The sequence below is a fragment of the Primulina tabacum genome, chromosome 8 (assembly GCF_025594145.1).
Source record: "Primulina tabacum isolate GXHZ01 chromosome 8, ASM2559414v2, whole genome shotgun sequence".
Taxonomy (NCBI): Eukaryota; Viridiplantae; Streptophyta; class Magnoliopsida; order Lamiales; family Gesneriaceae; genus Primulina; species Primulina tabacum.
The window spans coordinates 39,884,930-39,954,485 of record NC_134557.1 but is presented as its reverse complement, the minus strand read 5'-3'; the positions used below and the strand labels follow the sequence as shown (position 1 = coordinate 39,954,485).

At 34.6% G+C, this 69,556-nt stretch overlaps 4 protein-coding genes and 2 non-coding genes across 7 annotated transcripts; 3 read left to right on the top strand and 3 right to left on the bottom strand.

The window, feature by feature from the left end:
- Positions 1 to 29,935: 29,935 nt before the first annotated feature.
- LOC142554871 (small nucleolar RNA R71) lies at positions 29,936 to 30,042 on the top strand. Its single transcript, XR_012822237.1, has one exon. It is a non-coding gene; the product is annotated as a small nucleolar RNA R71 (small nucleolar RNA).
- Positions 30,043 to 39,393: 9,351 nt separating this feature from the next.
- Positions 39,394 to 40,520, top strand: LOC142552549 (transcription factor RADIALIS-like). The gene is made up of 2 exons (XM_075662234.1): positions 39,394 to 39,775; positions 40,246 to 40,520. The coding sequence occupies exons 1-2, from the start codon at positions 39,522 to 39,524 to the stop codon at positions 40,268 to 40,270; spliced, it is 279 nt and encodes a 92-aa protein (XP_075518349.1). The 5' UTR covers positions 39,394 to 39,521; the 3' UTR covers positions 40,271 to 40,520.
- A 9,067-nt stretch (positions 40,521 to 49,587) lies between these two features.
- On the bottom strand, positions 49,588 to 51,054 carry LOC142552548 (protein RADIALIS-like 4). The gene is made up of 2 exons (XM_075662233.1): positions 50,746 to 51,054; positions 49,588 to 49,815 (listed from the first exon to the last, which is right to left on the bottom strand). Exon 1 carries the CDS (start codon positions 50,983 to 50,985, stop codon positions 50,758 to 50,760), a length of 228 nt encoding a protein of 75 aa, XP_075518348.1. The 5' UTR covers positions 50,986 to 51,054; the 3' UTR covers positions 49,588 to 49,815; positions 50,746 to 50,757.
- Positions 51,055 to 57,077: 6,023 nt separating this feature from the next.
- Positions 57,078 to 61,641, top strand: LOC142554134 (putative receptor-like protein kinase At5g39000; the record flags this gene model as incomplete). Its single annotated transcript, XM_075664783.1, has 6 exons — positions 57,078 to 59,841; positions 60,075 to 60,181; positions 60,297 to 60,507; positions 60,606 to 60,840; positions 60,921 to 61,074; positions 61,290 to 61,641. Coding segments are annotated over 6 exons (3,651 nt in total), but the record flags the coding sequence as incomplete, so codon positions are not given.
- Positions 61,642 to 62,849: 1,208 nt separating this feature from the next.
- On the bottom strand, positions 62,850 to 65,334 carry LOC142554135 (universal stress protein PHOS32). Of its 2 annotated transcripts, none has more exons than XM_075664784.1 (5): positions 64,200 to 65,334; positions 63,955 to 64,034; positions 63,372 to 63,490; positions 63,188 to 63,264; positions 62,850 to 63,103 (listed from the first exon to the last, which is right to left on the bottom strand). In XM_075664784.1, exons 1-5 carry the CDS (start codon positions 64,429 to 64,431, stop codon positions 63,075 to 63,077), a joined length of 537 nt encoding a protein of 178 aa, XP_075520899.1. In that variant the 5' UTR covers positions 64,432 to 65,334; the 3' UTR covers positions 62,850 to 63,074. The 2 variants fall into 2 exon arrangements, with proteins under 2 accessions (XP_075520899.1, XP_075520900.1); XM_075664785.1 differs by having other exon boundaries at positions 62,850 to 63,100; positions 64,200 to 65,329.
- On the bottom strand, positions 65,129 to 65,212 carry LOC142554911 (small nucleolar RNA U30). The gene has a single exon (XR_012822274.1). It is a non-coding gene; the product is annotated as a small nucleolar RNA U30 (small nucleolar RNA).
- Positions 65,335 to 69,556: the final 4,222 nt, after the last annotated feature.

Here is a 69,556-nt window from a genome sequence, read left to right as displayed (position 1 = left end):
TGTGATATGATGTACATGATTATTTAAACATGACTAATATTATATACACCATATTATTACCATAAAATTATACAAATACATACATTTATTTTTTTGTACACCAACGGTCATAAACGGTAACAAAACGGCAAGTTTTTTCCCTATAAATATGATCTCACAAACTCTTTCAATCACTCCAACTTTCTCATATTCTCTAAAAATTATTCTTTATCAAATTTTCGAAGAAAAAAGAAGATGGCTTTCTTAAGGTTATTTTTAATTATTTTGGTTATCATACTCACGAGTCTTTTATTTATCGGAGAATATCCTCCTCGTGTGTTTTTTTTTTTTTTACAAATGCTTGTACTTGTTTATCCATTACTTTGTATTGCAATATTCATTAACTAATAAAATGCATCGTAATTTTTTAGTACCACCATGTCAAATTTGACAAAGCTCGAATTTGTTGCGCTCGACATCACGGGAAAAAATTATATGCCATGGACTCTCGATGTAGAAATGCATCTTGAGTCATTGGGTCTAAGCGAGACCATTAAAGAAAATGGTATATCTTCATCACAAGAAAAAGCAAAAGCTATAATATTTTTGCGTCGACATCTCGATGAAAGTTTAAAATGTGAATATCTCATCGAAAAAGATCCAATGGCTCTGTGGAAAGGATTGAAAGAAAGATTTGAACATATAAGGGAAGTTATACTTCCGACTACCCGTGATGAATGAAATATGTTAAGATTCCAAGATTTTAAGAAAGTCAGTTGTTGCGTGTTTTCTTAATTGCTTGCAAGTGCACAACGTCAAGTTGTAATAAAATGTATTTTCGAGTACAAGTGTCGATCCCACGAGAAGTATGTATATAAATGTATATTAATGCTTGTAATTAAAATAGTCTCGATTTTATTTAGAAAAATCCATTAAAAGATTTGTTTGCAAGAATAACTAAATTGAAAATGGATTTTTAAATAAAATGTAACACCAAACTTTCGCAAATAACAATGGAATAAAAGATCTAGAGGTCCGATTTCACTTAACTATCCACCATGTGTAATTTCTTGTAGCTATGTCATAAAAATCATTCTTATTCATTAGCCAAGAATCCTATAGTTATCTACTCCCTCTCCCGAGTGTTAAATAGATATTGGTTATCTAAAATTTGATTGCAATGTTCCCATCAACAATTTACAAATAAATAATACATCAAGCACTAGATTCTCTATAGGCTTCAATAGCAATATAGGCCCTCCCAAACTCTATAAATATCATTGATGTATTTTTCTCTTTTCTTGTTTATAATTTCCTTTTCCAAGTGATAAATTGTAAACATATAAATCATTCAACTCATGGCCAATAAATTGAAAGCATTAAGATTGGAATAATACAAATGAACAAGATGAAGAACTTAAATAACTTAGTTCATAGGTTCCAACACATGGTTTCTAGTTTTGTTCCATCATTCCTCGAGAAATAAAAATTAGTTCATAATAACACAAATAAAATAACAAAACATGGTTCTAAAACAAGACATATCAAATGAAAAATAAAAGAAAGAAGAACTTAGAACAAGATTTTGAAGTGCTGTTTCCGTCCCCGGATTTGTGCAAAAGATTTCTCAAGAACTAGAAGAACTTGAGTCTTCAATCATTTCCAGCAGCCTCCACTCCTTATTTTGATCCCCAATACCCTAGATGATAAGTAAATGATGCCTTTTTATAGTCCAGACAAGTCTCAAATCGTAGCACACCATTTTCATAGACTTTCATGCGCAGCCCACAAAGTTACAGATTTTTCGGACTCAGTTTTTCGAAGACCGCGGGTGCGCTACTATATAGACCGCGGGTGCGCTGCTGTTTCGGGGAAAACTTTCATTTTCAAACTTCAGTGACCGCGGATGCGGTAGAACAAGGACCGCGGGTGCGGTACAGCTTCGGCAGATTTTCTGAAATTCGATTTTCATTGACCGCGGGTGCGCTCTCTTTGTTACCGCGGGTGCGCTGGAGCTTCGGCAATTTTTATCTTTTGCACTTTCCAATTCAACATTTTACTACTCCAAACTCTCATTCTAAGTTTCCAAACTAAAACAACAAAAACAACAACAAATCACATAAAACCTGCTCAAGAATCACAAAATTCTAAGTTAAAAACAAGTAATAAAAGTACAATAAATTGCACTTATCAAACTCCCCCAAACTTAATATTTTGCTAGTCCTGAGCAAAACAAAACAACACAAACAAACAAGTCATGAAATATTTTAAAGAACTTGGCCTCAAGATAAATTAACTAACTCTTCATGCATTCACAAGTCAAATCAATCCAACAACTTTTTCATCCGGATAAAATCATGCAATCGGTTAATTTTCTTAACTTCTAATTTCTTCAACTCATGTTTCAAAACATTTCTCAATCGATTTCAATTTTTACAAACACAAATCAAGAGGTCTTTTCCGGTAAAGATTGGGTTCAAAGCCATATTCATTCAAGAAAGGAATACCCAATAAATATTTAATGCATTGAGGTGTGTGTAAAATTGATCAAGATTCGTACTCAATGGAAGTGTTTATCGATTGTCCATAGGCTAAATCCTCCCAAACACTCTTCACTAGTATATTGGACAACTATGACTTGGTCAATAGGATTTGCAATGCTTGTAATGTTAGGCCTTGGCTCATGGCTACAAATGAAGATTAAGAATTCAAATAAGGGAGTAAGTTGAATTTTATCTCTTTTGCAAACTCCATTTCTTTCTTTCATCTCCATTTTTTTTTTTCATTTCATCTCTTTTTTCTCCCATTTTTCTCCAACTTCTTCAATGTAACATCATTCATTTTTCTTTTCTTTTGTAGGAGAATTTTAATTTCTTTGATCCCTTGAGAAGGTAGGAAATTAATGTTTAAGATATTCAACGGGGTAGTAAATGTGAGATATTTGAAAGGATATCGAATGGGGGTCTTTTACACATATTAACATGTGTCATTCGAATTCATATAAGCTCAAAAAGGTGACAAATGATAAATTATTTTTATTTGGTAGCTTGAAAGGCTCAATCGATCCAAAAAATCACCTAAATCATTCCTAAATCATAGTTTGTCTGTATTTCGCCTCGAGTGTTGTTTGGATAGTTCTAGACAAAATCTCATTTCACTAACACAAAGTAGAATCTAATCATCGTGAAAAGTGACGTCTCAATGCATCAACCAAATACATATATATTCACAAGAAAAGTGCTTGGCTTCCAAGAAATTTCAAGAACACAATTCTTTTCTCATATAGGCTCAAGAGGGCTTCAAATGAATATTTATGAACAATATAAATAGGCTCAAATAAAATCAAAGATTGCCTCAATCATATATGTTTTTTGCAAAAATATATTTCAATATCAAATGAAAATCGCAGAGTTGTATAGAAATTATAAGTCTCAAACTTACCAAATCTCATGATTGTTCTCTAAATTTTTCAAATTGATTGATGAACATGAATGAAATGCATGACCTTTTTTTTTTCTTAATACAAAATTTTCTTTTCTCATCATTGGCCATTAAAAAAAAAATTTCATGACTAAGACATTACAAACACACAAGCAAACAACTCAAAAGAAAAAAAAATAAAACACTCAAATAAAACTAAATAAAATGAACAACACACAAAATAAAAACACAAAATAAAATAATATCTCTCCCCCAAACTTAAATATGTGTATCGTCCTCGATGTAAATGATCATGAAAGTTAGACAAATACACATACCTCGGGCAACGACCGTCAGTGGTCATCGCCATCCTCATCATCTGCGTCATCTTGTGGTGTTTGAAACTCCGGCGGGTGGTATATGGGTGGCCACTGTGGAGGAGGTGGAAATGGATTACCAGAGGTTGAAGCTGATGGAAATTGCTGAGCCAAGACAGACGTAAAATCCATCATATATCCCATAAATGTATCGGTCCTAAACCGAAACTCATCCATGTCTTGGCGTTGATTTCGCATTTCTTCTTCCAAATGGGTCAACCTATCTCTCATATTTCCTGTTTGCGGTTGTGGTTGTGGTTGTGGTTCTTGAGCTTGAGCATGGGCACGTCTTTCTGCAGCTCTTCTGTTGAATTCCTTTTCAGCTCGACGTGCCGCAGCTTGTTCACCTCTCACTGCCCTATGTGGTTGAACTACCACAATGACATTTTTCGGCTTTAACAATTCTTCATTCACTGCCCAAGTCACTCCCGCATTCTGGCATAATGCAGTGATAAGAGAAGGGTGGAGGAGTCCACTAGGAGAGTTACCTTTTGCATAATCAAGCATCGAACTCTGAAGCAATTGACCTAAACCAATTGTCTTCCCCATCATGATGCAAAAAGTCAGGATTGCCCTCTCCTTGATGACGGTGGTGGTATGCTCGGTAGGCTTAATCCTAGCAGAAATAAAGGAATATCAATCTTTGGCAACTCTTTTCAGATCAGATTTGGCTAGGCTGACATGCACATCTTCTCTCATTCTCCACTCCGCTCCCTCTATGCATTTTGTTTGAAGAATATTATTATAATCAACTTGCTCAGTCCGGTATTCTTCATATTCAACATGCATACATGGAGGTATACCATACAGCGTATTGATAGTATGTGCATCAAGAGCTACCATTTTACCTCGCACCAAAACCTTCAATTGTTCATGCTTAACCTTAAGGTTAGCATAAAATTCTCTTACCAACGAAATGACAGCATCTTGTGGCTGCTTGCCAAACTCTTCCCAATGCCGAGCAGTAAGCATTAATCCAATTTCAGTTCGGGGAAAACTCAGATCAAATCCCCTTTCTTTTATAATGCTTTTGTTCAAAATTTTTCCATAGTTTTCCACCGCTTTCTCGTCCCAAAACCTGTTTGCATCATAATTTGCAAATGATGATGCACCCTTGGATTGTTTCTTTCTTGGAGGCATTTTATCAAACACCTTCAAATCACCAACTTCCCCTTTAATCCAATTCACAAAACTAGATGATTCTTCACACCCCCAAACTTGTTAACCACAATAACAACACCTCAACAATATACACACCAATACAATCAACAATATCAACAATGTATTCCACTAAAATTCAATTTTTTCTCCATAGCCAATAACACCACTAATTTCGAATTTCAACAAATGTACTATGGATTTGCTCACCTTGAGTGTAGAAATGTTTCTTGAAGAACAAAATCAAAGCTCTATTCAATCCTTGGTTGAAAATTTTCGAGCCCCTTTTTTACACCCTAGGTTTTGTGTTGAATTTGTGGAATAAGATGGGTATTGGATGGAATAATTGAAGTTACGTAGGTGTGGAATGGTAAATTTATGCTTGAAAGAACAAACTTTGAGTGTTGAGTGTGTTTTCAGTGGAGGAATTTCGAAGTGGAGGAGAAATTTTTGAAGAAGTGTTCTTCGTTTATGCGTAAATGTTGCCCCATTCTGATTTTAAAATCAACCACCGCGGGTGCGGTAAAACAAAGACCGCGGGTGCGGTATGCTCTCGGGAAATTTTCAGTATTTGATTTCTCAGACACCGCGGGTGCGATCCAATATATACCGCGGGTGCGGTGGGGCTACTGGAAATTGTCGTTTTTTATGCAACAGTTACCGCGGGTGCGCTCCAATATAGAGCGCGGGTGCGCTTCTCCCTCGGGAAATTTTCATATTTTTTTGTCTTAAACGCTGCAGGTGCGTTCCAAATTATACCGCTATTCCTTCGGGAAATTTTTTTCTTCTCCAATTTTTAGTCCTGAAAAGAAAACAATTGGGATTCATTAGATTTGGGAAGATACAAGCACACACTATACTAAAAGTACACAACCAAAAATAATCATAATAAAAAAATAAAAGCAAAACCGAAAACAAAATGCAAAAGAGAAACAAAAAATTTGGGTTGCCTCCCAATAAGCGCTTGGTTTAACGTCTTCAGCCCGACTGTCACTAGTCTGATCAGTTTGGTTCGCTCAGCTTGACACTGTCGATATTCCTTACTTCAGTCCCATAGTACGGCTTAACCCGCTGTCCATTGACCTTGAAGGTTCTCCCATCACTGCACTTTAACTCGATTGCCCCATAAGGAGACACCGTTTCCACAACAAATGGCCCTGACCAACGCGACTTTAGCTTACTAGGGAACAACTTCAGACGAGAGTTGAACAGTAGTACTTGTTGTCCTGGTTTGAGCTCCCTTCGGACAATGATTTTGTCATGCCACTTCTTAGTTTGCTCTTTGTAGATCTTGGCATTCTCATATGCGTCATTTCGGAATTTATCCATCTCGCTCAACTGCAGTTTTCTAACGTCACCAGAAGCTTTCAAATCAAAATTTAATTTCTTTACAGCCCAAAATGCTCTATGCTCCAACTCCAACGGCAGATGACATGCTTTCCCAAACACTAGCCTATAGGGAGACATCCCAATAGGCGTCTTGAATGCAGTCCGATAAGCCCATAACGCATCATCCAACTTCATAGCCCAATCTATCCGGTTGGTGTTGACAGTCTTTTCCAGTATTTGCTTAATTTCCCAGTTGGATACTTCAGCTTGTCCATTCGACTGAGGATGATATGCTAGTGCCACTTTGTGCTTCACATTGTATTTAGCCAAAAGTGAGTTGAAAATTCTATTGCAAAAATGCGTACCTTCGTCACTTATGATGGCTCTCGGTGTTCCAAACCTAGTGAAGATGTTCTTATGCACAAATTTCGCTACAACATGAGAGTCATTAGTATTGGTGGCGATTGCTACCACCCATTTCGACACATAATCAACAGCTAATAAAATATAAGAATTACCAAAAGAAGGGGGAAAGAGTCCCGTGAAATCTATGCCCCAAACATCAAAAAGTTCCCCTTCCAAAACATTTGTCAGTGGTAATTCATGACGCCTAGATATGTTTCCTAACCTCTGGCATCTATCACATGACTTTACTAAGGTATAACTATCCTTAAACAAACTAGGCCAATAAAAATCAGATTGCAATACCTTAGCTGCTGTTCGTGATGCTCCAAAATGTCCACCATATGGTGAAGAATGACACTTCTCCAAAATTTGTTGAGCTTCGATACCCTCCACGCATCTCCTAATCACTTGGTCAGCACACCTCTTATATACAAATAGATCATCCCAATAATAGAACTTGATGTCATGGACGAACTTCTTCTTCTGATGATAGCTCAAATCTGGAGGAAGGGTGCCACAAGACAAAAAATTAGCAATATCAGCAAACCAAGGAAGTATAGAATTTACCTTGAAGAGTTGCTCATCAGGGAATGTTTCTTGTATAGCTCCCTCTTCTTTCTTCTCCTCCAGCTCGAGCCTTGACAAATGATCAGCTACCTGATTTTCACTATCTTTTTTATCCTTGACCTCAAAGTCAAATTCTTGTAATAGCAAAATCCACCTTATCAAGCGTGGTTTTGCATCCTTCTTGGCGAATAGGTAGCGAATAGCTGCATGGTCAGTGAAAACGATTACCTTTGTGCCAATCAAATAAGGTCTGAATTTGTCGAAAGCAAATACTACTGCAAGCATATCCTTCTCGGTTGTAGTGTAATTTTGCTGTGCAGCATCCATCGTGCGGATTGCGTAGTAAATCGCCCTAAACATCTTCTCCCTTCTTTGGCCTAATACAGCACCCACTGCATAATCACTTGCATCACACATTAGCTCAAAGGGTTCCTTCCAGTCCGGCACTATCATAATCGGTGCAGTTACCAATGCCATTTTGATCTTCTCGAATGCCTGCAAACAATCATCATCAAATATAAAAGTCGACTCTTTTTCAAGCAAGTTACACAGAGGTTTAGAAATCTTAGAAAAATCTTTGATAAATCTACGATAAAACTCGGCGTGTCCTAAGAAACTCCTTATCCCTTTGATGTTCTTCGGTGGTGGAAGCTTTTCAATTGCAACCACTTTGGCTCTGTCTACCTCTAATCCCTTTGAAGACACTTTATGTCCAAGAACAATACCCTCTTGGACCATAAAATGACACTTTTCCCAATTAAGAACTAAGTTCTTTTTTTGACATCTCTGCAAAACAAGGGAAAGATTATGTAAACAGTGATCAAACGACGAACCAAATACCGAAAAGTCGTCCATGAAGACTTCCATTATTTCCTCCACCATATCTGCAAAAATGGCCATCATGCACCTCTAGAAAGTGGCAGGTGCATTGCATAACCCAAACGACATTCTCCTAAAAGCAAACGTGCCATAGGGACACGTGAAAGTTGTCTTCTCTTGATCCTCCGGTGCTATAGCAATCTGGTTATAACCTGAATAACCATCTAAAAAACAGTAGTGACAATAACCAGCAAGTCTATCAAGCATTTGATCAATAAAAGGTAATGGAAAATGATCTTTACGTGTGGCATTGTTCAACTTCCTATAATCAATACATACTCGCCATCCAGTCATAGTACGAGTAGATATTAGTTCATCATTTTCATTCTTTACCACAGTCATTCCACCCTTTTTAGGCACTACTTGCACAGGAGATACCCAACTGCTGTCAGAAATAGCATATATAACTCCAGCATTTAACAATTTCAACACTTCATTTTTCACTACCTCTTTCATGGCTCGATTTAGCCTCCTCTGGTGATCTACATAAGGAGTATACGACTCCTCCATCAAAATTTTATGCATGCATATAGTGGGACTAATCCCCTTGATATCAGAAATAGACCAACCAAATTCAGTTTTAAATTTCATCAACACTCAACAATTTCTCTTTTTCAGTACAAGTAAGAAAGGAAGAGATGATTATCGGATATGTCGAATTTTCACCTAAAAATGCATAACAAAGGTGGCTTGGCAGTTCCTTTAATGCAGGAGAAGGTGCTTTTACCTCAATTTTCTCATTTACATTAAACTCTTCAGGCGGTGCATCTTTTCTCCTTTCTTTCTGCAGTGCTTCAAGAGCCACCCGTTGTTCTTTCACTTCCCAATTTTCTTCATTAACAGTTCCAGCAGCACCTATCAAACAGCTCTCCAAGGGATCCTTAGTTCCTGCACAATCAAAGGACATACATGAGTCTAAAACATCAATGCTTTTACAAGTGCTTACCTCATCTGACTCCTTCATGGCGTGATAGATATTAAAAATGACAGCTTCGCCACCAACTCTCAAGGTGAGTTCTCCTTTGTGTACATCTAACAATGCTTTTCCAGTGGCTAAGAAGGGTCGCCCAAAAATCAATGGAGCATCTTGATCTTCTTCCATATCAAGTATTACAAAATCAGCAGGGAAGATAAATTTGTCAACTTTTACCAAAACATCTTCAACAATTCCACGAGGATAGGTGAGTGACCTATCTGCAAGTTGCAAAGTTATAGTGATTGGTTTTACCTCCCCTAGTTTCAAGTCCCTATAAGTAGAAAATGGCATAAGATTAATATTTGCTCCAAGATCACATAAAGCTTTATTAACTTGAGTACCACCAATAATGCAAGGTATAGTAAAACTCCCTGGATCTTTTAGTTTTTGTGGTAGCTTCTTTTGGAGAATGGCGCTACACTCTTCGGTCAACTTCACTATCTCGAAATCTTGCAACTTCCTCTTCTTTGACATCACATCTTTGATGAACTTTGCATAGTTTGGCATTTGCTCTAAAGCATCAGCAAATGGAATATTGATGTGAATCTTCTTGAAAATCTCCAAAAATTTTGCAAATTGATCATCCAATTTCTTCTTTTTGAACCTCTGCGGATATGGAAGAGTTGGCTTAAATACCGGAGGTTGTTCAACTTCAACTTTAGCTTTGGATCCCTCAGTTTCCTCTTTTTCAACTGTCTTCTCCTTGTCCATTCTCTCCTTGGAACTTTGCACCTCTAGTTCTCTTCCACTTCTCAAAGTTACAGCTTTGCATTGCTCCTTTGGATTCACTTCAGTATTACTTGGGAATTGACCTCTATTTTGATCTCTCAATGCATTAGCCAATTGTCCAATCTGTGTCTCCAATGATTTCATTGTGGCACTCATATTTCCCATGTGAGTTTTCATGCCATCAAGACGAGATTCAGTCCTAGCCATCCTTTTACTAGATTCAGCAACAAATGTCCCAACTAGATCCTCAAGTGAAGGTTTTCCTTTCCACTTTGATGTATAGAACCCCGGTGGAGGATTCAACACATTCTTATTATTAGCATATGAAAAATTCTCTAATTTCTCAAACCAGGATGATAATTGTTAAGGGGAGGGTTACCTCGATATCCTCCGTAGCCACCAAAATTCCTATTGTTGATATAATGAGCCTCATCAGGAATGTGTGGTTCTTCAGTAACAACCGATGCATTTTCAACCTCTGTTGTACTAGCTTTATTCATAGCTGCAATTTGAGTTGTTAAAGCTGAAACTTGTGCGGTGAGTGATGTAATAGGATCTATGGCATACATCTCAGCTGGCTTCTTTACTCCTGACCTCTCAGACGGCCACTGATAACTGTTAATGGTCATCTGTTCAAGCAAATTATATGCTTGATCAGGTGATTTTGCAAATATCGTGCCACCAGCTGCTGCATCCACAGTGCCTCTTGTTTGTCCATTCAAACCATTGTAAAACAATTCAATCTGTACCCAATCTTCAAAACCATGGTTTGGACACCTCCTCAACAACTCCTTATACCGTTCCCATGCCTCATATAATTGCTCAAAGTCAGTCTGCCTAAAAGTACTTATCTCAATTTTCAACTGTGCAGACTTCGCAGGTGGAAAATATTTAGCAAGAAACTTGGTTGCTAATTCCTGCCATGTAGTGATACTCCCCAAAGAAAGCGATTGGAGCCATCCTCTTGCTTGGTCCCTAAGAGAAAAAGGAAACAAGCGCAATCGAATTATATCATCAGAAACACCATTTATTTTTAACGTGTCAGTGATTTCAAGGAATGTTCTGAGATGTAGATGAGGATCTGCAGTAGCGGCTCCCCCAAACTGGTTCTGTTGAACCATGTTTATCAATACGGGTTTGAACTCAAAGTTTTTTGCATTAATAGTCCCTCGTGCTATGCCCGAGTAATGAGCATTTATTACCGGCCTAAAATGATCTCTGATAGGTATTGCAGGGGGTGGATTTTCATTATCTCTGTTGTCAGCCATTGCTTGAATCTCTTCTCTTCTTGCCTTTCTTAATCTTCTTGCGGTTCTTTCGATCTCAGGATCAAAGATAAGCAAGTCAAGATTTTGCGATCTTCGCATGCACTGTCAAACAAAGACAAGAAACAAATCAATGTTTAATGTAATACAATAGAAACAGCTCTAAATTAAAATCAGAACTAATTGGTAACAATACTAATATAAATTTATAATAAACACTCCCCGGCAACGGCGCCAAAAACTTGTTGCGTGTTTTCTTAATTGCTTGCAAGTGCACAACATCAAGTTGTAATAAAATGTATTTTCGAGTACAAGTGTCGATCCCACGAGGAGTATGTATATAAATGTATATTAATGCTTGTAATTAAAATAGTCTCGATTTTATTTAGAAAAATCGATTAAAAGATTTGTTTGCAAGAATGACTAAATTGAAAATGGATTTTTAAATAAAATGTAACACCAAACTTTCGCAAATAACAATGGAATAAAAGATCTAGAGGTCCGATTTCACTTAACTATCCACCATGTGTAATTTCTTGTAGCTATGTTATAAAAATCATTCTTATTCATTAGCCAAGAATCCTATAGTTATCTACTCCCTCTCCCGAGTGTTAAATAGATATTGGTTATCTAAAATTTGATTGCAATGTTCCCATCAACAATTTACAAATAAATAATACATCAAGCACTAGATTCTCTATAGGCTTCAATAGCAATATAGGCCCTTCCAAACTCTATAAATATCATTGATGTATTTTTCTCTTTTCTTGTTTATAATTTCCTTTTCCAAGTGATAAATTGTAAACATATAAATCATTCAACTCATGGCCAATAAATTGAAAGCATTAAGATTGGAATAATACAAATGAACAAGATGAAGAACTTAAATAACTTAGTTCATAGGTTCCAACACATGGTTTCTAGTTTTGTTCCATCATTCCTCTAGAAATAAAAATTAGTCATAATAACACAAATAAAATAACAAAACATGGTTCTAAAACAAGACATATCAAATGAAAAATAAAAGAAAGAAGAACTTAAAACAAGATTTTGAAGTGCTGTTTCCGTCCCCGGATTTGTGCAAAAGATTTCTCAAGAACTAGAAGAACTTGAGTCTTCAATCATTTCCAGCAGCCTCCACTCCTTATTTTGATCCCCAATACCCTAGATGATAAGTAAATGATGCCTTTTTATAGTCCAGACAAGTCTCAAATCGTAGCACACCATTTTCATAGACTTTCATGCGCAGCCCACAAAGTTACAGATTTTTCGGACTCTGTTTTTCGAAGACCGCGGGTGCGCTGCTATATAGACCGCGGGTGCGCTGCTGTTTCGGGGAAAACTTTCATTTTAGAACTTCAGTGACCGCGGATGCGGTAGAACAAGGACCGCGGGTGCGGTACAGCTTCGGCAGATTTTCTGAAATTCGATTTTCATTGACCGCGGGTGCGCTCTCTTTGTTACCGCGGGTGCGCTGGAGCTTCGGCAATTTTTATCTTTTGCACTTTCCAATTCAACACTTTACTACTCCAAACTCTCATTCTAAGCTTTCAAACTAAAACAACAAAAACAACAACAAATCACATAAAACTTGCTCAAGAATCACAAAATTCTAAGTTAAAAACAAGCAATAAAAGTACAATAAATTGCACTTATCATCAGTGATTATAATTCAGCGATGTATCGAATAATCTCGCAGATAAAATTTTGTGGACATGAGGTTACAGAATCGGAAATGCTTGAAAAAATATTTTCCACGTTTTACGCATCAAATATAACTTTACAGCAATAATATAGAGTGCGTGGATTTACGAGATATTCTGAACTCATCGCCTGTCTTCTTGTGGCGGAAAAGAACAATGAGCTATTAATGAGAAATTATCAGTCCCGACCAACTGGATCAACAGCATTTCCAGAAGTAAATGCTGTGAGTAAAAATGAATTTAAACCTGGAAACCAAAATCAAATCCAGAGACAAGGTTTTGGTCGAGGTCGAGGTCGTGGTCGTGGACGTGGACGTGGAATTGGTCGTGGTCGTGGTCGAGGCCGTGGTTTTGAAAACAATAGAGATAGTTATTTTTATAACTCATCTCAAAAGGGCGTCACGAACCATCTACAGAAAAGACATCATGAGAACATGAGTGTTAATGAAAATCACTCGAAAAGATTTGAAAGTTCTTGTTTCAGATGCGGCACTCCAGGACATTGGTCTCGTATTTGTCGAGCCCCTGAGCACCTTTGCAAGCTCTATAAAGAATCGATAAAGGGGAAAGAAAAAGAGACCAACTTCACTGAACGAAGTGACCGTTTGAGTGATTCAACTCATTTTGATGCTGCTGATTTTATGAATGATTTCTCTGGAAATGATCAATATGTTGGTGGGATAGAAATGAACAATATTGATGCTACAGATTCTCTCAATGATTTCTTTGAAAATGAACAATATAATGGTAGAATATAAATGTACAATAATTTATTTTTCATGTATTCATATAGTAATGTTTCATTGTACAATTATGATATGTGTTATATTTACATATGTATTGTCAGTAATTTTATTTCATTGCATATTTTTTTTGAAGTTCAAATATGGAAAATGCTATGAGCAAAGCTGAAGTTTGCATACCCGATAGTTGTACAACGCACACTATCCTCCGAGATAAAAGATATTTCTTGGAACTAAAACCAACAAAAAAAACGGTGAATACAATATCAGGTCCTGTAGACTTGATTAAAGGATGTGATAAAGCACAATTTTTGTTACCTAATGGTACAAAATTTTTTATCAATGATGCTTTATATTCACCACAATCGAAAAGAAATTTGTTGAGTTTTAATGATATATATTTCCATGGTTATGATACTCAAACAAAGAATGAAGGGAATGAGAAGTAGATGTGTCTTATCATATATAAATCAGGAAAGAAATATGTGATTGAAAAACTACCAATGCTCCCTACTGGATTGCATTATACACATATAAGTCCCATTGAATCACATGGTAGTTGATAATTCTTCAATATTAACCAATTGGCATGATCGATTAGGACATCCTGGTTCAACAATGATGCGAAGAATTATAGAAAATACACATGGTCATCCGCTGAAAGACCAGAAGATCTTTCAGAATAATAAGTTTCAATGTAAAGCATGTTCTCTTGGAAAACTTATTATAAGACCATCACCAGCCAAAATCCAAACTGAATCACCAATGTTTCTTGAACGTATTCAGGGTGATATTTGTAGACCAATCCATCCACCATGTGGACCATTCAGATACTTTATGATATTGATTGATGCCTCCAGCAGATGGTCACATGTATGTTTATTGTCAACTCGAAATGTTGCATTTGCAAGATTACTTGCTCAAATAATAAAATTGAGGAATCAATTTCCCGATTATACAATCAAAAAAATTAGACTTGATAATGCTGGTGAATTTATTTCCCAAACTTTCAATGATTATTGTATGTCTATGGGAATCATTGTTGAGCATCCTGTTGCTCATGTACATACACAGAATGGATTGGTTGAATCATTGATTAAACGTCTGCAAATGATTGCTAGACCAATGATTATGAAAACAAAGCTCCCTATTTCTATATGGGGACATGCAATTTTACATGCTGCTTCATTAATTCGCATCAGACCAAGTGCATATCATAAATACTCCCAATTGCAGCTTGCATTTGGTAAAGAACCAGACATTTCTCATCTGAGAATTTTTGGATGTATGGTGTATGTGCCTATTGCACCACCGCAACGAAAGAAAATGGGACCTCAAAGAAAGGTTGGAATTTATATCGGTTATGATAGTCCATCAATCATTCGATATCTTGAACCTCAGACAGGCGACGTGTTCACAGCACGTTTTGCTGATTGTCATTTTAATGAGGAAATCTTCCCAATGTTAGGGGGAGAACAGAAACATACCGAAAAAGAAATTACATGGTATGTATCATCATTGTTACATTTGGATCCAAGAACAAAACAATATGAAAAAGATGTACAGCAAATTGTGCACTTGCAAAGAATAGCAAATCAAATACCAGATGCATTTGCAGACACAAAAGGGGTAACTAAATCATATATACATGCTGCAAATGCCCTTGCTTGAATTGAAATTCTGAAGAAACAAATTGAAGATACTCATGATGTCATTAAACGCCTGAAGCGTGGAAGGCCAGTCGGTTCCAAGGATAAAAATCCTCGAAAAAGAAAATTCATAGAGAAACACGATGATCACAAAATAAAGAATGATGTTCCTAAAGAAACACATGATGATCACAAAATAGAGAATGGTGTTCCTGAAGAAACACATGATGATGAAAATGTTCTGTCAGAACCACAAACTGACGAGAATCATGAAATCTCTATCAATTATATTAATACTGGAAAAATATGAAACCGAAAAGATGTAGAAGAAATTGATGATATATTTTCTTGTAATGTGGCAATCGACATCATAAATAATAATGAAGATCATGAACCAAAATCTTTTGGTGAATGTAAAAATCGGCAGATTTGGATAAAATGGAAAGAAGCCATCCAGGTTGAATTGGATTCGCTAAATAAACGTAATATTTTTGGACCTATAGTCCTTTCACCTGAAGGTGTAAAACCTGTTGGATACAAATGGGCTTTTATTCGAAAGCGAAATGAGAAAAATGAAATAGTAAGATATAAAACTCGACTTGTTGCGCAAGGTTTTTCTCAAAGGCCTGGAATTGATTATGAAGAAATGTATTCTCCCGTGATGGATGCAATTACTTTTCGGTATTTGATTAGATTGGCGGTATCTGAAAATTTAGAAATGCGTCTTATGGATGTTGTTACAGCTTACTTATATGGATCACTTGATAGTAATATATATATGAAAATCCCTGAAGGATTTAAGATGCCTGAAACACAAAGTTCAAAACCTAGAGAATGTTATTCTGTGAAATTACAAAGATCATTATATGGGTTAAAGCAATCCGGTCGAATGTGGTATAATCGACTAAGTGATCACTTGATGAAAAAGGGATATGTAAATAATTCAATATGCCATTGTGTTTTCGTTAAGAAAACAACATCCGGATGCGTAATTATTGCTGTATATGTTGATGATTTAAACATCATTGGATTGAATAAGGAAATTCAAGAAGTTGTGTCATACTTGAAGGAAGAATTTGAAATGAAGGATCTTGGAAAAACCAAGTATTGTCTGGGTTTACAAATTGAACAAAAAGAATGTGGAATATTTGTTCACCAGACAAATTATACAGAAAAGATCCTTAAACGTTTTAATATGGATAAATCAAATCCTTTAAGTACTCCAATGGTTGTTAGATCATTAAACATAGAAAAAGATCCATTCCGTCCATGTGAAGATGATGAAGATATTCTTGGTCCAGAAGTACCATATCTAAGTGCTATCGGTGCTCTTATGTATCTTACAAATTATACAAGGCCTGATATATCTTTTGTCGTAAATTTGTTGGCAAGATTTAGCACATATCCAACAAAGAGACACTGGAACGGAATTAAACATATATTCCGTTATCTACGATAAACGACAGACTTGGGACTTTTGTATTCAAAAGATGCTAATCCAAGTATAATTGGTTATGCCGATGCTGGATACTTATCTGATCCACACAAGGCACGTTCCCAAACTGGATATGTATTTACTCGTGGAGGCACTGCAATTTCTTGGCGTTCACAGAAACAAACGCTTATAACAACTTCATCAAATCATGCCGAGATTATTGCACTACATGAAGCAAGCCGTGAATGTGTGTGGTTAAAATCAATGAGCCAACATATCCAAATCTCATGTGGATTATCATTCGACGAGAAGCCTGTGATACTATATGAAGATAATGCTGCATGTGTAGCTCAAATGAAAGAAAGATACATAAAAGCGATAGAACTAAACATATTCCTCCTAAGTTCTTCGCATTCACCAAGGAGCTTGAGAAGAATAAATGTATTGATGTTCGTCACATTCAATCAAGTGAAAACTCATCAGATCTCTTCACAAAGGCACTTCCTACGACAATATTCAGAAAGCACATATATAATATTGGGATGCGCAATCTACGAAATTTGTGAAGAATTGTTCATGTCAACATGAGCGGGGAGTTTACGTGACTGCACTTTTTTTTCCTTACTATGGTTTTTATCCCAATGAGTTTTTCCTAGTAAGGTTTTTAACGAGGCAGTACAAAATCACGTAATGAAGACATCATCGTATCATGATAATCATCACAAGGGGGAGTGTTGAAAGTATGAAAAATATTTGTGTTGAAAATTATAATGTTGAATGTTGAAAATTAGGTAAAATTAGGTGTTGAATATTGTAGTGTGTGATGATGTATGTAATGATGAAATTGTTTTTGGATTGTTTTCCAAAGAAATCATATAAATAGGTCTCCATTTGTAAAGATTTGATACAATTGAGTAGAGAGAAAAATATTATAAAGTGTGTAGTTTGGTAAATTTTGAGAGTTTGAGATTTTTACTTTTTACCATAAATTTTTACTTTTTCACAACAATTTTTATATTATAAATTATGATTTTTTATTAATGTAATTAAAACATCTTACATGAATTTAATTATTGGAAACAACAATTCTACATAGTGACATGTCGATTGGAATCAGACACTTAGATGATGTATACTTTAAAATATTTGAAGTATATTACTGATATTAGTAACATAATTTTTGATAAAACGATAAATACTGATAAAACAATTAAAATAAGGCAAAAACTTATGTGAGACGGTCTCACGGATCGTATTTTGTGAGACGGAACTCTTATTTGAGTCATCCATGAAAAATTATTACTTTTTATGCTAAGAGTATTACCTTTTATTGTGAATATCGGTAGGGTTGACCCGTCTCACAAATAAAGATTCGTGAGACTATCTCACAAGAGACATATTCTTAAAATAAATATTAGTATTGCAATATAATTCTAATATTATTAATAAATTATTTGTTTCTATACTAATAGTTATTATTTGTTATTGCTTTCCAAAAAGACATATATTTTTAACAATTTTATACAAAATTTTGAATAATAATGGAAACAATAAAAATTTGAAATGATTTTTCTTTAGTTGTTTGTTCTCTCATTTTGGGGTTGTGCGTTTTCGTTTTGTTAACTTTGCTAACGGCCCAAATGTCGTATAGCTTTGTTACAAGCTCAGGCCCAGGCCCAGGCTCAGGTCCAAGTCAAGGTCAAGGTCCAGTGACACTTAGTTCAGCATGTAATTATTAAGAGTCACGGGTACAAGTACAACAAAATTTGTATAAAAAATTTCATAATTGACAAAAATCAATAAAAAAAATTTCATTCGTCAAAATCTCATGATAAATTTAATATAAAATCTCACAATATAATTGTTGTAAATATTGATATACGATATATTTTGTATACATTTCGTATTATTCAATTATTAATTACTAAGAAGCAAAAAAAGTTTATAATCGTATGTGAATTTAATTTTGAAATAACTGATTTGTAAAACAATGTGCCTAAGGTTAAAATCGAATTCCGGTTTTATCTTAACATTTATTATTTCATATTTTGATACATTTTTTGGGAAAAGTTAGGAATCATATTTGACACCAAACATAAATTATGATTTACTATCCATATTAGAAAAAAACTTAATGAGTAGGTTTCTTGTGAGACGTTCTCACGAATCTTTATCTGTGAGACGGGTCAACCCTACCGATATTCACAATAAAAAGTAATATTCTTAGCATAAAAAGTAATATTTGTAATTGATGACCCAAATAAGATATTTGTCTCACAAAATACGATCCGTGAGACCGTCTCACATAAGTTTTTGTCAAACTTAATTTCAACGTCCTGACTCTATATGTTTCATCATTTTAGCTATCTGACATTTTTTAGATTTAAAAAAAAATGCGTACATATCATTGATATTTGGTATATATAAATTTCGGGTATCAATAAAATTTAGTTGGTTATATTATTTATTATCAGGGGCGGAGCCAGAAATATGGCTCCGTCCGGGCTAGAATTTTAAACTCTAGAATTTTTTAATATTTTAAATTGATATACCCGGACTAATATCATATTATTCTAAAATTATACAAAATTTACCTATAAATTTTTCAAAAAAAATTGGGTCACCCGGGCTAAAGCCCGGGCAGAAGCCCACGTAGCTCCGCCCCTGTTTATTATATATGTAAGATATTAAAATTAGAACAACAAATATAGGTATATATTATTGAATTATCACAAATATACAAAATTTAGACACCTATTGAATAAAATTTGATTTTGTAAGACTGAACGCTTTTCACTTTACCGAATCAATGGAAATCGAACCTGTAAGGTCTAAAATACGAAAACGTAAACTAAATACATGCAAATCTAGGGAAAATGGAAAATAGCTAATTAAATAGTTTTAATTGCATAAATTGAATATGATGTGCATGATTGCATGTATAAAATGTACTTTCTACACGAATGCATGAAAACAGTGTTTTAAAGTTTATTCAAGAAACGATCGAGGAACTGAGACCGAGGACCATAAAAAGGAAAATATTTTTATTAAATGATTATTTTTAATTGTTTAATATATGCCCTAATTTAATTGTCATTTTTGAAAATAAGGGGTTTTGAATTGTTTTTACACGCCGAGTCATATTTTCAACAGTGTTTGATTTTCGACTAAAATATGAATTTCTCGAGAACTCGACTAATATTTTCATGAACTTCCCTAAGCAAAATATTTTAAATATGCACTAATAGGCTTAATGGGCCTAATATACCATAGTAATGGGCCCAAGCTCCCTCATATTCACGCCAACCCTCTACGCACATACAAACTCTTCCTAGCAGCACAAAGCACACACAAACACTTGAAGGTGGGAGGAGGAAGCATCGGTTTTTAAATAAAAACAAGTAGGGTCCCCCTTCGTCGACGACTTCGCATCTCAACTTGTTTTCATACGTAAAATGCGCAAAGGCAGCCATCAATCTTCTTTTTCTCATCTATCACACCATATTACGTGTTTGAATTACATTTGCATGATAAACATGTTTATCTTATGATTAGTTTCGTTTTAAGCTTTGATATGTCAATAACATGTATTGTTATGCTACAAAACTTAAAATATTATTGCATGAAGATGCTTCATCATAGTGACACCAAAAGGGAGGAGTTTAAGAGTGCTTAAGGGTCCCTAGATCAAGGTTTAAGGGCTGGACATCACCATGGGACAAGGGGCACGAAAAATAGAATCCTTGTGTTACAAGGAGTCTTTGGCTAAGGCTCGGCTTTGGAGGATTAGGAAGGGAGGGCTGCGCGGGCTGTCTTCTAGGCCAGGGTAGGGGCTCGTGAGGATCCTAGCCTTGAGCCAAGGTGGTCCACGCAAGGCTAGTTGGGTCTGGAAGGGAGGCGCGCATGGCTAGGGCTTTTCCTAGACACGGCTGCGTGTAGAAGATAAAACCCTGCACGCTTTCGTGGATGGGCCGATGGGGCTGGGCTAAGAGGGTCCTGGAGGGTTCGGTTAGGGTCCTAGGACGGTTGAACAGGGTCTGGACCAAGGGGTTAGGGGCTGGAGTCGAAATAGGAAGTGTTCGAACCAAACTAGGACTATGATTCCTTGTGCAGAAATTTAGTAGCTGCTAGGGAAGTGTTCAAGGGACTAAATGTGATTGATTTGGGTTGGAAAAAGTTTAGTTGTGTGTTAGGAGGCTTAAGGTCAATTTTGGTAAAGTTTGGTAAAGTTTTGAATCCATATGAGTCAAAATCGGGATGTACGTTTAAGTTTAAAAATGAATCAAAGAATTTATCAAAAAGCTAAATTTTAATCCTAAGAAATATATGAAGGAGTGTTTTAAGATATTAGGATAAGTTTGGGATGATTAGGGACGTCGTTCCGAGGTTTAAGGATAAATACGAAAAATTATGCTTCTAGTGGAAAAACTGTCATTTTCACCCAAAATTTATTAATCGTCCTGGCAGTGTCCTGAATGCAGTAAAATATGTTATGTTTATTTTTTGTGATTATGAAATTTTATGATGAAACGTTAACGCTAAAATACATGTTACATACTTGGTTTAAAAAAATGAGAAGTAATATGTATATGCTTAGATTTATACAAGTGATGAAAATACGAAAAGTTGAAGGATGTGAATTGATTGTGACTAATACGATGATATGATGATGTGTTTGGCCAAGGCTCAGTTGACTGGTGAGAGCGTCGCTAATGTCCCAGCCGTCCGGTACTTTGGTAATACGTAGATGGATCCAGCGACCTTCAGCTGATATGAAAATCACAATTAAGGATCTAAATTAAATAAAAAGGGAATTTATATACAAATATGATGATACGAAAAAGTATATGATAAAAAGGGACATGTTTATGATGAAAGGTTTAAAATTTACGTTTACGAAATGCTATTTTAAGTCAAAGTATTTTCATTGTTGCATGTAGATGTATATGTATTATTTGTTATCATGATTAAATTTTGCTGAGTCACTAGACTCACTAGGTGTGATCGATGCATGTGAGCATGATATTGATGTTAATGGAGGTCTTGATGGTTGAACTAACTGGACTGAAAGTGCACACAACTCAAGGATCATCGCTAGTTTCCCGCAAATAAAACTATGTTTATGATTTATTATTACTTAAAGATTTTTATGACTTATGATGCTTTGGAGAGGTTTTGAGAGTATGTTAGAGTTAAGTTTATTTTTGAAATAATGTTAGTTTAGGTTGGTTGACGTTTACAATTTTATGCTTTGAGTTACTTTCTCTTGGATTTTCAAATAATAGTTGGTTGGTTTATTTTAAATGGTGCAAAGTACTTTAAAATATAATTATGTACATTTCGACCGAAAGTAGTAGGAAGAAAAAAAAATTCTAGTATATTTTAAAGAAAAACTAGTAGTAGAATCTTTTTTCTGACCAGGATTTTTAACTCATTTATAACTATTTTTTATTTAGCAAAGTTGGTACGTACACACCCGGGGAAAATTCTAGGATTGGTTTTATAAATTACTTTTATATTTATATATATATATATAATTAATTATCTAATTAGTCAAGTTTTAGTTTCAATATAAATTAAATTTTTTTTGCACTTTTATTCTGATTTTCATTTGAGTGTTGATATAGCATTGATGACTGCTGACGGGAACTCAATGTGATATTAGTTATTGCTAACATGTCCGACACCATATCAGCAATTCGACGAAAAATACAAAGAAAAGCCAACTTACTGAATTTAGATCAAAATTTGCTTAATTTTGAATAAAAAAAATTTAATTCCATCCTGGAAAAGATTCATTGTGTGTGGTATGACGAAGAATAAAATAATTTCATATAGGGGTACAAAATCTAAGGACCAGTCTACAGATTGTGAGTGAAATTGATAAAATGAAACCATACTATGAGCATAAGTAAAAGAAAATGTAAAAGAAAAAGTAAGACATTCAAAGGAACTATCGCCTCGATCGGCCCTCGTTAATTCACTTAATCTGTATGTGAGTACCGATAAAGTGACATTTATTTATTTGATACGATGAATATAGAAAAATTACACATCCAATATGTTAGTCCAACATAAAAAAAAATAATACATCCAATATGTTAGTCCACCTAATCGCACCGACTGCCGAAACATAATATATCAGCCGACTTTCGGAGCTTTGGACCATGTAATTGAGCTACCCAGCCCAGCCCACTTGCTAGAAAAATATCTAGGATCGACATTCGATTTGAACTAAAATTTATTTGTTAAGGTTTCAAAGATCGGAAAAAATAATGACGATAATGCATGTGAGGTGATCAGACTAATTATAGTTATTTATTTTACAAATTACTATATATATTTGAAAGAAAATATAAAGGGGTTCAATTTAATCAATATAATTTAAATAGTTTATCGTATAAAATAAGTTGACCATAAATACTACAAGATCTTAAAATATAAAATTAATTGGCAAAAACTTGTGTGAGACGGTCTCAGGGATCGTATTTTGTGAGACGGATATCTTATTTGGGTCATCCATGAAAAAGTATTACTTTTTATGTTAAGCGTATTACTTTTTATTGTGAATACCGGTAGGGTTGACTTGTCTCACATATAAAGATTCGTGAGATCGTCTCACAAGAGGCATACTCAAATTAATTAATGGTTACAATTCAGGTTTCACATGGTTCCAGTTCCAATTTTATAATCGAAACGATTTCGATTAATCGTGTTAATTTTTTTTTGGGTAATATTTTTCTGATTTGGAAATTATATTAATTAAGCAGACATAAAATAAATGCAAAAACTTTGGCGAGAAAGTCTCACGAATCAATTTTGTGAAACGGATCTCCTCTTTGAGTCACTCATAAAAAAATTTCCTTTTTATACAAAAAAAAAATATTAGTTATTATTGTCAATACGGGCAGGGTTGACCTGTTTCACGGATAAATATTCATGAGACCGTCTAACAAGAGATTTACTAATAAATAGGTCACTTGATCGCTAAAAGAAATAATAAATTCCTCCAAATTAATTAAACTAAGAAAAAAGAGATATCTTATCTTGCATGATATTTTTACCAATATTCGATCCATATATCCCAAGAACAAATGGAGTCAAGCGTAGATTGAATCCGAACTTCACAAATCCAATCTTCTTGTAATCTAGAAAGCATATATTAAAAGTTCTGGCACAAAATTGTTTTCAACAACCGATGTTTTCAACAAGAATATCATATCATCGTATACCATGGACCATGAAAAAAGGAGAAACATATTTCACTAAAGACACTCAAATAAATTTTTTTTTTCTGGGCATATGATGCCTCATAAAACAATGGCGAAATGAAATTTTCTTTACGTATTGCTATACCAAAAATTATACCAATCTTATGCTAACAGTGAAACTCAAATGTTTTAAATCGAATAGCAGTCTAAACAACATGTTTTGGTTTGTTCTGGTACACATGGTGCATGTTTCGGTTTGTTCTGGTACATGATTTGCACCCCTGCTGCGTTGACATGTGCAAAACAATCTCTTGACCAATCATTCTTCTATTTTCATAAAATGTAATGATCGAGCAAAACTTGCACAGTGAATAATCCCAAATTTTATTTTATAAATGAAAGCTCGATTTAAATATCGCAAGTGCACGATAGTCAAGTTATAATAAACGTAAGTGAATACGAGTATCGTTCCACTAGGACTGCGTTACACTATTTTTATTTTCAATTAAAATTTCTTTAGCAATGATAAATTGAGTTGATGATTAAACTAATGTAAAGTAAACAATTAAAATAATTAAAATGCAAAGAAAACGTGTTCAAGAACGCAATGATTAATTTGGATTAAATCAAATGAGAAATGAATTTGTTGGGAATTATCAGTTCACCTACCGCTCGTGTTTAACTAATTACACTCGACTTTTACTCGTGCGTTCGACGGAATTCCCTAGACTAATTAATATACTCTGTCGAGCTATATTAATACTAATCAAAAACATGCAGTACTCAAGTGTCCTCAAATATTTAACAGTTCAAGATTGCATTACATTTTATGGAATCCACTAGCTTTCATTCGGGTGAACTATCACTATCGACACGTACCCAATTCCGTATATCTACTAAAATTGTAAATCCGTGGTTTATACTATTTGATCGTATTGTTAACTATTCTATCGAACTCATCAACAACATGAAATAATCAAAGGAAGTTAGCTAGGCTTCGATTGAAACACGAAAAAACAATAGCATAAACAAATCACAAATAAAAACGTCGAGAAATAATGTTCAACACTGAGTACGGGGTAGGATCCCCTCAAATCCCAACAAATCTAGAGTTTAGCTACTGAAATTCATGATAAAAACCAACAATCAATGTAAGAAATAAAATACTGAATAATGAAAATACTAAAGATGACGATGGATGACGGCCACGACGCGTGGAAATCTCGAGGTCTTCGAAATCTCTTTTGCTCCTAGCCTCCTCTCCAAGAAAATTTAATGAAAAGTCTGATAAAGTGCGTCAAAAAACGGCTGATCTCGTGTGTTAGGTTATAGTGTAGGATAGAGTCCCTAGAAATTTGGAAACAAATCTTTCTCAATCTCGCTTCTCGCTAGGGCGGTATATTTTGACCGCCCTAGCGAGAGGTCCTCGAATAAGCTTCCTCGAGCTTGTCCCAGGTTTTCGCTGGGGCGGTCACTTTTGACCGCCCTAGCGAGACACTTGCGCAAAATAATCCTCGGCCAGACCACAATGCTCGCTGGGGCGGTCACTTTTGACCGCCCTATCGAGACCTCTTCGATATTATGCCAAAGTTTCTCCCACTTTTTGGTTCAATTCCTACAAAATAACCACAGAATACACGAGATTAGTCAAATGCTCAATAATGCTAAAAAATTGCAAAATTCAACTAAAACAAACTAATATGATGCATGAACGCGACTCAAAAACAACACTAAAAACACGTAAAAACGAGTCCTATCAACCCCCTCATACTAACATTTTGCTCGCCCTCGAGCAAAATAGGTTAAAGCACGAGATTCTAAACAAACAAAACAAACACAAAATACTCAAACAAGAAATAACCAACACAAGTAAATGTCAATGGTGAGTTAACAACTGTTATGCTCATGCCTCAGTGAACTTTCCCACACACAAATTCATAATCAAGTCGAATCACAAACGAATACTCATTCTCATCTACACATAAATCTCGACACTAATTTGAACGTGTGTGTGTGTCATGATGGGTCTAGTCATTCGTACTTCAAATAGATCAATCATCCGATCATGCGAGTCACTCAATTAGCACTTCAATACAAGTATCACTAGCATGCACCCCCGTGTCCATTTATCACTAACCATAATTTGAAATTTATTCGATTCTTAAGTGCAGAGAAGGGTGTCGAAAAGAAGGAAAATAAGCTCAAGTGGCTAACAGTCGGGAGTACACCGATCATTTTCATTGTGCAATCGTCAAGACTTTTCGTCTGACTTTCCTCGTCTCCTTACATCTCCAACTTTTAGCCCAGGAATAGAATTTCATTCCTTTTATTTCGGCTCCCCCTCACCTTACATCTCCACCAATTTTTTCTTTTTCGATATATTTTTTCGATATATATATATATATATATATATATATTTTTGATGCACAATTTTCACACGTGTACTCCCTAGGCTAAGAATATATACTTTGGATTACAGCTGGTTAGGAGTATGATATTTTAATTCAGTGCATTGAAAAAAAAAGTATATGTAAAGTTCAAGGCAAATCACATGTTCTCATTCAAGGTCCCAATTAGTGACTTATTTTCACGGGTTTACATGCTAAATCAACTCATAAATGATGCCTATCAAGTTAACCACACAAAACCTTCAAATTTCACCATTATTCCTACAAAATTCTAGTCCCCACACATATGTGCTCAAAAAGTTCAACTTTGTGCCAAAATTCATGCTTTAACAATCAAGAGTACCATTCATGAGGTGACCCAATCAATACTTTTGTATACTATCAATTCAACATCATCATTGGCTCATACACTATGTCTTCTCACCATAAACAACACCAAATAAAAGAAATGCAACAATTTAAAACCAATTAACTAAGCAAACAAAACAATCTACCCCCCTCATACTAGAGTTGTGCAATGCCCTCAGTGCACAAAACGAAACAAACACTAAAAGCATAAAAAAAAAAAAAAACTCATGAATGTAAATGCAAAGAAAGAATATGCAAAATAAAAGGCAAGGGGAAACAGTGAACTCCCCTAATCAGAAATCGTCCTCCTCCTCATTCTCAGGCGGTGGGACTCCCTCTTCAGCCGCTGGGGGCATAGGATAATGGTATTGAAACTGGAAGGGTGGCGGGTATGCTGGTGTAGGTGGCCGGCCGGACGTGTCGATGCCCAAATGAGTTGAGATCCCCTGCACCAAGTATTCGATGTTCTGAATGTGGGCTTGATTAACGGCCTGGTACTCAGTCTGATAAGTGGCCCAAGCGCCCAATTCGTCGAGGCGATCTCGCATGGCACGGCGGCGTGGCTGCGGAGGTGGTGGTGCATGTCCTAAGAAACTTCTAACTCCTTTTATTGATGAAGGTGGGGGTAAGTTTTTGATTACTTCCACCTTGGCTTTGTCAACCTCAATTCCATTCTCCGATACCTTGTGTCCTAACACAATCCCCTCTTGAACCATAAAATGACATTTCTCCCAATTCAACACCAAATTGCTCTCCTCACATCTAAATAACACCAAGTTCAAATTCTCTAAACATTCATTAAATGAGGAGCCAAAAATAGAGAAGCCATCCATAAAGATTTCAAGGAAATTTTCAGTCATGTCATGAAAGATAGCGGTCATGCATCTTTGAAATGTTGCAGGTGAATTGCATAAACCAAAGGGCATACGCCTAAACGCAAAAGTACCATAAGGGCAAGTGAAAGTAGTTTTCTCTTGGTCCTCAGGTGCAATTGTGATTTGATTGTATCCCGAGTATCCATCTAAAAAGCAATAAAATTCATGACCTGCTAATCGTTCAATCATTTGATCGATAAATGGCAAGGGAAAGTGATCTTTACGGGTTGCATCATTCAATTTCCTATAATCTATGCATACACGCCAACCCGTAACAGTTCTAGTGGGAATCAACTCATTTTTTTCATTAGTAATAACAGTAATCCCACCTTTTTTAGGCACACATTGTACAGGACTTACCCACGCACTATCAGAGATAGGATAGATAATACATGCATCCAGAAGTTTAATTGTTTCAGCTTTTACTACCTCTTGCATCTTTGGATTGAGTCTCCTTTGTGGTTGTGCTAGAGGTGAGTATTTATCTTCCATCAGAATTTTGTGCATGCAGATCGAAGGACTTATCCCTTTTATGTCCGAAACCTTCCAAGCGAACGCTCCTTTATGCTCCTTGAGAACTCCCAAGAGCTTACTCTCCATATCATCTGTCAAAGAAGAGGAAATAATAACAGGCAATTTATTATTTTCTCCTAGATATACGTACTTGAGATGTGGAGGTAATGGTTTGAGCTCCAAAGTAGGTGGCTCCTCTAGGCTTGACTTTTGAGGCATTAAATCTTTTCTGTCTCCCAATTCCTCTAGTCTAAGCCTCACTTGCTTTCTCCAAGGTGGAATGGCATTCAAATGAGCTACCATCTCCATCTTTTCCTCGTCTAGCTCGTCCTTCTGCTTTTCAGTAGTGAGAGTGGCCTCCAATGGTTCTTTCAATCCATCCTGCACAAAATCACAAACAAGCGAATCCAAGACATCAATACGAAAGCAACTATCATTGTGCATTGTGTGCTTGAGAGTATTGAAAACATCAAAAATAATTTCTTCTTCTCCAACTCTCAGTCTCAATTTCCCCTCCTCAACATCAATCAGTGCTTTCCCTGTAGCCAGAAAAGGTCTCCCTGGGATTAAAGGCATCTCTAAATCTTCCTCCATGTCAAGTACCACAAAGTCTGCAGGAAAAATAAACTTATCCACTTTCACCAGAACATCTTCGATAATCCCACGTGGATACTTGACAGATCTGTCAGCCAGCTGCAACGACATCGTAGTTGGCTTGGGTTCACCTAATCCCAGTCTCCTAAACACAGAAAAAGGCATCAGATTAATACTCGCACCAAGATCACATAAAGCTTTATGAAAATTAATGTCACCAATAATGCAAGGTATCGAGAAACTCCCTGGATCTTTTTGCTTCAGAGGCATCTTGTTTTGAACTAAAGCGGAGCAATTTTTGGTCAAATTCACCTTCATATGATCTTCTAGCTTCCGCTTATTTGCTAAGATATCTTTCAAGAATTTTGCATAACTTGGCATATTCAATAAAGCATCAGCAAAAGGAATGTTAATATGCAATTTTTTAAATATCTCAAGAAATTTACCAAATTGTGCATCTAATTTATCTTTCTTCATTGCTGCAGGAAAATGTGGAGGGATAACCATTTTATTCTGTGCAATAGGTGTAGATGTAGAGTTAGAAGACTTACCTCCTCGATTTTTCACCTCATCCTCACCGTGCTTGGTCTTTTCCTCATTAGACCCGAGTGTTTTTCCACTACGCAATTCCACCGCCTTCACATGTTCTCTTGGGTTAGTTTCCGTGTTGCTTGGTAAAGTTCCTTGCTCTCTATTAGCAATCAACTTAGCCAATTGTCCAATTTGATTCTCTAACCCCTTTATGGATGCATCTTGGTTTTGAAATCTCGTCTCTGTTGCAGAAATAAATTTAGTCATCATTTGCTCTAAATTGGACTTCTCCTCCCGAGACGGTTCTGGCTTGAATCCTTGGTGCATCACATATGGTGGACCTCTTAGTTGGCGATGTTGGTTGTTTTGACCTCTCCATGAAAAGTTTGGGTGATTCCTCCATCCCGGATTATATGTGTTCGAGTAAGGGTCATTTCTAGGACGGTTCTGGAATCCCACTTGTTTTACCGGTGCTCCCTCAGGCACATAGAATGGGTTGCCATCTTGGCAATCCTGCACATCATGCTCACCCCCACACTTATCACAGAAAATTTCTTGCAGACGCATAGCCGACCCACTCATGCTCATCTCATCAATCTTTCTATTCAAAGCCTCTAACTGTGCTGAAACCGCCGACAAATCATTAACTTGATTAACTCCAGCACCTCGTCTCTGCCTATCAGACTGAGGATGATAGCTACTAGCAGCCATCTCCTCCAATAACTCATATCCTTCCTCCGCCGTCTTTCTCAGTAAGTTACCACAGGCAGCAGCATCTATCATAGTACGGTTAGGAGTAAGCAGACCGTAGTAGAAAGTTTGAACAACTAACCCAAGAGGCAGCTCATGGTGTGGACATCTCCTCAACAAGCCCTTGTAGCGCTCCCATGCCTCGTAAAGTGACTCTTGCTCATATTGAGCAAAAGTAGTAATGTCGGCTCTGAGCTTCATAGTCTTCGACGGAGGAAAGTACTTGATCAGGAACGCCTTTGCCATATCTTCCCATGTAGTAATAGACCCTACAGGCAAACAGTTTAACCACGACTTAGCTTTATCTCTCAGTGAAAATGGAAATAAACGCAAACGAATAGCGTCATCAGACACGCCATTAAACTTAAAAGTATCACAAATTTCAAGAAAGTCAGCTATATGAGAATTAGGGTCGTCAAGTGCACTTCCCCCAAATTGGACAGTGTTCTGAATCATCTGAATGATAGCTGGCTTGATCTCAAACTGATTAGCTCGGATGACTGGTCTTACGATGCTTGGACGTGCTCCATCAAGAGACGGCTGTGCATAATCCAACATCGGTATACGCCTTGGCTCCTCTCTTTGTTGATCGCCTTCCATTCTTTCCTTCGCTCTTTGCTGCTGTAGTCGACGTCTAGCTGTGCGTTCGATCTCGGGGTCAAAAGGCTCAAGCTTAAACTCGAGTGATCTTCGCATGTACCACAAGAAAAATCTGCAACACAATGAGAGTATCAAATAACAATAAAATAAATAATACTAAAGAATTTAACTGAAAAATAAAAAATTGTGAATCAACAGTCCCCGGCAGCGGCGCCAAAAACTTGATCGAGCAAAACTTGCACAGTGAATAATCCCAAATTTTATTTTATAAATGAAAGCTCGATTTAAATATCGCAAGTACACGATAGTCAAGTTATAATAAACGTAAGTGAATACGAGTATCGTTCCACAAGGACTGCGTTACACTATTTTTATTTTTAATTAAAATTTCTTTAGCAACGATAAATTGAGTTGATGATTAAACTAATGTAAAGTAAACAATTAAAATAATTAAAATGCAAAGAAAACGTGTTCAAGAACGCAATGATTAATTTGGATTAAATCAAATAAGAAATGAATTTGTTGGGAATTATCAGTTCACCTACCGCTCGTGTTTAACTAATTACACTCGACTTTTACTCGTGCGTTCGACGGAATTCCCTAGACTAATTAATATACTCTGTCGAGCTATATTAATACTAATCAAAAACATGCAGTACTCAAGTGTCCTCAAATATTTAACAGTTCAAGATTGCATTACATTCTATGGAATCCACTAGCTTTCATTCGGGTGAACTATCACTATCGACACGTACCCAATTCCGTATATCTACTAAAATTGTAAATCCGTGGTTTATACTATTTGATCGTATTGTTAACTATTCTATCGAACTCATCAACAACATGAAATAATCAAAGGAAGTTAGCTAGGCTTCGATTGAAACACGAAAGAACAATAGCATAAACAAATCACTAATAAAAACGTCGAGAAATAATGTTCAACACCGAGTACGGGGTAGGATCCCCTCAAATCCCAACAAATCTAGAGTTTAGCTACTGAAATTCATGATAAAAACCAACAATCAATGTAAGAAATAAAATACTGAATAATGAAAATACTAAAGATGACGATGGATGACGGCCACGACGCGTGGAAATCTCGAGCCAGTGATACATCTGCTTGAAATTATTTCATTTCATATCATGATTTCAGGAAAAAGAATTTTAAGTTTTACGTAAGAAACTTAAAATTTAAAGATCGAACATAATAATATTAAGAAACTTACCTTAGAATTGTGTTCTCGATCGGAGTTTGAATTTCTTTCTTGAATCTTGAAAAAATAAAATAAAAATTTTTGGGAAGAAAATATTTTCGGAGAAGGTGCTACTAGTTTTTTCTGAAAATGGAGAAGTTGAAGACGAAGAATATACAATTGAATGTCTGCCTTCAATTACATGCAAGTGCACGAGAAATTATTGCAAATGGAGCCTACATGTTTAAATTGTCTTTCAATTATACAGGCATATGAATTCAATTATACGTGCATGAGAAATCATTGTGAGTGGAGCATTAATGATAATAAATAATAATAATTAAAAAAATAATAATAATAATGTTGCGGGACCCACAACATTTGATAATTTAAAAAAGTGTCGATAAAGTTTTTTATTATTATTAATTAATGTGTTATTAAGTTATATGTATAATTCGGTGTACATATAACATTTGGTTAAATAATTTGTATACATTAAAAATAATTTCAAGTTCAACATAATTTCTAATACATGTTTAGAAATTATTTTTGCATGTTAGATATAATGTCAAATATTATGGATAAGTGTTTGATGTGTACATGCAAATTTAATATTATGTTTTCATTTATTCTTGAAATTTAAAATGCAAATAATATTGAAAAATAATTGATACATCAATATTCACATTATGTTCATATTAAATTATATTAAGTTGTTTATAATTTGAAATGAACATATTAAGTAAGATGTGAATATAATATTATAAAATAAAATATTTCAGATATTCACAAATGAACAAATAATCCTCACTTTATCACTACTCTGATAAAAGAGAAAAACTGATGAGGAGCCCACATTTTCACGTAAATGTGATCCTCACTTTATCACTACTCTGATTGAAGAGAAAAACTGATGGGGAACGTATTTGTTCATATTAAGTAAAAAAGTGAATATAAGGTTACTTAATGAAAAATTTTGGCTTATAAAGATTCACATAAATGTAGATAACTAAGTTGAATAATAATTATAAAAGTGACGTAAAAAAACATGATATGAGGGAGTTCTTCATAGATCGGTTTAAACTATCTTGACTTGCCACTGGTTTCCCTGAAAAATGTTGCTCTGACTAGGAGTTAGGTATTTAAAGGGTCTTAGCATGCACTACCTATCTTTCCTGTGAGCACTCTTGGAAAATGTTGATTATGTTACTAAATAATTATTATATAAAGTATTAAAGTAAAGCCAAATTTGTCCGGTGAACTGTATAATTTTAAATAATTGAGGAATAGTCACAACATCTTTAATTATGAAAAATTATGCATTAAGTGGATTTGGATCACATAATGGAGATCAATTGTAATTAATTATATAAACATAATAAATTTTACCCCACAGGAATTTTTATTATATTTATATAACTAATTAGGTTAAAATATCAAATTATATTTTACTTAATTAATCCACAGGAGTTAAACAAAATACATTTTGATAGTTTTATCATAAAGTTACAGAAAAATCTTGTTGAATTAAAATTTTAGCCCACAGACAAATTTTATGTCACTAGATTAAAAAAAACATGAATTACGTTGGTAAAACATGATATTGTCTCAAAATTTTAAGCATATGATATTTTGTGCAGTTATGCAACCTGCGAGTTTTTCTGATATGAAATGTGACATTCTCGAACTAAAAGGCGATAACTATAAAATATGGAAAGAAAGAATTCTTCTACAATTGGAGTGCACTACAACAAAAATGGCTTTTCGCAGCGCGCAAATTCTCTTTCTGCAGTGTACATTGCACGCTGCAAAGTTGCAAGCTGTTGAAAGTTCAAGATTATCCGTGGCGTACATGTGCACGCTGTTAATACTATTATCCACGGCGTGCATATGAACGCCGTTAATATAACTATCTGCAGCGTGCAATGTACGCCGTTAATATTCATAGAACATCTAAAATCAGCGATGATTTTTGACAAAACCGTTGCTAATCAGCGACGGTTCGCTAATCAGCGACGGTTCATATGAATGCCTTTAAATTTCGCGACGGTTAAAAATTCGTACATTTCGCGATGGTTAAAAACCGTCGCCAAATTTTTAGTAAAAAAAATTACTTTTATGATTTAATAAATTTTAAAAAAAAACTACAATACAACTATGATAACAATACTCATGATCTTAACTAACAATTAAAAAATTAACCAAAAATTTAAACAAAAAAAACGTATCTAAATCGAAACTAAAATTGTATGAAAGACAAAAATTTTAAGTGTTGTGAAGTGGTGTGCAGGAAAAATGGAACGAAAATCGGATATTTATAGGCTATTTGTGACTATTAGCGACGGTTGTTCATGAAACTGTCGCTATTAGCGACGGTTGAAATATAACCGACGGTTTTTTACTTAACTATTTACGGCTATTAGCGACGGTTCAATAATAACTGTCGCTAAAAGCGACTGTATGCCGTTAATAATACTATTGACGGGTGCGGTTAATGTACGCCGTTAATGTCTAAACACGATTTTTTTAAAGAAAAATGATTTACTTTTAACATCGCACATAAACATGCACGCTGTTAATAATACTATTAACGGCGTGCTTTTATTGTGCGCTGCGAAAATTGCATAGGTTATTAACAGCGCACATATAACTGTACGCTGTTGTTTATATAATTTATTAACAGCACACATAAATGCATGTTGCGGATATTACTATTCGCAGCGTGCTTTTAATGCACGCCGTTATTTCTGTCAAGTGCAACAATATTAACAGCGCACATATGGGTGCACGCCGTCAAAAGTAGTATTCGCAGCGTGCTTTTAATGCACGATGTTGATGACGTGCTGCGGAAAATCATTTTTCTTGTAGTGGTAGATGGATATTGATTATGCTATACGAAAAGACGAACCATCTGCTATTTCTGAAAACAGCATTCTGGATGATGTTGATCTTTATGAAAAATGGGAGCGATCTAATCGACTATGCGTAATGTTCATAAAGACCAAAATCTCTGCTGGTATGCGTGGTTCTGTCGACCAGCATAATAATGTCAAAGAATTACTGAAGGCTATTGATGAACAGTTTCAGTCTTTAGATAAAGCACTTGCAAGCACCCTAATTATGAAATTCTCTTCATTAAGGCTCACCAGTGTGAGAGGTGTGCGAGAGCACATCATGAAGATGCGGGACATAGCGGCTCGGCTAAAGACACTAGAAGTGGAAATGTCTGAAACTTTTCTTTTGCACTAACATTTTATGCACTCTTCCACAACAATAAGGACCCTTCAAAATTTCTTACAACACACATAAGAATAAATAGTCAAACAATGAATTAATGACCATGTGTGTTCAAGAGAAATGAAAGTTGTTAATGAAAACGAGTGATAATGTTTTTATGACTACACAAGGAAAGTATAAGAAGCAAGCCAAAGTCAAGGGAAAAGGGAAAGGAATAATTACACCCCAACCTGACATTAAGAAAGAATCCAAATGTTTCTTCTGTAAAAAGACGGGACACATGAAGAAGGATTGCAATAAATTTAAGGACTGGCTTGAAAAGAAAGATATTCCTACTTCATTTGTTTGTTATGAATCTAATATGGTTGATATGATTTATAACACATGGTGGATTGATTCTGGTTCTACAATCCATGTTACAAATACCTTGCAGGGTATGCAAAACCTAAGGAAACCAATAGAAAATGAGCGGAGCATCTATTCAGGAAACAAGATGTCTTCGCATGTGGAGGCTAGTGGGACTTGCTGCCTAGTGTTGAATAGTGGTTATATTTTAAAATTGGAAAAGACCTTTTATGTTCCTAGTTTTTCTAGGAATTTATTTCAGTTTCAAAACTTATACCCCTTGGTTATTCATTTCAGTTTTTGGATAAATCAATAAATTTTTTTTATAAATCAAATCTTATTGGAAATGGTACAATAGTTGATGGTCTTTTCTCTATTTCTTTACAAAATAATAACATAACTATGCATATTCAAGGAGGTATCAAAAGATGTGTTATAAATGATGATTCCTCTATATTGTGGCACAGGAGATTGAGACACATCTCCATAGAGAGAATTAAAAGATTAGTAAATGATGGAGTACTCAGTACTTTAGATTTTACTGATTTTGAGACTTGTGTGGACTATATTAAGGAAAAGCAGACCAATAAGTCTAAAAAGGGTGCCAAGAGAAGTACAGAAATATTAGAAATCATACATTCAGATATTTGTTGTCCAGATATGGACATGCAAAGTCCGAAATACTTCATCTCCTTCATTGATGATTATTCACGATACATGTATATCTCTACATGCTTCATAACAAAAACGAAGCTTTTGAAGCCTTTAAGGTTTTTAAGGCTGAAGTAGAGAAGCAAAGTGAAAAACATATTAAGATTGTGAGAACAGATAGAGGTGGAGAATATTATGGTAGATACACTGAGAAAGGACAAGCACTTGGTCCGTTTGCGAAGTTTCTCCAAGAACATGGGATTGTTGCCCAATATACTATGCCTGGTTCTCCAGACCAAAATGGCGTAGCTGAGAGGAGAAACCGAACATTATTGGACATGGCGAGGGGCATGTTTAGTAGCTCTAAACTTCCTAAATCCTTGTGGGCTGAAGCTCTTAAGCCAGATGTGTATATATTAAACCGAGTTCTAACTAAGGCTGTCCCAAAGACGCCATTTGATTTATTAAAAGGTTGGAAACCGAGTTTGCAACATATACGCGTTTGGGGTTGTCCTTCTGAAATAAGAGTTTACAACCCACATGAAAAGAAATTGGACCCAAGAACTATAAGTGGATATTTCATTAGGTATGCCGAAAAATCCAAAGGGTACAGACTCTATTGTCTATCTCACAACACTAGAATTGTGGAATCAAAAAATGCAAAATTTCTTGAAAATGACTTGATTAGTGGGAGGGATCATGACATTGTTTTTGAGAATGATCACATTAATACACAACTCTCTTGTTCAAATGCCAGATTGATTGTTATTCACACCCCTCAAGACCAACTGGGTGTTAGACAACCAGTTACTGAAGTTTCACAAATCGCTGATAAAAATCCAGTAGATCAAGTTTTTAATGAAGAACAACAAGAAATTGTTGATCAATCAAACAATCTTAGGAGATCTACTAGAATAAGAAGATCAGCAATATCTAGTGATTATGTTGTGTATTTACAAGAATCGGATTTTAACATCGGAGCCGAAAATGATCCTGAAACGTTTTCACAAGCCATGAGTTGTAATGAACCAAAACTATGGTTTAATGCTATGAAAGAAGAGATGAATTCTATGAAAGTTAATGGAGAGATGAATTCTATGAAAGTTAATGGAGTCTGGGATCTTGTTCAGTTGCCTGATGGTGTAAAAGCCATTGGATGTAAATGGGTCATCAAAACAAAGAAAGACTCATTAGGCAACATTGAAAGGTATAAAGCAAGACTCGTTGCTAAAGGATTCACTCAACAGGAATGAATTGATTATAAGCAGACTTTTTCTCCTATATCTAATAAAGATTCTCTCAGTATCATTTTTGCATTAGTTGCACATTTTGACTTAGATTTACAACAAATGGATGTGAAAACGGCTTTTCTCAATGAAGAACTAGAGGAAGAGGTTTATATGAAACAACCTGAAGGATTCTTCTCTAGTAATGGTGAGCAATTGGTTTGTAAGCTTAAGAAATCTATATATGGATTGAAACAAGCTTCCCGTCAATGGTATTTAAAATTTCATGAAGTTATCTCTTCATTCGGATTCGTTGAGAACCCCATGGATCAATGTACATACCAGAAAGTCAGTGAGAGCAAGATTTGTTTCCTTATTCTATATGTGGATAATATATTACTTGCAACCAATGATAAGGGTTTGTTATATGAGGTGAAACAATTCCTCTCTAAAAACTTTGATATGAAGGATATGGGGGACGCATCTTATGTCATTGACATTAAGATATATAGAGACCGGATTCGAGGTATTATAGGTCTGTCTCAAGAAACCTATATAAACAAAGTTTTAGAGAGATATCGGACGAAAGATTGTTCACCAAGTATAGCTCCCGTTGTGAAAGGCGATAAATTCAATTTGAGCCAATGCCCAAAGAATGATCTAGAGAGGGAACAAATGAAAAGCATTCCTTATGCTTTTGCTGTCGGAAGCTTGATGTATGCTCAGGTTTGCACTAGACCTGATATTGCATTTGTTGTTGGAATGTTGGAAAGATATCAGAGTAATCCAGGTTTAGACCATTGGAAAGCTGCAAAAAAATTCATGAGGTACCTTCAAGGGACCAAAGATTATATGCTTATATTCAGACGAACTGAGAATTTGGAAGTAATTGGCTACTCTGATTCAGACTACGCTGGCTGCATTGATTCAAGAAAATCCACTTCAGGATATATTTTCATGCTAGCTGGTGGAGCTGTATCTTGGAGAAGTGCAAAGCAGACACTGACTGCTACTTCCACTATGGAAGCTGAGTTCGTAGCTTGTTTTGAGGCAACCTCACATGGTGTATGGTTGAAGAGTTTCATTTCGAGGCTTAGAATCATGGATTCTATATCTAGGCCATTAAGAATATATTGTGATAATTCAGCTGCTGTTTTTATGGCTAAAAATAACAAAAGTGGTAGTCGAAGCAAGCACATCGACATTAAGTATTTAGCCATACGAAAACGTGTTAAAGATAAGAAGTTACTTATCGAGCAAATTAGCACTGAATTGATGATTGCAGATCCTTTGACTAAGGGCATGCCACCATTGAAATTTAAGGATCATACAGAAAGAATGGAACTTGGTTCCTTTATGTAATTTTGTCGTAAGAACAAAGTTAATGAAACTATGATGTGATATTTTCTCATATTTGTTGTGCACACATTCATTAATTCGAGAAATATCAATAAAGTTGGACCTCGAATAAACATAGGGTTTATTCATTAAGTTATTTGAGAGATATAATACATTGTAATACATGGAAGATAATAAACATTTTTAAATGACCTATCGCTATGATTCATGTATTTTATTTTCTCCTATGGTAAATGAGATATATGTGTCAAGTGAGAGAATGCAAGAAAAATTGACACATATCAGAAAAAGAACAGACGTGTAAGAAATGGCGACGACCATTGCCTACAACTTTTGACAATATATGCACAGTCTCAACTTAGAAACTGAGATGCGTACACGTTTCTTCTTCTGAATATTGGCTCCTGATACACTCATCGATGGTATGAGAAACGCCTATAAAATTTGTTTTTAGTACAATAAGCTTTTTTTTCTTGTACGTTTAGTTCTTATATTGATAGAAGTCTTGACGTGGTGTTGGACATATAATCAGTGTTCATCAGGTAATCGAACTTATGTCAGCATAATCTTGTATCACATCAATACTCTAAAAAAATAATAAAAGTGTTGAAAAAAATCAATTTAATGCTATAAGACAAAATTTTGATGATAAATAATTAGAGAACCAAACTACAAGAAATTCTAACAAAACACTGTCTTTGTATACTCTAGAGATTCTTCGGTATTTTAATGTCTTTCGTCCCGTTTACTCAATTGTGGTTCTTAAAGAGACAAATCTCTCAAAATTCTCCACATTTTGCAACTTTAAAGGTCAAATATATATATACATATATATATATACATATATATATATACATATATAGAATTCGAACATTTTAGGATGACGTGACGTCATCCCTAGGACAGCTTATAAATATGCAACAATTCCCAACTCTTTCACACATCCGAACTTCTCAAGTTTTACTCCATTCTCGACCAACTCAGAAGGGAGTCTAGTTTCCCACTTTTTTACTAACAGTTCCATCTTCATTCCCCTTATCTCGCTCTCAATTTTCTTGATTTATCGATGGCATCAACCTCGATGACCCGTCCCTCAGGCAGCTCTTGGACCGCCAAGGAGAACAAGGCGTTCGAGAAGGCGTTGGCCGTGTTCGACAAGGACACACCAGATCGTTGGGCGAACGTGGCGAAGACCGTCGGAGGGCGAACCCCCGATGAAGTGAAGAGGCATTACGAAATCCTTGTGGAAGATGTCAAGTATATTGAGAGTGGTAGAGTGCCATTTCCTAACTACAGGATTACCAACGGGGAAGCACAAAGGTAATTTACATTTGATTTCTCCAATTTAAAACATTTTGACATCCTCAATATTTAAAAGTCGTATTTACAATTTTGATAAATTTCATCGTATTCATTATATGAGTGTTCACCATGAACACATATGTCAAAACGGATGATGGAAATTTATCAAAATTGTAAATACGACTTTTAAATATTGAGGATGTCAAAATGTTTTAAATTGGAGTCGACACTCACCTATTAGATGTGATTAATCATATAATAATTATAAATCCAATAGGTGAGCATAACCTTGTTGGTGTGCGGGCACAAAGATGAGCACGGTTGGTTGACGTAATAGCAAAACTGTATATATAATTCATATCAAAACAATACGCCTAAATTATGAAATAATGCAAAATATAAAATTACTATAATTCATTTCGAAATTTCTCAAATTGACATTATCATATTTTTTATTGATAATTAATTACAAATATATTCTCTTGCAGGACGAGGATTGTGAACATGCGGTGAATCGTGAAACTACGCAATATCGAAGATTCCTCCTTCATTTAAGGAGTTTATTAAGTATTAATTAAATTATATATTTTATATATATATATATATTGTACAGAAGAATCATAAATTATAAAAATGACGATTCTTCCATAATTATATTTATTTTATCCAAAGTCTATCAATTTAATTATTCCCGTTCTGTAATATTTTATACTCCATAAATAAATCATTTCTGACATGTATTACGTTAGAATTTGTGACTCGAATTCCGTTGAGTTTGTCCGAAAAATTCGTATAATTTCCAACATTAATTTGTGTGTTTCTTTGCTTTACATTTCATTGTTACATATTTATTATGTTGTCGAGTATGCTTTTTTTTTTTAGAGAATATTTGGGGAATAACGTTGGTCAAACTTCATTTTTAAAAAAATATCATCTCCAAGTATTTAAAAAAAAATGTTTGACGAATGTTATTTTGCTAATAACCTCGTTGCAATCTAAAATATACATTTAAAATGGAGAAAATTACACATTTGTCATGTAATTTGTTTGTTTTTCATTTCCGTCCATGTTATTGGTCAATTTATCATCTTAATCTACTAATTTATACTTTTTTTTATTTCTGCCCTTATTTATCAGAGTGTTGATTTGACATCAACGTGTCGATCAACATTGCTGACTTATCCGATGTCATATCACAACTTTGGTGAAAAATTATTAAAATTGAAAAAATTGTCAAAGTAGAGGGTTCTCACATCATAAAAAATTGAAAGCATACAAGTTATGGTACCAAAAATATAATTTCCACATCAAAATATTTTTGTAATATCATTTAATAGTTTTCGTTTGTGTATTTAATTAATAAAATATAAAGTGCGTATTCATCGTAAAACATGAAGTATAAAACAATATATATAAATTACTTCACTTTTTTAAAATCTCGAGTCTTATAATTATTGCACCATGGAGGACCCTTAATTATTAGTTTCTAAAAGCTCATTATTTTGCATTTGTTTCCCAAGATAAATTTGATTTTGTTTACACGTTTTTTTTTTGTCGCAAAATCTTTGAGTCGGTAACACTCAAAAGAGTTGGTCTCTTGTGAGACGGACTCACGAGTCTTTATCTGTGAGAAGAGTCAACCCTACCGATATTCACAATAAAAAGTAATATTTTTTCATTAATGACCCAAATAAGAAGATATCTGTCTCACAAAATACGACTCGTGAGACCGTCTCACACAAGTTTTTGCCCACTCAAAATTGGTCAATGTAGAGAATCCCGTATATTAATAAAATCCCCGATTTCATGGTTTTAATTCAGTAATTTAAGCCAAAAATGTGGATTAGAATTAATAATAAAAATTATGCATGCAACAAGACATTAATTAATTGTATGACAGTTTGGATCAAGTAATATATATATATATATATATATATATATATATATATATATATATTTATACGGTTGCGGATTTGAGTGTAATATGGTTTACGTGTTAAAATTTTTTCTCAAAATCATGTTTTTACGTATACATGAACATGAAAAATCAATATGCGGAAGCTTAAATCGAGTGTTACCTCCGGCCATTGAAAATTTTGATTTCTCTGATTTTCTTCTCGATTGATGTCTTCTATGCACTCCACCCTCTCAATAGATGGTGTATATTTCTTATGAGGTGTGTATGCTTAGGGACCTCAATCGCTCTATTTATAGGCGTTTTCTCATACCATCGATGAGTGTATCGGGAGCCGAGATTCAGAAGAAGAATCGTGTACGCATCTAAATTCTCTTGGCCGTCGCCAATTTCAATTTGTACACTTTACTTCTTTTAACATGTGTCATATTTCTTACATTCTCCCACTTGACACATATATCTCATTTACCATAGTAGAAAACAGAATACATGAATCATGGCGATAGTTCCTCTAGAAGCGAGTATTATCTTCCATGTATCACAATGCATTATGTATCTCAAACTGTATAACTTAATGAATAAACCTTATGTTTATTCGAGGTCCAACTTTATTGATATTTCTCGAATCAATAAATGTATGCACAACAAATATGAGAAAATATCACATCATAGTTTCATTAACTTTGTTCTTACAACAAAATTACATAAAGGAACCAAGTCTCATTCTTTCTGTATGATCCTTAAATTTCAATGGTGGCATGCCCTTAGTCAAAGGATCCACAATCATCAATTCAGTGCTAATGTGCTCGATAAGTAACTTCTTATCTTTAACACGTTCTTGTATGGCTAAATACTTAATGTCGTTGTGCTTGCTTCGACTACCACTTTTGTTATTTTTAGCCATAAAAACAGCAGCTGAATTATCACAATATATTCTTAATGGCCTAGATATTGAATCCATAATTCTAAGCCCTGAAATGAAACTTTTCAACCATACACCATGTGAGGTTGCCTCAAAACAAGATACAAACTCAGCTTCCATAGTGGAAATAGCAGTCAATGTCTGATTTGCACTTCTCCAAGATACAGCTCCACCAGCTAGCATGAAAATATATCATGAAGTGGATTTTCCTGAATCAATGCAGCCAGCGTAGTCTGAATCAGAGTAGCCAATTACTTCCAAATTCTCAGTTCGTCTGAATATAAGCATATAATCTTTGGTCCCTTGAAGGTACCTCATGACTTTCTTTGCAGCTTTCCAAATGTCTAAATTTGGATTACTCTGATATCTTCCCAACATCCCAACAACAAATGCAATGTCAGGTCTAGTGCAAACCTGAGCATACATCAAGCTTCCGACAGCAAAAGCATAAGGAATGCTTTTCATTTGTTCCCTCTCTAGATCATTCTTTGGGCATTGGCTCAAATTGAATTTATCACCTTTCACAACGGGAGCTATACTTGGTGAACAATCTTTCGTCTGATATCTCTCTAAAACTTTGTTTATATAGGTTTCTTGAGACAGACCTATAATACCTCGAATCCGGTCTCTATATATCTTAATGCCAATGACATAAGATGCATCGCCCATATCCTTCATATCAAAGTTTTTAGAGAGTAATTGTTTCACCTCATATAACAAACTCTTATCATTGGTTGCAAGTAATATATCATCCACATATAGAATAAGGAAACAAATCTTGCTCCCACTGACCTTCTGGTATATACATTGATCCATGAGGTTCTCAACGAATCCAAATGAAGAGATAACATCATGAAATTTCAAATATCATTGACGGGAAGCTTGTTTCAATCCATATATAGATTTCTTAAGCTTACAAACCAATTGCTCACCATTACTAGAGAAGAATCCTTCAGATTGTTTCATATAAACCTCTTCCTATAGTTCTCCATTGAGAAAAGTTGTTTTCACATCCATTTGTTGTAAATCTAAGTCAAAATGTGCAACTAATGCTAGAATGATACGAAGAGAATCTTTCTTAGATACAGGAGAAAAAGTCTCCTTGTAGTCGATTCCTTCCTGTTGAGTGAATCCTTTAGCAACAAGTCTTGCTTTATACCTTTCAATGTTGCCTAATGAGTCTTTCTTTGTTTTGAAGACCCATTTACATCCAATGGCTTTTACACCATCAGGCAAGTGAACAAGATCCCAGACTCCATTAACTGCCATAGAATTCATCTCTTCTTTCATAGCATTAAACCATAGTTTTGACTCATTACAATTCATGGCTTGTGAAAACGTTTCAGGATCATTTTCGGCTTCAATGTTAAAGTTCGATTCTTGTAAGTACACAACATAATCACTAGATATTGTTGATCTTCTTATTCTAGTAGATCTCCTAAGGTTGTTTGGTTGATCAACAATTTGTTGTTGTTCTTCATTAACAACTTGATCTACTGGATTTTCATCAGCGATTTGTGGAACTTCAGTAATCGGTTGCCTAACACCCATTTGGTCTTGAGGGGTGTGAATAAGAGGGTTGTGCATTAATCAAGTCATTTTCAAGAAATTTTGCATTTCTTGATTCCACAATTCTAGTGTTGTGAGATGGACAATAGAATCTGTACCCTTTGGATTTTTCGGCATACCCAATGAAATATCCACTTATAGTTCTTGGGTCCAGTTTCTTTTCATGTGGGTTGTAAACTCTTATTTCAGAAGGACAACCCCAAATGCGTATATGTTGCAAACTCGGTTTCCAACCTTTAAATAACTCAAATGGCGTCTTTGGGACAGCCTTAGTTGGAACTCGGTTTAATATATACACAGCTGTCTTAAGAGCTTCAGTCCACAAAGATTTAGGAAGTTTTGAGCTACTTAACATGCACCTCACCATGTCCAATAATGTTCGGTTTCTCCTTTCAGCTACGCCATTCTGGTCCGGAGAACCAGGCATAGTATATTGGGCAACAATTCCATGTTCTTGGAGAAACTTCACAAACGGACCAGGTGCTTGTCCATTTTCAGTGTATCTACCATAATATTCTCCACCTCTATCAGTTCTCACGATCTTAATATGTTTTCCACATTGCTTCTCAACTTCAGCCTTAAAAACCTTAAAGGCTTCTAGTCCTTCGTTTTTTTTATGAAGCATGTAGATATACATGTATCGTGAGTAATCATCAATGAAAGAGATGAAGTATTTCGGACTTTGCATGTCCATATCTGGACAACAAATATCTGAATGTATGATTTCTAATATTTCTGTACTCCTCTTGGCATCCTTTTTAGACTTATTGGTCTGCTTTTCCTTAATGCAGTCCACACAAGTCTCAAAATCAGTAAAATCTAAAGTACTAAGTACTTCATCATTCACTAATCTTTTAATTCTCTCTATGGAGATGTGTCCCAATCTCCGATGCCATAATATAGAGGAATCTTCATTTATAACACATCTTTTAATACCTCCTTGAACATGCATAGTGGTGTTATTATTTTGTAAAGAAATAGAGAAAAGACCATGAACCATTGTACCATTTCCAATAAGATTTGATTTATAAAATAAATTTATTGATTTATCCAAAAACTGAAATGAATAACCAAGAGGTACAAGTTTTGAAACTGAAATTAAATTCCTAGAAAAACTAGGAACATAAAATGTCTTTTCTAATTTTAAAACAAAACCACTATCCAATATAAGGCAGCAAGTCCCAATAGCCTCCACATGCGAAGACATCTTGTTTTCTGAATAGATTCTCCGCTCATTTCCTATTGGCTTCCTTAGGTTTTGCATACCCTGTAAGGTATTTGTAACATGGATTGTAGAACCAGAATCAATCCACCATGTATTATAAATCATATCAACCATATTAGATTCATAACAGACAAATGAAGTAGGAATACCTTTTTTTTCAAGCCAGTCCTTAAATTTATTGCAATCCTTCTTAATGTGTCCCGTCTTTTTACAGAAGAAACATTTGGATTCTTTCTTGATGTCATGTTGGGGTGGAATTATTCCTTTCTCTTTACCCTTGACTTTGGCTTGCTTTTTATACTTTCCTTGTGTGATCATAAAGACATTATCATTTGTTTCCATCAACAACCTTCCTTCCTCTTGAACACACATGGTCATTAATTCATTAATTGACCATTTATCATTATGTGTATTGTAGGAAATTTTGAAGGGTCCATATTGTTGTGGAAGAGTGCATAAAATGTAATGCACAAGAAAAGTCTCAGACATTTCCACTTCAAGTGTCTTGAGCCGAGCCGCTATGTCCCGCATTTTCATGATGTTCTCTCGCACACCTCTCACACTGGTGAGCCTTAATGAAGAGAATTCCATAATTAGGGTGCTTGCAAGTGCCTTATCTGAAGACTGAATTGTTCATCAATAGCTTTCAGTAATTCTCTGACATTATTATGCTGATCGACAGAACCACGCATACCAGCAGAGATTTTGGTCTTTATGAACATTACGCAGAGTCGATTAGATCGCTCCCATTTTTCATAAAGATCAACATCATCCGGAATGCTGTTTTCAGTAATAGCATATGGTTCGTCTTTCCGTATAGCATAATCAATATCCATCCACCCCAATTGAAGAAGAATTCTTTCTTTCCATATTTTATAGTTATCGCCTTTTAGATCGGGAATGTCACATTTCATATCAGAAAAACTCGCAGGTTGTATAATTGCACAAAATATCATATGCTTAAAATTTGAGACAATATCATGTTTTACCAATGTAATTCATGTTTTAAAAATCTAGTGACATAAAATTTGCATGTGGGCTAAAATTTTAATTCAATAAGATTTTTCTGTAACTTTATGATAAAACTATCAAAATGTATTTTCCTTGAACTCCTGTGGGTAAATTAAGAAAAATATAATTTGATATTTTAACCTAATTAGTTATATAAATATAATAAAAATCCCTGTGGGATAAATTTTATTATGTTTATATAATTAATTACAATTGATGTCCATTATGTGATCCGAATCCACTTAATGCATAATTTTTCATAATTAAGGATTCTGTGGCTATTCCTCAATTATTTAAAATTATACGGTTCACTGGAAAGATAGGTAGTGCTAAGGCCCTTTAAATACCTAACTCCTAGATAGAGCAACGTTCCTCAGGGAGACCAGTGGCTAGTCAAGGCAGTTTAAACCGATCTATGAAGAACTCCATCAGATCATGTTTTCTTACGTCACCTTATAATTATTATTCAACTTAATTATCCACATTTATGTGAATTTTTATAAGCCAAAATTTTTCATTAAATAACTTTATATTCACATTTTTACTTAATATGAACAACAATTACATTCCCCATCAGTTTTTCTCTTCAATCAGAGTAGTGATAAAGTGAGGATCACATAAAAATGTGGGTTCCTCATCAGTTTTTCTCTTTTATCAGAGTAGTGATAAAGTGAGGATTATTTGTTCATTTGTGAATATCTGAAATATTTTATTATATTAACATCTTACTTGATATGTTCATTTCAAATTATAAACAAATTAATATAATTTAATATGAACACAATATGAATATTGTTTTTCCAAAATATTTTTCAATACAATTTGCATTTTAAAAACTTAAAAAATAAATGCAAATATAATATTAAATTTGCATGTACACATCAAACATTTAAGCATAATATTTGACATTTTATCTAACATGCAAAAAAAAAAATTCTAAACGTGTGTTAGAAATTACGTCGAACTTGGATTATTTTAATGTGTACATATTATTTAACCAAATGTTATATGTATATCAAATTATACATATAACTAAATGACACATTAAATACATTATTATTATTATTATTAATTTTTTTAAAAAAAAAATTGAACCTACACAATTATTTATCTGAAGATGCAATTGTACGTAGGCTCCATAAAATAATAATAATAATAATAAATTTAATAAATTTGAACGGACACTATCAATTTCATTTGTCAAATTGTAAGTTCCACGGCAATTGAATGCTTTGCCTTCTGAATTATTGAATTCATAAGATACGAAAATGCATGAATTCAATTGCCACAATTTGTAAACTTTCAAAGTCTTCTTCATCCTCTCGTAAAAAAAAAAAAAATTCAGAAACTTTCGTAACGAAATTTTCTGTTCTCAAAAAGTTTTTCAAAAAATCAGAAAACTGAATATTTTCATCTCAAGACTTCAAGGTGCAACCGAGAACAAATTTTCAGGTAAGTTTCTTAATTATATCCAAGCTTTCACTTTACGTAAACTTTCAGAAACAAAATTTTCAAGGCAGAGGTATCTTGGCTCTGATACCAAATGTTAAAATTTTTTCTCAAAATCATGTTTTTACGTATACATGAACATGAAAAATAATATGCGGAAGCTTAAATCGAGTGTTACCTTCGGTCCTGATTTCTCTGATTTTCTTCTCGATTGATGTCTTCTATGCACTCCACCCTCTCAATAGATGGTGTATATTTCTTATGAGGTGTGTATGCTTAGGGACCTCAATCGCTCTATTTATAGGCGTTTTCTCATACCATCGATGAGTGTATCGGGAGCCGAGATTCAGAAGAAGAATCGTGTACGCATCTAAATTTTCTTGACCGTCGCCAATTTCAATTTGTACACGCTACTTCTTTTAACATGTGTCATATTTCTTACATTACGTTGGGCACTTTCCGCGCCTCTAACGCTTTGTTTTTACGCGAGTGACGATCCAAAAATTTCATCTTCGGGTTCACCAAGGCGACAGCTGCACGCCCGGAGACTCCACCATCAATATTTGCTTGAATTTTCCTAATTCAGGGTATTGTTTTTTGTTCGACTACATCAATCGCAATTCAAAATTTTTAAACCGTACATGCAAGGGCGGAGCTATGTACTTGTATATGGCTTAATTTTTTTTAAAAAAAAAATTATATGTAAATTTTGTATAATTTTGGAATAATATGATATTAGTCAGGGTAGATCAATTTAAAATATTAAAAAATTCTAGAGTTAAAAATTCTAGCCCCGACGGAGCCATATTTCTGGCTCCGCCCATGCGTACATGGAGCTATCTATGCCTTGTTCACTCTCCGAACAAGGATTATTGCTTCAAAGCAATCTTCCCGGTGATCACGTCAACTTACAATTTTTTCTTATAATCAAACATATGACATGACATTATTACCAATTGTAATGTCGAGCGATAAAATCACATATTTTAAATCATGTAACAGTTTGGACATCATGCAGCTTTGATTGTTGTTTCAATTGGACAATTATTGCTTCCTTTTTTTAAAAATAAATATTTGAAAAATTAGGATCTACTTTCACTTATTTTGAGTAATTCAAATCATTAGTTGAACGTCAAAAGGATTTTCCGGTAAATATTTAAAAGAGCTGCTGTTGAAAATAATATAGAAAAATAATGTTTGAATGTTTATCCATGTCCGTATAACGAGGATGAATATGAATTAGTAGCTCTATGAGCCCTTGGTATAGTTTTGAATATTTTGTTGCGATTTTTTTAAATAATTTTTCATTCGATCGATTCCCTAAAGAAAGAAAAATTCGTAATTCATTTTCATTCTCTTCTCAAAATAAGTTTTTTTTTTCCTTTTGAAGATATCTAAAATAATCATTAGTTTTATTATTATTTTATCTTTTTAAACAAAATTCCATTCTTATATTAAATTTTAATAAAAATAAAGTATTTAAGATAAGTTTTCTCTAATAGTTTTTATCATAAATATGTAAAAATAATTATATTTCTCCGAAACTCATCGAAAAAAAAACCTAATACACCCGTTGTATCCTTTAGTTTGAATAATATCTCATCTTCTTTAACGCTAAGGCACATGCAAAATATATCGTTTTCGAATCTATTTGCGACGGTTTTAGCTGTGATTATAAACCAAATACGCTTAATTTAATTGGTGATCATACAATTTACACCAATTTTCGGGTTAGAAGTTGATACATACTTTACTTAATATTGATTTTAATTAATTAGGAAGATGCATACAAAAAATATATTTGAAGTCAGATTAAAACATAGATTTTTAAATGAAATTCGAAATTATTCGATACATTAAAACAAAAACAAAAAAGGTGTTTCTGAAGTCATCGGTAGGCTCTTCTAATATGAGCAAACAGTTGATGTTTCTTGAAATACACTTCCATCTTCCGATCTTTTGGATTCCTGTCCATTAACCAACAAATATATATTATCAGAATTAAGAATAGGTTTCTTGTGAGACGATATCACGAATCTTTATATGTGAGACGTGTCAACCCTACCGATATTCACAATAAAAAGTAATATTTTATCATGAATGACCCAAATAAGATATATGTCTCACAAAATACGACCCGTAAGATCTTCTCACACAAGTTTTTGCTCAGGATTAAATCCATAATCATACATATATAATTCGAGTTAGATAAATTTGACACCATAGAATTTTTTAAAAAAAAATGTCTCGAGTTTTTTTAAAAAGTTTACGATCTTCTTATTTGCGAAAAAACACAGTTTAAACACGAGACGATATTTGAAACTGAAGAGGCCATCTAAGCACATAGTCCTACCTGTAAAAATATTTTTTTTTTAAAAAAATGATATTTAAGAGCGTTTTTAAAAATTAAAATTTACGTAATCTACCAATTTTTTTCTTAATCCTCACTTGTTTTTTTTTTTATTCAAAAAAACTTTGATCAAATTATTGCATTAAAGATTTTAAAAATATCCAAACATGCATGCATGTCTCAAAAAAAAAATGGAAGACTCTGGAATATTTATCATTTAGTAGAGCAAACTGAGAAAATATAATATATAATTAAAGAGTTTTTCGACTTACATATTAATCCATAATTATGTACTTCATCATTATAATTATAATATATTAAATGTACAGGAATATTATATATATTGACTCGATTTTGTGGGATATTTTTATAATAGAGACATTATTGGATATTCCCTTGCATGCAAAAGTGAACCCTAAAACTCAAAAAGAAAAAAAAAAAAGGGAATGATGGACCAGAAAATAAAGTCAATAAATAATATCGAAACAAAAAGAGAATCCATCAACAAAATAAAGCTAAATAAAAAAAAATCAACAATAATAGGAACCTTTTTAATATTTCATCTGTAACTAGGAAACGGGACGTAGCCGGACTCGATTCGCCGGAGATCCTCCATCAGAATCTCGAAATGCCTTTTCACCTCGTCGGGCGACTTGCCGCCTCCCATGGCCCGAGCTATGTTCTGCCAGCGGTCGGGGGTGTCCTTGTCGAAGCGAGCCAATGCCTTCTCGAACAGTTTGTTTTCTTGGGGCGTCCACCGGGTTGAACTCAGTGAACTTGAGGCCATGATATCCAAGAGAATAAAACTGATCGATATGCGTCTTGATCAATTGGGATGATTGTAAAAATGTTTCCATGGGGTGCCTTATATATACTGTGGAAGGAGAGGGAAACCTCTCCCTGTATTGGCTAAAAGTAATGGCAAAAACTTGTGTGAGATAGTCTCACGAGTCATATTTTATGAGACTGAATATCTTATTTGAGTCATTCATAAAAAAATATTACTTTTTATGTTAAGATTATTACTTTTTATTGTGAATATCAGTAGAATTGACCCGTTTCACAAATAAAGATTCATGATTACGTCTCAAAAGAAACTTAACCTGCCCAAAAGTAATTGGAAGGAGAGGGGAATCTCTCTATAATATTGGCTAAAAGTAATTGGAAGGAGTGACTCGTCTGCACTACAGCCACAAGGTGAGAGTGTGGACAAAGAGAGTACTTAATTGCAAGAGACCTTAGCTAGCAAATTAATTAACTTAGTGGATCGAATGATTTTGTTACATTTTGAAGAGAACTTTTGTTCAATTTTGATAAATTTATTTTTTTTATCAATTCACGATCTTAGTCCACTAATTCTATTGGAGAAATCGAATTTTTTTGGTCCATTCACTTGTTCAATTTCGGTTTTTGGTCAATTAAGTTTTTAAAATTTGTTTTGGTATATTAACTTTTATTTTCGACTATTTTGATTCAATTGTCGACGTGACACATGACAAGTTTGAAATTTTCAATATCACGTCAACATTTTTCAATATCGTATCAACATTTCTGTGTCACAACAGTATGTTATAGTATGACATCAATAATTTGACCAGAATAACCAAAAATTAAAAGTTAGTGTACATAACAAACTTTAAAAACTTATTTGGTGAAATCATACAAGTTAATGCACAAATAAAAAAATTATTTTCCATTTTATTATCCATACTATCTTTTAAATTCAATATTTGGCCACTTCAAATTGAAGTGGTCCAATTAAATCATGATAAAGCTTCATATAGTTGATAAAGATCAAATTAAATAGAGAACAAAGTTGGTCCAAATTCATATGGCTTTCAAAGTCTCTTCTTGTCTACACAAACTACCATATATATGTTTATGAGGTTCATGTATTTCTTGTAGTCAAATTAAATGGAGTAGTTCTTCAGTGAGACGGTCTCACGAATCTTTATCTGTGAGACGGGTCAACATTACCGACATTCACAATAAAAATTAATACTCTTAGCATAAAAAGTAATATTTTTTCATGGATGACCTAAATAAGAGATCCGTCTCACAAAATACAACTCGTGAGACCGTCTCACACAAGTTTTTGCCAATTAAATGACAATGGTTTTTCTTTTCTTTCTTTCTTTCCATCTTTCATTTTTTGCCATTAGTTTTGGTTTCTTTGTTTGTTTGTTTTTTTTAATGATCATCAAACTTTAAATAAATTTAATAATGGACATTAACTATTTACATATTTTTTTGAGTCAAAACTAATTTTTAAACTTGTAATTAAAAACAGAGTTTTAAGAAATTGTTGATTTTCTGAAACAGCTGTTACTTTTTTTTCCCGAGCAAGATTTTGGATGCAATTTACCCTCAAAATATTTGGATCTTGGCATGTCTTAGTGCTCTTGTTCACTCACTAAACAAGGATTATTGTCCAAAACAATCTGCTCTTAATAATTGCATCAACTTATAAGTTTGTTTATAATTTAACACAAGACGTGACTATATTACCAATAGTAATATCGAGTGGCTAACTCAATCGTTTCAAATCATATAACAAGTTGAGCATGATGTTTTAGTTGCTCTCCCAACTCCAAATTATACAATTTTCGCCCCCAAATTTTTTTAAAAAAATATTCTCTTCAAATGAATTTTAGTTCGGGTCAAGCCTATCGATATTCACAATAAAAAGTAATACTCTTAGCATAAAAAATGATACTCTTTCATTGATGACCCAAATAAGAGATCTTTCTCACAAAATACGACCCGTGAGACCGTCTCACATAAGTTTTTACCTTTAAGCGCAGCAACAGGGATTCTATCATATATATTGTTGGCAAAAACTTGTGTGAGACGGTCTCACGGGTCGTATTTTGTGAGACGAATATCTTATTTAGGTCATCCATGAAAAAATATTATTTTTTATACTAAAAGTATTACTTTTTATTGTGAATATCGGTAGAGTCGACCCGTCTCATAGATAAAGATTCGTGAGAGCGTACATACTCTATATTGTTTATGTTTGAGGCTGTCTGTATTTATTATTGTTATTATATATTAAAATAATTAATTTGTTATCCTACACATTTTTACCAAACATCACCAATTTCATGCACTAAACAACGATCGTCTATTTTCTGGATTTGTGCTTTCTTTTTATAAAGAGGAAAGTACAATTTTAGTATTTGCCTATTCAATTTTTAATTAATCCAAATTTTTGAAGTTGCAATTTCAGTGCAGTAAGTCGGTGCTTGTTTTATTATTTCAATATTTTTTCTCCATAGTACTGATGTGGTATCGGATACGTCAATAATATTCATCACTACGTCAGTAATTTTCAATGTCAAGTCAGAATTTCGGTGCTACATATTCATTTTTCGTTGTCATGTTAGTTCTCTGGCGACAAATGATTGAAAGTGAAATAAAAACCATCAAATTTAACTAAAATTTAAAACTAATTTAGAAGAAAAATGGAAAATGGTCAAGTAACATTATCATAATTCCCTTAAAATACACTTTTAAATAATTAAATATCAAACTGCTTGGGTTGTATTTCAAGAATCATATTTGAAAAACCGTTAACTATATACATACTTTTAAGTTTGTTGCTTGACTTGCTTTTTCTTTTCTTTTTTTTCCTTTTTCTTTTTTGTTTAGAACCAGCTTACGGATATGGTCACTAGTCTGCATGGATTTTTCATTCTAATCAAAAATTTTGTTGTAAATTGAATGATAAAGAAAAGAGAGAATTCAGAATTATCCGTAGAAATATAATTTTTATAAGTTCATGTGAATAATATTTACCATGATAAATTCAACTACCACCATTGTATTAAACTACCACCTATTTTGAGGTCATTATCTCATGATAACTTCAACTACCACCATTGTATTATATATATATATATATATATATTGTGTGTGTGTGACAAAAACTTGTATGAGACGGTCTCACGAGTCGTATTTTGTGAGATAGATATCTTATTTGGGTCATCCATGAAAAAGTATTATTTTTTATGCTAAGAGTATTACTTTTTATTGTGAATATCGGTAGGGTTGACTCGTCTCACAAATAAAGATTCGTGAGACCATCTCACAAGAGACCTATTATATGTGTGTGTGTGTGAAGTGATATCAGTGGCAGAACCAGGAATATGGGTCTACCCGAGCTATAATTTTAAATTTTAGAATCTTTTAATATTTAAAATTGATCTATCCGCACTAATATAAAAATTAATCCAAAATTTATATATAAATTTAAAAAAAAAAAATTAGATCACCTGAGCTCCACTGAGTGAAACATGGATCTCCCATATTTTAATAATTGATTTCACAGGTGACAGCAGTACTCCCACTATAGTATCTCATTAACTTAAAAGGTCGAGTGATTTTTTACATTTTGAAGAAAAAACTTGTACTTTTATTTTTGAAATTTAAATATAAATTCTGGGATTTTATTCATGGTATATACACTGTTTATTATAAGCAAAAGGATTGCATCATTAAATATGACGATAATGTCTCTTTTTCAAAGAATCAATCCCGAAGATTTTTGAATCACTTGATAGCTTGTTATTGGGTAATAACTCGAGATTCGGACCTTTTGGAATCCGACCCGAAAGAGGGTCCACCACTCGTAATTGGATTCGGTACCTCCCAATTTTGGCTCATTTAAAAGAACAAATTCGTCGGATTATTCGAATTAATTAATGTGAACAAAAGGGGAAAAACGAATGTCGCACGTTTGATAATAAGTCGATATACGTAAGAGTTCTCCAAGCCATGCAAAGGGAATCCTCTTCCCAATCATTGGTTTTATCCCATTTTATAATGCCATTCAACTTAAATTTAAAAAATACAGATTCAATGTGGTTTTATGGATGTTGAAGTTGTACCATGGTTCTTTGATTTTATTTTATTTTTTACATTTATAGGGATTTCCATTTTAATGATGATACCCTCATAAAATCCCGGGTCATGGATGACCCGGAATACTAAATGAATAGCCCAAATTAGATTCAATAAGCAGAGTACCTTATTCAGCAGTCGGACGTGGGATCACTCGGGATATTTTCTAACCTGGCAATCGAGCGCCCAGGCTCTCATGCAAGCTCCCGGGGAACTTCTACCCGGGCTGCCTCGAGAAGTGCACCATACTCGAGTGTAGCGGTATGGGCTATCTTATCTGTCAGAACAACATGGGTTTGGCGTGTTAAAGAAGCCATCAGAAGTACAGGGTATGGGCAGCCTCCTTATCCTACTTAGCAGGTGGGCACTGAAAACAAGGTAATTATGAGATATCCTCCATTAAACAACAGATACATTTCTCATTTACAGATTCTGGAATTCTTAATTGTTAAACACTCACATATATCACCGCATATACAGTCGTCCTTACTTTCTTCTTCACCTGATAACTTAAGCATCGGACTGGATACATCGAACACTCCTTCGGCACCCATTCATGAGTTCCTTTACTTGTTCGCAGGTTACAGTTGAAGCCATTTTCTTTGCTCAAATTTCATAATCATAAATTATCCTCATCATCCGGTGGATTGTCTACTTATCTCATACCCGATTCACCCGGATATCATCAAGTGACTTTTTTTTTGTCGAGTGCTGATATCATAGGATATGTAAGCAATGTCAGATACCGTATCAGAAATAGTTGAACCTGCATCAACAATGTTCAGCGTCATATCGGTTTTTCTGTGCAAAAAAAAAAAAAAGATTAAAAGTGCAATAAAGTTAAGGTATTGTATTAGGACAAAATTTTGACTAACTAAAGGTTTGAAACCCTGTTTAGACCAACTTATGGAATTTTCCCAATATTGACTGCTTTTTATCTCCAAAACACATCAATTATATTTCCCAAAATATCACATCCTATAATACCTTGATATTATTATTTAAAATATTAAGCAAAATAAAATTTAAACATAAAATAAAAAGATTAATTGATCCGAATTATGTTTCTAATCGACGGAATATTAATTTCTCCAACTCTTTTCAAGTAAAAAGTTTGCCTATTTTCCATTTATCCGTACCATTTATTGTAATGTTGTTTTTAAATCTCTAGGCCCAACTTATCTGAGGAAGGTCGGCCCACATATTATTTTAGGTGGTTTACTAGCCCATTTTTTCGGCCCAATAACAAATTAGATTGGTCATGAAATTTAAAAACTAAATTGTAATAATCAATTTAATTCTAATACCACCTTGATTGTATGATTCTCTTTTCAAAGCAAATGTTGTAAAAAAATGGATTGTAAATAAAAATATTCTCTGGTTTAATTTTGATTTTGGATAGCTAATTAGTCATAATTCAGTATTGATGTGCTAACTTTGTTTCTTTTATAATTTTATTTTATATTTTTCGTCGAAATATCAATATGACATCAAATAAAATCAACATGACATCAAATATTATTATGGCTTCGCACATCATATTCTATATATATGTGTGTATTTTGCAACTTTAGTTTTTCTTTTTTTGGAAATAATATATATATATATATATATATATATATATATATATATATATATTTTTTGAATATAATATACTTCAACTTGTGAAAGTTGCTCTAAGTTTCCGCCCGTAGACTAAAGCATTCAAAATCGTGTGGACTTTTTGTATATAATATATATATATAATTTTAATATAATATACTGCAGCTTGTGAAAGTTGCTCTAAGTTTCCGCCCGTAGACTAAAGCATTCAATATAAAAATATATACACACAACGAGACGACTTTTGAGAATGAAACGAAGTCACCCAAATAAGACGAATAACCAATATCATGGGAGTTAAATTCTTTCCATTTTGTGAATCCATGATCATGAACATGAAAGTCTGCTGCTGTTTACCGGCTTGTTTGATTTATCTGCTGGTGTTTACACACTATTTTATCGCTTCCCACGGACTGTATCGATGATCATGCGGTTTACACGATCAAGGGTGATGTTTCGGTAAACTGTGGGTCCAATGGCGTTTCCGCTGCCCGTAATGGCAGGAAGTGGGTCGGAGATAAGCATCCGAAGTTAAGATCCTCGCTGCAGTTGAATGGCACATCGACCACCTCGAGTGTCTCGATTTCTGATGACGGCCAGATTCCTTATAAAACAGCAAGAATTTCCCGTTCAGCTTTCTCCTACACGTTTCTTCTCAATCCAGGTCAGAAGTTTATCCGCCTTCACTTCAATCCTACTGTATACAAAGGGTTCGAAACACGGACGGACTTGTTCGATGTTGTAGCCGGACCTTTCGTCTTACTTGGTAACTTTAGTGCTTCCCTGATGAGTGATGCGCTTGGTTTGAGTTACTTTACTAAGGAATATTGTTTAAATGTAGAAGAAAACCAACTACTGAACATTAGTTTCTCCCCTGCAACGAGTCGGTTGCGAGATGCTTATGCTTTCATTAATGGGATTGAGATCATCCCAGTGACTCCGGAGCATTCTTACTTTCATGGTGAGGATATTGGAGTACGAGTGGTTGGGTATGAGTCTCAGTTGTTCTACATTGATAATGGAACTGCTCTGGAAATGGTTCACCGAGAAAAGGTGAGCTGGGATTCTGCCTCGCCGGATGACGATTTCAGCGACATATTTGGAACGGTTCCGAAAGAAAAGGCGAGAGTTCTGAACTGGAAAATACCGGTAGATGTGGGATTCAGGTATTTGGTCAGGCTTCAATTCTCCAATCCAGGACTAAAGATGATTGAGAAAGGCAAACTGATTTTCAAAGTCCTCATCAATGAAATAGTTGCTTGCACGAATATTGACATATTCCAAGTAACAGACAGCATTCTCTTGCTCAAGCACAACCATAGGGACTTTATAGTTATAACCAGAGGGCGAAAAGAAGATGGTAGACGTGATATCTCCCTCCAATCATATTATGAATTAATAGATGGGAATGGACCCTTTACGGGTTTTGAAATATTCAAACTGAGCAACCTTGACAATAGTTTTGGTTGCCCAAATTCCTTGCCTTCTGAAGGGGACTCACCATCCTGGACTTTCCAATCTTCGCTGTCCATTGTCATGAATAGAAATGTCATTCAGACTGTTGTGATAGCTTTATCTTTTCTGGCAAACGTCAACCTTCCTGAGCTGAGAAGAATTTTGGAATCAAACAATACAGAGGAGAGAAACAAGCCATCAGATAGAGCAGGACGATTCTGTCGTCATTTTTCACTAAACGAGATACAGTTGGGTACCAGCAATTTCAGCGATGCACTTGTAATTGGAAAGGGTGGATATGGAAAAGTTTATAAATGCCTAATCGATGGCGGGAGAGAAACTGTGGCCATAAAGCGATTAAAATTAAACTCTAAGCAAGGGGCACCTGAGTTTCTGGCAGAGGTTGAAACACTTTCTGAGCTTCGACATGTTAATCTGGTCTCTTTGATTGGCTACTGCAATGATCATGGGGAAATGATTCTAGTTTACAACTATATGCCCAATGGAACTTTGGCAGACCATCTCTACAAGCTTGAAAGGAATGGTAACGATTGTTCTTCTCTCACCTGGAAGCAATGTCTTGACATATGCATTGGAGCTGGTCGAGGACTAGATTATCTTCACACAGGACACGCAGTCATACATCGTGATGTCAAGGTTTCAAACATTTTGCTGGCTGAAAATTTCACGGCTAAGATTTCAGATCTGGGTTTGGTCAAACATGAAAACAAAAGTGATGCAAAGAGCCATGCTAGCACAAAAGTTAAGGGGACATTTGGATATCTTGACCCGAGTTACTTGAGCACGGGTAAGCTTACAAGGAAAAGTGACGTATATGCCTTTGGTGTAGTGTTACTGGAAGTATTGTGTGGGAGACCGGCATTAGACCAAAGTGTTTTAATGGATGAGCATATTCTAACAAAGTGGGCTCGAGACAAAATCAGTAAAGGAGAAGTTGATCTTATAGTAGCTTCAAGTTTGAAAGGGGAAATTTTACCAGATAGCTTGAAAACATTTGTACAGGTTGTTGAAAGATGCTTGGATGATGAGCCAAAGAAGCGGCCAACAATAGCTCAAGTTGTGGTGCAACTAGAGTTAGCACTTGAGCAGCAGGAGACCCCGAGATCTTTGACATCAAATGAGATAACAAGTGTTGCTCCTCATCATGACGAAGCCAACATATTAGTCAGTGGGCAACGAACATCGTCCTCCTCTAATGGGCAAACTATAACCTCTCATCCTAGAGAACAATCTCGCAACAATGACGGAGCCAATGTATTAGTAAATGGGTCACTAACATTGACTTCCCTTAGTGATCAAACTATTAGCCCTCATTCAAGAAAACAAACTAGCCGCGATAGCAAAGCAATTGTACTTTCCAGTAGGCAACTAGCATCATCCTCCACTGGTGAGCGAACTATGACCTCTCATGGAAGAGTGCGAACTGGCCACAGTGATGAAGCGAATGTTTTCCGCAGTTTACAACTATCATCGTCCTCCCCTGGTACAGTATCCTCACCTCCTCCTAGAGCACGATCTATCAGTAACATGGATAATGGTTACCCTTCATCTGAAGGAAACCAGAGGAACACCCCAACATATAGGCCATCATTCCGGCGATCGTGGAAGGCATTTGTGAACAGATTTAAGTCCCCAAAGAAAAAGAAATTGCCAATACCAGGTATACTTTGATACGAAGCAGTAAATTTAGAAAAGAATAAAAAAATGCTCATGATTTATTTCTTGTTTTGCTAACATTCTGATAAACGAAAGCGTTTATTCTTAATGTGTAAAATATTTGAGAATCGTTTTAAAGGAAGTTAAGGTTGAGTCAGACTCAATGGATCAGCCAAACTATAATAAAAAATGTCACTGGTGAATGTGCTCGTACTAATTAGATTTACTTAATGAAAGACGGAGCCGGATTGCACATGTTTGATTGGAACACCATCGCAGCAGCTACCAATCAGTTCGCCCCATCGTATAAGATTGGACAAGGTGGATTTGGTCCAGTCTACAAGGTGAATTTTTCTAGCCAGGCCATCTAATTTGTTGTTGCTCCATTTTGCAAGATAGATTGGTGAAGTAAAATTTCTGAATATTTCTACTGAGCTTCATAGTTATTGCCATGTGTAGGCTGTACTGCCTTCAGGAGAGACGGTCGCAGTTAAAAGGCTTTCAACACATTCTGCAATGGGACACACTGAATTCGAAAATGAGATTCGTTTACTTCATAATCTCAATCACCGTAACATCATTAAACTACTTGGATATTGCCATGATGGTGAAGAAAGGATTCTGGTATACGAGTTCATGGAAAATGGCGGGCTGGGTGATTTTATTTTTGGTTGGTGATCTCATGTTCTGTTTTCCATTTCGTACTCTCTTTTGTATTGGAGAAATACTGATCCACTATGTTTTGAAATGATTTCTACACATACATAGATGAAGCACGACGAATCCAACTTCAGTGGAATCACAGGTTCAAGATCATCATGGGAATTGCTCGAGGACTTCGGTATCTTCATGAAGATTTAGGATCACAGATAATCCATAGAGATCCCAAGCCATCCAATATTTTGCTAGACAGCCAGATGAATCCTAAAATTTCCGACTTTGGACTGGCAAGATGTTTGGGAGAAGATCAATCACATTTGACAACGGCAATAGCCGGGACATTGTAATACAATACTTTATCCTACACCCCCTCCCTTTGGAGTACAACCACATTTTTTTGTGATGTGTGTTATAAATGTGCAGAGGCTACATCGCCCCAGAATCCATGATGGATGGTAGATTTGCAACTACAACAGATATCTACATCTTTGGAATTGCTGTCTTGGAGATTGTGAGTGGCAAGCGAAATGTTGATCTTCGTCTTGAAGATCAAGAGGACGCACCTTTGTTTGGCTTTGTAAGTATTAGATTAGTTAACAAAATAACATCGGTCAAAATGTTAATTTTTTAAAAAACTAACATTCCCAAGAGTATGTTTAGTTAGGTATTGGTCATTTTACAGCTTTTGGTTCAGATGATAGTCAAACTCAGGCTACTTAAAACCAGTTTTTGATTAAGGTATCTTACCACAAAAGCCTAGAAAATGGACATTTTTTGTCATGTGCTTTTCAGGGATGGAGGCCGTGGGAGGACGGCAAAATATTAGCTTTGGCAGATAACTCAATTCAGTTCGATGTGGACGAAGCACTACGTTGCATCCAAGTTGGTATTCTATGTACACGAGAAGCACATGAACGACCAACCATGTCCGATGTGGTCGACATGTTGGAGGGAAAAAAATTCCTCACATGATGACCACAACGGTTGGCGTCGGCGTTTTCAGTCGAATTTTCGATATACAAGTTGAGTTGTGAATAATATTGTTAGAAATGGGTTGTGCTTCTTTCATTGTAAGTTTAGGTTACCATGTTCAGGTAGGGAGCATAACAAAAATGGTTATACAGATTGGTCTATTTTAGCTTTTGGTCTTATAATAATATGTTTGGTTTTAATCCTACTGGTTGTCTCTTTTTTTTTTTTTTTTTGAAGTCGTCCATTTAATTTATCAATATTTTTTTTCATATTTTTTTTAAAAAAAATATTGAATGAAAAGGCAAGGAAATATGCTAAATGTCAAATTCTGGTTCATCATCTTGACTTAATAACGATTGTGACATGTAATTAAGTCACAATATGTAACTTTATACATTTACAATTCAAAAAGGGTGCCTATTTAATACTTATAATACTATTAATTAAATACATTCAAAAATACTAGTATAAATTCTTCATGTTAAATTAAATATATTATATTATAATATTTTACAAATGTGGATGAATTTGGATTAAGGTATTAAAAATTAATAATTGAAATAGATTTGAAATGAATGTATTTAAGATGATTATCGTTTATCATTTAAAATCCAAATGTCAAATACATTCTCAAATCAAATCATTAAGTCAGATTCTTCCATCCAATAGTTTGATTGGGGTGATAATTTTGAAAATGTCGATTTCAAAAAACTCAGTTAAAAGAATTTGAAATTTGACTTTACAAATGGAAAAACAACTAAAAATCAAAGAAAATGAAATTCGAGTCGATATATTTAATCATCGGCCAAACAAGTTGCCGCCCAGATCAAAATATTTAATCTAAAAATATTTAATAATTATAAATAAATAAAATAATAAGGATAATAATAATAATAATAGCCATAACAATAATAATATTAGGGAAAAAAAACGATTATATTAAATAGAAAATTATTAATAAATAATTCAACAATAATAAAAATAATTATTTACAATAATAGGTAAATATATAAAAAATTATTGATAATTATAATAGTTAATATAATTTATAAAGAATAATAATTTAACATTAACAATAAATAGAACAATAATAGTCAATATTTGATGATAAAAATAATAAATCTTATAATATAATAATGATATTACCAAAACAATATTGATTATTATTATTATTTAATAACAATAATAATTATAATAACAATGATGATAGTCATAGCAAATAATTTTATAATAGTAATTATTTAAATATTTTAATTACGATATGATTTGATTTTAAAATAATTGCTTTCATTCTTTTCTATTTTTAGATATCTATCATAGGAATTTCTCGTCATCTTACCTATTTGGATCTGGCAAACCCCACCAATGGAAACGGCACAATTGAAAGTGATCATTATTTTTTACAAAACCATACATGTTGGCAAAAATAGGGAGGTAATTCTATTAAATCCACCATTCTTTGACATAAATCAATAGTAACAGCAAAATTTTAACTCAACTCACATCTAGTTCAAAGAACTCAGGGGTTCACTTCAAGAAATGCATCATCCAATTCTGTCCCAATGAATTGTTGAGATGTCCATGCTTCTGCCTTTTCCATTTCTATCATAATGCAGATTCGTCCCCTGCCTCTGCTATCCAATGAATTCAATAATTTATGAATGTGACACCGACGACTTGAAAATAGACTGATCCAAAAATGGTTTGCCGGATTTTACCTTTCCCAGGCACAATAATGATTGGCGCTATTTTACAATTATGGAAGCAATATTCACTTGTGCTACCCTGCAGAACGCTGTAAAGAACAGGATGAAAGAAACTATAAGAACTCGATCAAGCATGTATATATATGATGGAAGGATGTGATTGTGCAAGCGATAAAAAGTAACGGATGAGAAAGACCTTTGAATCAAACTTCGGCCTCTGGTGCCTATCACCACGGCAGCAGGCTTCAACCTTTCTGCTTCCTTGCATATAATCTTTCCTGCATCTCCTTCCACGATCCTAGCTTTCGTCTTGACCTATTCACCCAAAAAGTTTAATACTAATTGGCTTGTCACAGATATAAACAAATATGTAAATGTCATTCATGTCAGAAAAAATTCAAGGTGTTTCTTATTTAAATTTCAATTTTCAGCAAGTCACCATTATACAGAATCAATATGTTATATTCTTTAGTGATTTTTCAAATAAAGAGAGCACGCACATTTAGATGCAATAAGCGAACGCGAGTTTCATCCTATCCACAAGAACAATACGTGAAGTGGTCAGGGAAGACAATGATGAAAAATATCATATGACACAAAGAAAATTTTCAAGTCATTAATATATGCTTCTCTAAATTTCCATGGCCCAATCTTTCTTAGCTAAATCATCTATTCCCATGAAACAAACACAGAAATCTTGCCTAGAATCATCACCCACATCCATAAGTCTCTAAAACATCAAGATATCAAAACATTGATAACCTGAATAAAAAACTCACCATAGCCACCTCAAGGGCCTCCACCGCAAGTTTCTCCATTAGGTTCTGTGTCATCTCATATACGATCTGGTTCTTAAAACCTTGCCGAAAAACATGTGTTGAGAATCAAAAAAAGTCATGAAACCACAGAAAATACATGCAAACTAGTAAGTTGGGGACCAAAACCAACAGAAGATCGCCGAAATCAGCCCAACACAACATTGAAACTCAAACAAATTCCAAGAAAAACAAGAACCGAAGCATACTGGAGATTGCATGCACGAGGTGAATCGTATCGGCGAGGCGGCATAAATGGGTGACTGCCCAATCAAACGCGTGCTTGCTATTTGGACCATGATCCACAGCGATGATTATATCTCTCCCCCTTCTCCTCTCCCCGCTTTCCCTCTCCAACTCCGGCTCAGGCACAATCGGTATCAACGATGGCAGAACCACTTCTCTCCAGTTGTACTCTTCCTCTTCCTTCAGTGTCTCCATACCTTCCTCCCTTCCCTCCGGATCACAGTTTCTGGGATCTTTGGTATACGTCAAATCAACGCCCAGTGGGTGCAAAGATTGGATTTTTTTTCAAAGCCCCTTTGGACAATGGCGTGTCAAACTGGGATACCTTGTTTTATCCTTTTGGTAATCGGGATCCGAAAGGTGGACACCACTACACCGCACCGATTTTCCAATTTGCAAACTTTTTTATTTTACACAAGTGCCCCCACAGGCCTTATCCGACCCCACCACTAATATAGAGTCCGTCGCCTGAAAACCGTGAATCCATCGACCAACCAAACTCAAATTCGAAGACCTTCTTCTTCCATAATTTACCTTTCACATTCTTCAAACCGAATTGAACCCATTAAAACTTTTTATTAAGCTCATCTTAGCTGCTCAAATTCGAAACATCATTTTACGGCAAATATATATTTTAAAAATGGGCAAATAAAAAATTGAATCCGATTCAATTCGAGTCAAAATCGTTACTTTCCGTATCAATTTAACTGAACTCCTAGAGTCCTGATTAAACTAATGGAACATTTTCGAAAATTCCAGTGAACAAGGAAGAGCATTTTACACACAACCACCACCTCCCAAAAAATAAAATAAAAAAATATCGAGAAATTCAAAACAGAAACAAGTGGGAAAAAAATTAAAATCAATGAAGCAGATCGAATGGAGAGAAGGTGCTCAGGTAACAAGAATGGATTAGATAGTTTATCCTCAGTAATCATCAGATTAACGAGATTATATTCAAAACCTCATCATTGCACCTGCTCTTCTCACTCATGAGTCCTCCATTAACATAAATCAAAGTGCGTGTTTTCTGTGTGCGCCGCAGAATTTCCGGTGGGCTGATAACGAGAAAAGAAGAAATCTTCAAGCCGCTAGGGTTAGATGCCATGGATTTGGTCTGAATTTAAATAACGAGTGAGCTCTGGAGGGAAACCTCTTTTCATTAACGAAGCCCTAATCTATTTGAGAAAGGGCCCAAATAGGTTTATAATACATCGGCCTCTTTGGTTGAAAGGCCCATTTTAGTGATTTAAGATATTAATTTAATTTAATTTAATTCGACTCATCCGTGATTCTATGCTATATCTGACACCACCCTCAATGTGACGAGTGAATATTACGCGCACCTATAGTCGATAGTAAGATTTGATATCGAGATGGCAAAAATGGTTTAGTAAATAGATCCGTTCGACGATTTCACTCATACATCCTCCATTAACATAAATTTTAGAGATATTTGTAAGTAATTATTAAGTATGAAAAAATCTTTTACTTTCTCTATTTTTATGAAAAATGTTATCTTAGATCACAACTTTTGTCTCTAGCTATTTTTTTATTTTATTAAAAAATAAAATTATATTTATAAAAACTTAATATACTTTTTACCCCTCCCCCTCGATTTTTCTTCATTCCCAAAGTTTTTATATTAGAATAATAAATTTTCAATCCCAAATTTTAAATTAAAATTAAAAAAATATCAAATCTAAAACTAAATATTTTATTGTATATCGCATATGGGTGAGCATTCGGTCGGTTGGATTACTGCTCGAATTGAATTAGTTATAATCGAACCGAACCGAACCGAAATATTTATCCATAACCGAACGTCCGAACCGACAGAAGGTGTGATTTGTGAATTTAACAGATTAATTTATGAATGAAAAACAACTACCAATAGAAATCTCAATGAAATGAAGAGAGGTTGGAAATATTGTTTATCAACTAGACATGTTCTAGTTGAGAAACATCGAATGTTCTGTTTTTTTTTTTTTTTTGGTTAATTGATTAGTTTATGCAATTAATTTGTTGTTCATCTAGTCCGTAAGATGCAAGTGTTTATCTTGCTCCGTGACATTTGGTATCAGAGCGACTCCGCATGAGTTTGAGATGGTGGGGCAAACCTCAGCGATGACGGTGAGTCCCGAAAGGGGGGTGAAGGCTCTTAGGTGAAATCTCACATCGCTAAACCACGAGGTAGATGCTGGGCATTTAAATGAGCGTGTAGCAACCCTTGTGAAGCGTTTTAAAACCGTGAGGCCTTGGACCAAAGCGGATAATATCATAAGTGGGTTGGGCCGTGACATTTGGTATCAGAGCAAATACGTGTGAGTTTGGGATGGCGTGGCAAACCTCAACGAGGACGCTGAGTCTCGATAGGGGGTGAAGGCCCTTAGGCAAAATCCACATCGCTAAACCACATGAGATATGCTGGGCATTTAAATGAGCATGTAGCAACTCCTTGTGACGCGTTTTAAAGCCGTGAGGCCTCGAGCCAAAGCGGACAATATTACAAGTGGGCTAGACCGTGAGATTTGGTATCAGAGCGACTCCGCGTGAGTTTGGGATTGTGGGGCAAACCTCAGCGAGGACGCTGTAATGCCTGAAATAAATATCACAAGTCGTTGATTTAGTAATATGATATTACTAATAATTAATTAATTTTAAAGAGGGAAATATGACATATGTTGGCTATATGAAGTCCAAATGATTTGAGATTTGGATATAACGTAGAAAACTCAAAGATATAGAAGTCCCATGTTTTGAGTTTTGAAAATTTTGATTATTTGTCTGATTCAAATGAATATACCGGTGTTAAAATGTTAATATGATATATTATATTATATTATTTTATTAATATAATATAATATAAAATTAAAAAAATAAAAAAAATAAATAAATTTGATTTGAGTCGGTGGAATTCAAATATGAATTCCACCAAACTCAATTCACAGAGGATAAAAACGAAGGACACAGAAGAGGAGAGAAAATAGGTTTCAGATTTTCTTTTCGATCTTGCGACTTATCGATTTATCCAATCGACGAACCGACTTCAGTTCTGGGATCGTTGACACGAGATCTTCAATTTGAGGTATAAATTTTATATTTTTGGTGATGTTTGAAATTCGTCGATTTCTGGAATAAATCCAATAAATTGTTAAATCATACTGAAATTGAAGATTGTTGAGTAGTGTATGATTTTAATGAAGTAGAGAAGATTATTGTGTTGTTGTTTTGAATTATTCCTAATTTATTATAATTAGGGATTTTTAATCATTGGATTGAGGTTGAAGAGTTGTTTGTCAGTTGTTATTAATTCTGATTATATATTCGGAGTCTACGAAGTATAGGCTACACGTTGATATAAAGTTTTCGTAATTTGACGGATGTTGTAAAATAGTCTATTATTTGAAGTTAATTAATTAGGTGTATTTGATGGTAGTATTGTGAATTAAATACACTAGATTATTAAATTGTTGAATAATACGAATTTTTAATCGAGTTTTATATTTTGTTGAATTAATTGTTGTTGGGCTATTTGATGTTATATATTGAGGCTGTTATAACTGTGTTGATACGGTGACAATGATCTGATAATTATTGTTGAATTATTTAGATACATCACAAGCCTCGAGATCAAATAAATAGCCAGATTTTATATATACTCGATCATCAGGTACGTGTTGACGTACGAGCATATGTTGTTATTGTTTAGTATTGATGAATACTATTGCGTTGAACGATGATAAATCACCGGAATTGGGTGATTTGATATTATATTTGTTGTTGTTCATTATTGTTGATTTTGTTGACTATCGTTGTTGGGAGACGTCTCGTTGATGTTGTCACGTTGATGTTGTTCGTTCAACGATATTGATGTCGCCGGAGTTGGGGTGCGACGTATCGTGGATGTTGTTATTCGTTCGACGATATTGCTGTCGCCGGTGTTGGGGTGCGACGTATCGTCGATGTTGTTGTTCGTTCGACGATATTGCTGTCGCAGGTGTTGGGGTGCGACGTATCGTCGATGTTGTTGCATTGTGATGTTGTTGAGATTGTTATTGGCTGATTGTCCAGAAACGGCAAAAGGGGTATTTCTGTTATGATTTCAGTTATATTTTATGTCGTTAATATAACTGTTATGTATTACGATGATAATTGTTGTATATGCTCACCCTTTGGGGGCTGTTTCTGTTGGGCAGGTTACAGGACTATGCGTGAAACAGGATAGTGGTGAAGGACTAGGTGTGTCTAGTCAAACAGTCCTGTAGTTAATAGTAAATAGAAACAATATGGTTCATTGTCTTATTTGAGTTGTATGTGTGTATTTATTAAACTGTTTCTGCTACACTGACGTAGATAGTGTGGTGTGGCATTATTTTGTCGTATATGCATTATATTATTATGTCGTCGAAAAGAAAATTTTTATGCATATGACGTCACATGTTGTATGATTACGTGGCGAGGTTTGCGGCGCCACAATTGGTGGTATCAGAGCATATGTTAGATGTCTGGGATGGTTAGGAGTTGGGTTTGTGATGAGGGAGTTGGATGACGATATTATTTGCGTGTGTCTGTGTATTTGAGTTGGTCTTGATGATTTCTCGATATGATTGATTGTTCTTTAGTTGCGTATGCTTTCGTGCGAAAGGTGTGATGATGATTACTGGATTGTAATTGTTAAATGTTATGATTAACAATTTGATTTCCAGTGATGGCAGCTAGAGAACAGGTACATCCACACGAGGAAACAGAAGAGGTTGACAGTGGGTTTGGACAGATGAATCCATTGCCACCTCCTCCTATGGGACAGGCACCTGCAGATCAGCCTTTATTGCCTGGTGAGTTGACTTTGGCATAGTTCAGCAGTTATCTTCCGCCGAGATTTGATAGTTCTGAGACCGGTGAGCGAGCAGAGGAGTGGATTGAGAGGATAGAGCAGATATTTGTGACTGCACCGTGTGCTAGGTCTGCTTGATTACGATTGGCTACATTTCAACTTTCGCGGAATGTACTATTGTGGTGGCAGACGACTGAGGCCGAGCTCAGGGCCGTACTATTGATTGGGATGTGTTTCGGTCTCGTTTTCTTGATAAATATTTTTCTATAGCAGCCAGACAAAAGAAAGAGAAAGAATTTGAGGATTTGAGACATGGTAGTATGTCTGTTTGCTGAGTATGAGACTCGATATTCTGCATTGTTGAAATATGTGCCACATATTGCTACGAATGTTCATGCTAAGATGAGGCATTTCTTGAAAGGGTTGAAGTTAGAGTTATTTGATCGTGTGCAATCAAACAACCCGGTATCATTTGAGGATGCA

Excerpts from the sequence above, each read along its gene's own strand:
- LOC142552549 (XM_075662234.1), top strand. The coding sequence starts at position 39,522 with ATGGCATCAACCTCGATGACCCGTCCCTCAGGCAGCTCTTGGACCGCC. Across the intron at positions 39,776-40,245 it reads ACCAACGGGGAAGCACAAAG|GACGAGGATTGTGAACATGC; the intron begins GTAATTTACATT and ends ATTCTCTTGCAG.
- LOC142552548 (XM_075662233.1), bottom strand. The coding sequence starts at position 50,985 with ATGGCCTCAAGTTCACTGAGTTCAACCCGGTGGACGCCCCAAGAAAAC.
- LOC142554135 (XM_075664784.1), bottom strand. The coding sequence starts at position 64,431 with ATGGAGACACTGAAGGAAGAGGAAGAGTACAACTGGAGAGAAGTGGTT. Across the intron at positions 63,265-63,371 it reads GGCCGAAGTTTGATTCAAAG|CGTTCTGCAGGGTAGCACAA; the intron begins GTCTTTCTCATC and ends TGTTCTTTACAG. Across the intron at positions 63,104-63,187 it reads CATTATTGTGCCTGGGAAAG|CAGAGGCAGGGGACGAATCT; the intron begins GTAAAATCCGGC and ends TTCATTGGATAG.